This window comes from Phragmites australis, chromosome 16 (genome assembly GCF_958298935.1).
Source record: "Phragmites australis chromosome 16, lpPhrAust1.1, whole genome shotgun sequence".
Lineage (NCBI taxonomy): Eukaryota > Viridiplantae > Streptophyta > Magnoliopsida > Poales > Poaceae > Phragmites > Phragmites australis.
The window spans coordinates 6331215-6402780 of record NC_084936.1 but is presented as its reverse complement, the minus strand read 5'-3'; the positions used below and the strand labels follow the sequence as shown (position 1 = coordinate 6402780).

The 71566-nt window shown below is 42.6% G+C and overlaps 6 protein-coding genes and 2 pseudogenes across 6 annotated transcripts; 3 read left to right on the top strand and 5 right to left on the bottom strand.

Moving 5' to 3' along the window:
* Positions 1–2455: 2455 nt before the first annotated feature.
* Positions 2456–3478, bottom strand: LOC133896521 (germin-like protein 8-7). Its single transcript, XM_062337151.1, has 2 exons — positions 3324–3478; positions 2456–3138 (listed from the first exon to the last, which is right to left on the bottom strand). The coding sequence occupies exons 1-2, from the start codon at positions 3436–3438 to the stop codon at positions 2576–2578; spliced, it is 678 nt and encodes a 225-aa protein (XP_062193135.1). The 5' UTR covers positions 3439–3478; the 3' UTR covers positions 2456–2575.
* A 9843-nt stretch (positions 3479–13321) lies between these two features.
* On the bottom strand, positions 13322–14431 carry LOC133895624 (germin-like protein 12-2). Its single transcript, XM_062336077.1, has 2 exons — positions 14244–14431; positions 13322–14068 (listed from the first exon to the last, which is right to left on the bottom strand). Exons 1-2 carry the CDS (start codon positions 14356–14358, stop codon positions 13506–13508), a joined length of 678 nt encoding a protein of 225 aa, XP_062192061.1. The 5' UTR covers positions 14359–14431; the 3' UTR covers positions 13322–13505.
* Positions 14432–15070: 639 nt separating this feature from the next.
* Positions 15071–16123, top strand: LOC133894804 (germin-like protein 8-7). Its single transcript, XM_062334975.1, has 2 exons — positions 15071–15257; positions 15393–16123. Exons 1-2 carry the CDS (start codon positions 15137–15139, stop codon positions 15953–15955), a joined length of 684 nt encoding a protein of 227 aa, XP_062190959.1. The 5' UTR covers positions 15071–15136; the 3' UTR covers positions 15956–16123.
* A 7698-nt stretch (positions 16124–23821) lies between these two features.
* LOC133895015 (RNA-binding protein L-like) lies at positions 23822–27297 on the top strand (annotated as a pseudogene).
* Positions 27298–27505: 208 nt separating this feature from the next.
* On the bottom strand, positions 27506–28655 carry LOC133896518 (germin-like protein 8-7). The gene is made up of 2 exons (XM_062337149.1): positions 28430–28655; positions 27506–28246 (listed from the first exon to the last, which is right to left on the bottom strand). Exons 1-2 carry the CDS (start codon positions 28545–28547, stop codon positions 27684–27686), a joined length of 681 nt encoding a protein of 226 aa, XP_062193133.1. The 5' UTR covers positions 28548–28655; the 3' UTR covers positions 27506–27683.
* Positions 28656–38767: 10112 nt separating this feature from the next.
* LOC133895014 (RNA-binding protein L-like) lies at positions 38768–41396 on the top strand (annotated as a pseudogene).
* Positions 41397–41606: 210 nt separating this feature from the next.
* Positions 41607–42805, bottom strand: LOC133894747 (germin-like protein 8-7). The gene is made up of 2 exons (XM_062334911.1): positions 42611–42805; positions 41607–42427 (listed from the first exon to the last, which is right to left on the bottom strand). Exons 1-2 carry the CDS (start codon positions 42726–42728, stop codon positions 41865–41867), a joined length of 681 nt encoding a protein of 226 aa, XP_062190895.1. The 5' UTR covers positions 42729–42805; the 3' UTR covers positions 41607–41864.
* Positions 42806–62406: 19601 nt separating this feature from the next.
* Positions 62407–63435, bottom strand: LOC133894748 (germin-like protein 8-7). Its single transcript, XM_062334912.1, has 2 exons — positions 63275–63435; positions 62407–63089 (listed from the first exon to the last, which is right to left on the bottom strand). The coding sequence occupies exons 1-2, from the start codon at positions 63387–63389 to the stop codon at positions 62527–62529; spliced, it is 678 nt and encodes a 225-aa protein (XP_062190896.1). The 5' UTR covers positions 63390–63435; the 3' UTR covers positions 62407–62526.
* Positions 63436–71566: the final 8131 nt, after the last annotated feature.

The following is a 71566-nucleotide window of genomic DNA, read 5'->3' as shown; positions in this document are numbered from 1 at the left end:
TGAACCAACTGGAAGGTTACCGTTAGGTCCTTCTTCATCTACAGCACTAGTACCAAAGTTTCCATAGTCCCCTGAGAGTCTTTGAAGAAAAAAATCATGATCGATGGGCGTATCATCATGATCACTACTGTCCATGATCAATATCGAATAGCACTACAAATAATTCAAATATTTGGAGTTACAAATAATCAAATAATAAAACAAAGATTGGAATTTGGAAGAAACAACAAAGAACAACGGTGCAAAAAAAATCACAAGATTTCTTCAAGATAGTAGGATAACAGTATTGAAATTTCTCAGATTTTTGGCAACAATTTAACCTAATTGTGCTAAATTTCACAAATTTGCAGGAACTTTGAGACAAGAATGAGAGGAGGAAACATGGGAGCAAATGATGTTGCTAGTGTGGAATGAAATGGTAGGGTGGAGCCCTATTTATAGGTAAAAAAATTATGATTTTTGCAAAACTATTTGATATTTTCAGAGCTCAAACGGTCACAAAATGGCTACAAAATTAAAAAAATGGGTTAATGGGTTAAACAGGCCAATAGTAGCCTATTTAACCTGTTAACCAGCCGTACCCCTGCGTGCTTTTGTGTGCCAGCCATGCCAGCCCTATGCGCCTAATGGCTAGCACCAGGCATGCCATGCTGGCCAGGCCGGCCGTGCCGCCGTGTGCCGCGCTGGCCGTTGGCGTGCCATGTTAGGCTAGGCCAGGCGTGTTGCCGCATGCCTAGCTGGGTCGGTCGTGCCGCACCAGGCCGCTATAGTTCCCAGGCCCTGCCATGCCTAGATGGGTACTTCGCGTCCACTGGCGAGGTACACGCTTCTCGCACTCTGAATAGACGGGTACTTAGCATCATATTATTAATTCAATTTGATATGTTTTTTATATTGAATTGAAATTTGGCGCCAAGTTATCATAATTGAGCTACGATTAGGAAACACTCCATTCCGCGCTAGAATGATAACGATATGTAGAACCAAGACATGCGCAATGAGTGGCCTAATTATCAACAATTGGTAGAGAAACATGTTGTCTTTTGAAAGCGTCATTTTCCGCCTCAAAACTTGCTTTGAGGTTTGTTGAACCGTTTCTTTCGTTGTTTTTCAATGCTGCTTGGTTCAACAGTGTGATAGAATGCTATCTGTCTCTATGAAGTAGTCGACCATATCGATACGCTTTATTTTCATCTCTTTGATCTATTTAGTATCATATTATTAGTTCAATTTGATATGTTCTTTATATTTGAATTGGAATTTGGTGCTAAGTTATCATAATTGAGCTACGATTAGGAAATACTCCATTCAGCGCTAGAATGATAACAATATGTAGAACCACAGTATTTCCGACGGTATTGTAGCGCGAGTTTAGTAGATGTTATGGTAGGAGATCCAGGCTTGCCAATTAATTAGGAGATAAGTTTAGTAGGAGTTTGATTTGATTTAGATTAGGAGATAGAGTTTGGTAGGTGTTGGATTTAATTAGGAGTACAATATTTTCAGCATATTTTTTTCATCAGCTTGTTGTGATTCTTTGTGCTTGGTACTGTGTTGTTTATATTCCGTGAGCTAGTTATTGTGAATCAGATTGCCCGAAAAATGCTCTTTTGTGAATACAAAATGGCATGGAATATCTGCATATGCATTAATGCATTGAACTGAATAGAGTTTTATAGCTGTGGAAGTTCATAATGTGCATGATGACACATTTTTTTCTCAATGTTCAGTAAACTTACATTATGCCTTTTTTATTTGTGTTTTATTTAGAGTACCAAGTGCTCAGGGAGTTCAGTCTAACAATGATCCTAGCAATACCACCGTGCAGTCTTTGTGCTACTTTCTTGTGTGCAAGTAACTGTTCTTATCTAGCTATTGATAACCTGTCTTTGTTGTTGAGCACAGATTTTTGTTGGTTGCTTTGACCCCAATGTCACTGAAGATATGTTGAAACAAGTTTTCACCCCCTAGGAAGTGGTCCATGTTAAGATCCCTGTTGGCAAAAGATGTGGTTTTGTTCCCTACTTTTCAATATGCTAACAGGATGATGTTGTTTGCGTTGTACCTGAGTTGTCTTTCTCAGCTAGACGAGGTAAGCCTCGCTCGAGGACCCAAACACCCCTAGACAACTCACCATGCCCAGGTCAAAGAAAAAGGAGTCACACCAGCCTAGGATCAATACACTCCTTGCAGGCAACCACAACAAATAAATAACTGGAAATCTGGGCCACATCATGCATATATTCATTTGTAAATCCGGATCTAGAAATACTATATACCGTCACATCATGCATATATTTTGTAACGATTGTATTCTTTCCATTATGCAAGAACAAAACATGCCAAAGTAGCATATTATGACCTCAGTTCACCTGTCCCAATATGTTCCCAAAAGAAAAAAAGAAGACCTCAGTTCACAAAAAATGTCCTGATGGGACGCGCAATGACAGTGATATTATAGATATACTTGCCCTTTATTTCATCAGTTGTAGCACCGAAACTAAAAACACATGTTGTTTGTCTGCAAAGTGCATATAAGAAATATTCCCATACAATAAACACGTGCTTGACTTATTTAGTAGTGGTTGTTCTCCCAGAATTGAGCTTGGAGCCAATCAATTGTCCCCTTTTCCACTTGAAATGCCTTTGCCAAAACATCATCTGAGATCGGTGGCTTCGATCCAAAGACTGCATTGGCAATCGTAATTACCCCTGGGTTTTGGCTACTGAGCGCGGCGATAGCGACTGCTGGCTTGTTGTAGATTGGGTTGAACTGGAAGTGGATCAGCCCCTGGGGGAATACAAACACATCACCTTTGTTGAGCACCTTGGCAAATAGCTTGTTGTCTGGGTTAGACGTGACGAAACCGACGTAAAGGGTGCCCTCGAGCACTGTGAGGATCTCAGTGGCACGTGGATGGGTGTGCGGTGGGTTCTCGCCTAAGGGGGCATAGTCGATACGTGCCAGTGAGATGCCTAGGGTGTTGAGGCCAGGGATCTGCATGGCGCTGATCAAAGTGACATTGGACCCCACCTTGCTCATCATGGTGTTCCTAGGCTTGTCAAGCATGGCTGCCTTGAAGAAGTCATCCGCATTCACGGTCATAGGGTCCTTGCAAACAAATCCGTTCACCCGCACTGCATGCATATAAAAATTAAGTAAGATACACGTAGAAAGATCAGAAAGTGACACATACAACTGTTTGTAATAAACAATTAAAACAATACTAATTACATGTGCCAGATCACATATTTCAGATGTATGTTCATTGATCTGATACAAGAGAACATCAGAGCATGGATGAAATAAAATGAAAACATACTGGGCGAGTGCTTGTCGGCGACGCAGAAGTCTTGGAGAGGGCTAGGATCAGAAGCAATGGCCTGAGAAGTGACCAATGCAAGAAGAGCGGCGAGAAGGAAGCAGGAGGAGGCCATTGTATTCGATCTGGCTTTCTGCTGTCTGCTGTATATTTGTGCTAAGCTCGTCGATGCTTTGGCGATGGAGGCCAAAAACGTGCTTATATAGCCGTACGCGGCAGTGTGAACTCATGGACAACAGAACAAGTCATGTAGATCATATCAACGGATTGAAATGGCCTCATGGACAACAGAAAAGTCGTGCTTGTATATGTGCTGATGAAACAACAGAGTTAACTTCTTCAACTTTTCAAAGCTTTCTTCTAATATCTTTGCACTCTACTAACTCATCTACTTGGTCATACTGTCGATGACACTGATCACTTGTGTTAAAAAAAAAGGTTTCTGACATTTACTTGGTCACCATTTTGTTCCGAGTGCAGTGGTTACTTGCACGAATCCACTGCAAATAATGCATGCATGTGGGGAGACGTGGTACAAGGCTATAACACACGCTTTACTTGTGTTGACCAAGCAAGACTGTTTCCGGTACGCAGAGCAATGATCTATCGAGTCATTCAACTCTTGACATGTTCATAACACTTCCTTAATTACCTGCTACAACATCTATATGCAGAAAATGCTGTTTAGGCCAAGAACAAATATGTCTCACACGGATGAAGTACAAATATATAAATAAGTCATAACTAATCACGTTTTATGTGATAACATATCTATTATACTGATGACTAAACTAAAATCTCTGCTTGTTATTTGTATGCGAAAGGAAGGAAAAAAAGATGAATCAATTTCTTCAGAAAAAAATATCCGAGGTGGCATGAAAGATAGCTTAGTAAAGAAGCCACTTGCTTAATTATCATTTAGCAAGTTGGGATAGTCTTTGCATGAAAAAAGAGTATGGGGGATTGGTTGTTCCCAATTTGCAAGATCTTAATATATGTCTTTTAAATTTTTGGTTGAAGATATATAGTTTAGATGATAATAACTGTGGAAAAAAGGTAATTGATCATAGGTACAATACATGTTCTCCTAATATCTTTGATTGTCCTTTAGTACATGCATATCAATTCTGGACAGGGATTTTGTGGACAGGGATTATGTCACGTGATGATGATACAATTGCTTGTAGTTGCAATAAAAGGCGTTCTGCCAGAGAAAGTCCGAGGCCCGATGATAAAGTTGTGTTCATTCTTCAACATGATCTCACATAAGGTCATCGATCCGTTAAAACTAGAAAAGCTATAGGATGACGTGGTTCATACTTTATGCCGGCTTGAGATGTGTTTCCTTCCATCTTTTTTTCCGATGGTGATAAAACTGAGACCCCGGCTGATGTATTCTCTCTGTCCGTGCTGTTTGATGCCGCTTGTGCACCTTCATACGGTAGGATGGAGTCACCTGAGGGCTAACCTTGTGGCTGCCCCATCCCTTGCTACCTCTTGGGACCATGTGAGGCATTTTAGATTGTCTCTTTGATGACCATGGTGGCTTGATGTTTTGCCCCAGTTGGTTGAGCAACAATGCTCTGGTGATGCTATAATCTCTCCTGATTGTCAGTTATGGGTTGGTACCTTGGCTGCCATGAGATCTGTTGCATATATTGATATGGCCGTTCAGTGACACTGATCGCAAAGAATATAGTGCCCTTGTGGTTGGAGCCTTTGTGGCCCAAAGTGATTACCCTGCCTATGTGGCTTCGCCATTGTGGCATGTTGCCTTCGGTCGGCCGATGAGGATATGTCTGAGGCCCCGAAGAGGAAGTTAGTGAGTCAAGCACGACATCGGAGCTCCTGGTTGTGGCCTTTTTGCCGCTTCCGGTTAAAGCTATGTGTCATGCCACGCTCCTAGCTCACCTCTTCTCACATACATAATTCTGAGGCCGTGGCCGATTATGACCCGAAATACATAAACAGTCTAAAAAAGCTCATGCTAGACTGTTATCCCATTCTTCGTTGCCTTTTGATTTCTAACGCTTATTTTGCTTGGTCTTTGTTGTGTGTGACTACAGCCTTGCATACTCAAAGACGACCACAATATGACGAACGCCAGTGCAGCTTAATCGGAGATAGCCCGAGGACAAGCGTAATTAGCCGGAGAGCTTCACGAAGCCTCAGGAACCAAGACAAAGCAATCGCCGAAGAATATGAAAAAGCCAGATAGCGTGTGCATTGTGGAGTAAAATGTATAATGAGAAACTATACTTTATGATTTTGACATGAATGAATAAAGTTTACATGATTCGATTATTACATTCTCTTGTCTCTTGTATACTTTGTATACTGGCATGCCCACAAACATTACATACACAGTTTTTGATACAAACTCAACGCGAGTTTCCCTTGCGCGAAACAATGCAAAATCAGTCCGTACAACCGATCGTGTTTCTTTCACTCAAGCTCATTTCATAGTTCTGCAACAATAAGTTATAGTGGGCTCATATGTCAATATGCATGTGAACATGCTAGGCGCCAAAAACCCAACAAAGTCATATGATTGGATCACGAGAGAGCATAGAGATCATTTCGGTGATTGGTTATGTAGACACATGATGGGAATGGATACAGAGGATGCTTAGTTGAAACTATTTGCTCATGGACCGTCAACCACAATTATAACATACCAAGGATATGACATCAATGGATATATATTTTATACGAGAGCACAAGATGACAAGAGTGCTAACCAAAATAGCGGTGTATGTATCGATGCCTACGACAGTAATGGCAATTGGGAGACCTACTATAGATTCATAGAGGGGATTTTGGAGCTCTAGTATGGACCATTAAATGTCCCTCTTTTTCGATGCCAATGGGTCAGACTCCTAGGAGGAGTGAACATCAACAAGTACGGTATGACTACCGTGGACCTCAAACTCATTGGTTCCAGAGAAGAATCGTTCATACTTGCAAATGGTGTTACACAAGTCTTCTATGTAAAGGACCTGGATGATAAGCAGGGCAACGTGGGTTTTCAAGGAAAAAAAATGACTGTCACATTTGAAAATATCGTCGACGAGGAAGACTACAATAAATTCGACAACCTCCCTCCTTTTGGAGAGAACGTCGACCTAAGTCAAATAGAAGACACTAAGTAAGCTACTCACAGACGTCGTGATCATAACGAAGGTCTAATCATTAACTGAAAAAAGCATTGATGTATTCATTAAGGATTTGCTTTAATTCATATTAATTAATGACATGTTGTATCGTATTAATTAATAATTAAGGATAGATATGCTTTAATGCAAATACGATTTTAATAAGTTATATTAATATTGTAAAAAATATTATACAAAATATTAAGTGCATGCTTTAATGTAAATACTATGATTTAATAAACTACATGAATAAGCTTAAAAATGCCTCTAAATATCACTGCCGGATGTAGTTTAGAACTACCAGTCGAAACTACAACCAGCAGTGATACTTTTGAGTATAAATTCGGCGTCCTCTACCCCTAGCCACAACACCCAAAATTTTCAACTCTGGCAGCCGCCCCGACGCTCGCCCCAGTGCCCCGACGCCGCCCTAGTCCCCCGATGTCGATGACCGCCGCCTCGGGGCCCCAACGCCCACCACCCCGGTGCTCCGCTGCCCCGATGCCTTGACAACACCCAAAATTTCTAACTCTGGCCACCGCCCCAACACTCGCCCTGGTGCCCTGATGCCACCTTAGTGCCTCAACGCTAACAATCGCCGCCCCGATGCCTGCTATCTCAAATCTCCGATGCCCCGATGCCTCGACAACTGCCACTCTGGTGCTCCGACACTCGCCCAATGCCCCTGCCGCCCCTCCGCCTCGATGCTTCATCGCCCCAGTGCTCCAGTGATTCTGGGTTCGGCCTCTTCTCTTTGTGGGCTTCAGCCTAGCTATCTTGCCTTCGCGTGGCAAGATGTAAAAAACATGTAGTTTGTAGTCTGAAATTGAAAATATGTGCATTAACAATACATAACATAAGTGTCTTTCAGAGATCTATTGTGAATGATTTGTTTGTACAAGTCGTAATAGGAAAAGAAAATGCTTAGTTTCATATTTGTAATTTATGTTCACATTTAACACAATGACATACATACATCAAGTGAAACTACATGTGGACATTGTGGTGTCAGTCCTTAGTCTTAGTTTTCATAAATGTATTTTTTCTATAATGAAGAGGTCCATCATATGGAAATTAATGTGTATGTAGGAATAGCACCTCCAAAAGCAAATTGCCCCTTCTTAGACTAGGGTGCAGCCTCAGATGGAGATGGGCATGCGAACATGGAACAAACGAGAAACAAGAGCCCAAGAAGCAGCGGAAGCCTGAGTGAGCACCTCAACTTGGATCACCCATATGATCTAAAGGCTCAGACCGAGGTTCATACCTAGACTGATGGTACAGATTGTCATATGTCCCAAGTATAGAGAAGGCGTGGCAAAGGTCCCAGCAAGTTGCCTACGGGACGCTTTGTCATCACGGAGATTGATAGAGTTGACGAGCCTTTAAAGCCTTTGCATTTATTGAGGTCGTACAAGACCACATGCGAGTTTCTCGTCAGAGATGATGTCTGTAACACCCTAGGAACCACAAAACCCTAGGATGCCATCCACCTACACTATAAGAATGCCAAACTATAAAATTTTGGCAGCGTATTCTTAGAAAAATAGAGCAATGTGAAAGAAACAACATAGAAGCAAGTTAAGACCATGATATTATTCAAGCTGAACGATATGAATAAGTTCAATTAAGCAACTAAACCATATGTTTAACATCACTAATTTTACTTTAAACTAGGTGCAAAAAACCTCAACCTCTAATATTTTATTACATCACATAACTAAAGGTAATGGTCATGATAAAAGTGGGCAGGACGTGCTGCTAAATTCTTCCCTCCATGCTAGCTTCAAGAACAACCAGGGGAAATGCAAGGGTGAAATTGGAATATCACAGCAAGTGAACTACTTTAACAAGCTATTTAAGCCACAGTTTTTAAAACATCAATTTAATACTTCAAGGTATAAAAGATAATACATGATATGATCGTATTTTAGCAGATTCATTATACATAAAAGTAAATAGTCACTTCTTAATATATAAGCATTAGGTGATCATAGTGAAACAACTACAACATAAGATGCTAGAAGTACCACTCATCACATATGACATGGTATGAACAACATAAACAAAAATCCAAACTTCAAATACTTAATAAGTAGGGCGTGAGGATAACTCCAGCAAAGACATCATGTATAAAATTGAAATCACATGGAACAATGTATATCAACTCCACTAAGATCATCCATTTATAGCCACATATCATCTACAAGTAATAGTATTACTTTAATTATTGTATACGATCCATCACAACCAAAAATCAATGTAAAAGCTTCTATGATGTAATATGGTGCATGAGAATGCTATACATTGCAAATCCACATATAACTTCATGTTCTCTTCAAACCCACAAGTTACCACACTGTTTATGAACTTCTATGAAATATCACTTCTCATAATAATTCTCATGACATATCTTTAATATATAATACTTCTACATGAATGATCTTCAATGATTACAAATACATGCAAATGTATGCAGTGCAATGCATATGTCCACTGCCTTCGTACCCAACAAGGTATGAAGTTGTACTACATTACGGCAGTATACGATATTGTACCAGTACGTTGCAACCATAAGATCACGACATAACTTCAAGAGCACTCCAGAATAGTTATATAATTTTCTCACTAACCTGACTTATGCACTCCAGAATAGTTATATGACTTTCTCACTGACCTGGCTCAAATGCAATGCAATGAATTGCAATGCATATGATATATTGCAATAGTAAGAAAGAGAACCACATAGTTCAATATCCTCCACATATCAACATATAAAGCATAAATAAAGGTAAATGACATAACTTATGATCTTCCATATGTAACAACATAGATATAGCATACTTCAAAATTGGCCAATAGAGTACTCCACTATAAGGTCTTATGTATACAAAAAAGCTATTTCTATACAAAACATCAACAAGATAAGTACTACACTTATGCTAAGTCATTATTCATCCCTTTTGTCTTCTACATTATGTATAAAACAGCAAGACTGCATTATCAATACTACATATGACCATATAAAACAACCCAAGTTATGAACTTCACTTAGACACATACCTTCATGCTATAAGGACATAGGTATAACCTTTATTTAGATATGAGTAAGATAACATGTCCATTTTATATTCCATTTAGTACGGTTTTTCAACCTAATTCACTACCCACATCTAAGGTCATAGTATAATCACTTCTTTAAGCTTCTACATAACCCGCATCATTATCCTCATGTATTCTAGCCATTGAAAGACATAAGGTGTGGATATGCTAAAATGACTAAATCCCACAAATAAGTATTATCGCCACTGTATTAAATTCCACCGTTTATGTAACCAATAAGGGTTATTACGTTTTCTTCATAAATATAACAAAAGTAGACCATATAAAAAATAATCTACATATGCATATGCCACATATGTGCATTATAAAATCAAGCCCTCATATAGAAAAGAACCATGTAGAACCTACTCAACCATATTAACATAATTAAAACATCACTTAAAATCATCTCTCATATTATTAAGTCTAAACAAGTGTATTGCATTTATAGGTAAAGGTAGTAAAAATAACAAGTTAAACACTATTTGCACGTGAGTTGGTGACTCTTTTGGATGAAGGCCAACTATGCTTCGGAAATGAAAAAGATCAAGGGGTGATGTAAAGTATCGCAGATGACCACGCCCAGAGTTCCCAAGGCTCTTTTAAGGCAGATAAAGAGAAGGACGAGCTAACCTTGGCACTGGGAAATAAGGAGCACCCTGGCCACATGCAAGGACAAAGTTTGAGGCCTTGGGAAGACTCCTTCCAAAAATACTCAGAGAGTTATATGAGTTAGAAGAGAAGTAAACAAGAAATGCAAGATGTCTTGGCTCTTGTACAAGAAGAACTCCTACTAGAGAGGCAGATGATGGACGCCAAAATATAGAAAGCCGTACAAGAAGCCATGGGCCAGCAGCAAGTACAAGACAATGCTAATGTTGTCCATAGCCCTGGCGCTCATCGAAGATCCACGAGCATTCTCGAAGGTGACTTATGTCGTTATCCCGTTGATGGTATCAAAGAAACCACACAGTGCAAGCTTGTTGTGCAAACTGCAAACGTTACCACTAAGGTGGCTTTGGTCTTGGCTTGGCCCGTGCAAGCCGTGCCTCTATTCAACAATCGCTCAATACCATCAGGATATGCTAGGGTCCAAGTGGATAGCGTACTCCCTGGGTTCCGTAAAATGGACATGGATATCTCCGGAGAAATAGGGAAGAAGAAATTGGGAGCAAACATTGGTAATTTCATCCTATGGCACAAGCATTACATATTGTTTGGCGAAGACATAGATGATGAAGAAAAGGAAATGGACTCACATGGACACCTCCCTTCACCCAGAAGATCTCCGACCCCTGAGTCACCTCCATGCGGAAGATCTCCAACTCCTCCGCCGCTAGCACCTGCACCAACAAGAGGTTCGAGTCCACCTCCGCTAGAATCTTCACCAATAAGAGGTCTGAGTCCTCCGCCGCCAACACCTGCACCAACAAGAGGTCCGAGTCCTCTGCCGCCAGCACCTACAATGTCTAAGAAGTCGATTTCATCAAAAATCTCTATCATCTAAGAAAATAATTTCATATCAGAAATCACTTTCATCTAACAAGTGGGCACCACCTAAGATGTCGGCACCACCTAAACCGTCAGAACTAACTCCTGAGGAATTGAGGTAGACAGTGAACACTAGTTTAATTGCACACTTCAAGCTGGCTCAGCCTAAGATGAAGGATTCAGTCGATCGTGCAACACAGAAGTTTTTCATATCCATGGTGAAATAAAAATAGACGGGGGGCACTGAATCCAAACTAAATCAGACTATGAGCACATCAAGGAGAAGCCTTACCTAAAGGAGGCCTCGATCAAACAGTTTATTGCTAAAACCAGACTTACACAAGAACAAATTCTCGGCCAAGATGACAACATTGCCATTCCAGAGCTTAGATGGGAGTATGAGTTGGGTGAACCACTGGTCAAACCAGATGTGATGATGGTCAACCTGTCCAATCAAATGAGGAAATTCCATTATTGGTACAAGACGGAGACGAAAAAGGGTAAAGAAATATTGGGGCTACCTTATAAATCCAAGTAATCTAAATGTAGCACCTCCAGGTTAACTCTTAAATACAAAGCGAGGATCAAAAGTATATGAGATATTTTATGCATAAAAAACATGGGCCTGTCCCGTGGGTGGACTGGGTTATAAATTGATTTTGGAAGCAGGTGCTACAGATGCACACGTATGTGCACATATGGGCACATGACATGGGCGTGGCCGAGTTGAGATATGTTGGGCCATCTTATAAACTTAAGTATTCCAAACATAACTCCTACATGTTTAACACTTTCACATGAAGCAAGTAGGAAAGTGTTAGATAAGTGCTATGCGTACATATGATCGCTCTATGGGTGGGCCAGCTATAATCGCTTTGTGGGTTGACTTGTAGATTCTAAGTTCACAGCCATCATCCCTATTCCTTATGTTGATAATCAAATCAATGTCTGTTTCAATTATTTTCTGCCAGCAAATTATTCTATCTATGATTGTTAGGCAACCAATTATTGTAGATTTAGTAAATATATACCAGAAGGCAATAATTTATTGTAGATTTACTGAATATATATCTGATATCGAATTTACATATTTAGTACTTAGGAAAGAAGTAAACATTGCTAACTGAATGTTTCAACACTGTATCGGATGCATTTTTTCTTTGTTTTCTTAAGAATGGCTTAGATGTTCTTTTTCTTTCTTTTTCAAAATGGCTTAGATAGGATGCATGTAAATGAGTACATTTACAGCAAATTTTGAACCCAGATTTGGCACACCACAAAATCAATTATATGTTTCTCAAGAGATGTCGATCTATAACACCTAGTTTACTTCTCGTATTACAAGTGGTTTGTTGTCTAATTAGATGAATCCTAACTAAGTTTAAGTGTAGTGTATGGAATACTTAATAGCGTATGCTGTGGTTTTCAAGTGATATATGTAATTCAACGGCCCATTAGTATGGTGTTGGAGGAATTGAGCCTAGCTGAGACTTGGTTGATGGTGTGGCTGCATGCCTTGATCACCCAAGTCGAGTCCTCTTTGATATGAATTTGAGTGTCTTTTTTAAAAAAAAAATGGTTGCATGCATAATGGACGGCAAGTGGTGCAGAGGCCGAAAGTTGTACTTCTATCATCTAAAAAAAATTAGTGTGGCATTGGACCATGTGGCATGGATGTTTCCCATATGGAGAGTTCAGATAGATTGGGGCCACCTTATAAATCCAAGTATTCCAAACGTAGTACCTCCAGTTTAACCCATATACACAAAGCAAGGACAAAAATATAAGAGAGATGTTATGCGTAAAAAAACATAGGCCCACCCCGTGAGTGGGCCAGGCTATAATCGGATTTTGGAAGCAGGTGCTATAGGTGCACGGGTATGTGTAGGTATGGGCACATGACACTGTCGTGTGAGAGTAGAGATAGGTTGCTGCCAACTTATACACAGGTATGTGTTCCAAACATGACACCTACATGTTAACCCTTTCATATGAAGCAAGGATGAAGGTGTAAGAAAGGGTTTAACCCTTTTACACAAAGCAAGTAGGTAAGTGTTAGAAAAATGCTATGCATAGGTATGCTCGGTCCGTGGGTGGGCCGGGCTAAAATCGGATTTTGGACGCATGGTACTAGATAAGTGCTATGCGTACAAATGCTTACACTTGTTTTTTTACTCTAGGAATTGATGTCGTGATCTGATTTAGTCATAGGTCTTTTTATAGAAATATATGTTCAAATCCATTGTATCTTAATTAAATTAACAACTACAGTCCATATAGGGTTTAAAGCTTACAAATGGTGTCATATAAATGCTTTACACAATCTACAAGCAAACTAGTATTATATGCTAGTTTGCCTCATCACATAGAGGAATCGAGTCCATCTTATTACTTGTTACATAGTTAAGCCTAAACCTTGACAACCGTCCATAACTTAGTTGTGGTTGTTCTCCCAAAACTGAGCTTGGAGCCAATCCACAACCTTCTTGTCCACCTGAAACGCCTTGGCAAGAACATCATCTGTGATCGATGGCTTTGAACCAAATACTGCATTGGCAATGGTGATCGCGCCAGGGTTCTGGCTGCTGAGTGCAGCAATGGCAACCGCTGGCTTGTCATAACTTGGATTGGATTGAAAGTGGATTAAGCCCTTCGGGAACACGAAAACGTCACCCTTGTTGAGCATCTTACTAAAGAACTTGTTATCTGGGTTAGACGTGACAAAGCCAACGTAGAGCGAGCCCTCAAGAACTGTTAGGATCTCGGTGGCACGAGGATGAGTGTGTGGTGGGTTCTGTCCTTGAGGAGCGTAGTCGATCCGAGCCATAGAGATGCCAAGGGTGTTGAGACCAGCGAGCTTCATCACATTGATCAAGGTGACATTGGACCCGACCTTGCTCTTGGTCGTGTCCATCGGTTTGTCGAGGTTGGCAGCGAGGAAGAAGTCATCGACCTTAACGTCATTTATATCCTTGCAGGGAAACCCATTGACACGCACTGCATCAACATACATGTGTTAGCTAGGAAGCTAAAATAACCATATCATACGTGGTTTACGTCTATATATGCATGCATGCTAGCGACCACATTTATGACAAAGCTAAGGTCGTACGATATCTTTCTTGATGTTTTGGCTTCGTTGCATGTTGGCTGAGAGGAAAAGCTTATATACCTGGCGAGTCTTTGTCGGCGACGCAGAAGTCCTGGAGAGGGCTGGGATCTGAAGCCATGGCCTGAGAAGTGATCAAGGCGAGAAGAACAGTGAGAAGGAAGTTTGAGTAGGCCATATCTATAGCTAGACAGGATCAATTCCCCTGTTCTTTCTAGTACAGATATATGCTGCTGCACGGAGGGGTTCATGCATATATATAGCAGGTGAGATTCTGAAGAGGTCAACGAGGTAGGCCGATCGACTAGCTAGCTCCATATATAGAAATGGTCTCGTATACAGATTAATATCTACTTGTGGAAGCCAGCTATGAGCGAGGTGACCCAGTAAGCCAATTGATCGTGGTGTGCTCATCATGTATGGCAATATGACGTTGCTGATTGGTTCTGCATGTGTATCCAGATGAAAAGAAGCCATGCATGTTTGACACGGTCCAAATAACAGACGCGTAGTCTGGTCCATATCTTTTTCATTTCGTTTCATCCCATTCATATTGGTCTTTCATCAAAGTAACCTCACAGAAAGTGTTGTTGTCCATCAGGAAACATCACACAGATGCAATATTAAAAAATAACAATTGCTCAGTCCCAGCATGACCACGTCAGGTTAGTTAGCAAACACATATTAAAAAGCATGAACTCGAGGAAGAAGCTTCGTAGAGTTGATTGATGCAAATAGGTAACTGCAGTTGGTCAGAGCACTCTACCTGGTAACGAGACCATTTAAATCTAGCCGTACCTCTTCTTATAAATTGACTTGGTCACAAACCTCACCTACTCATTCTGCTGCTATATATACACGTCCATCTTCTCCGTGGCTAAAGCATCAGCAGCACAAACAGAATAAGCACAAGGCTACTTGAGAACAGAAATACACAAAGATTCTGCAAAAAACAAATGGCCTCTTCCACCATCATCCTTGTTCTCACCACTCTTCTTGCATTGCTCTCGTGGCAAGCCATCGCTTCTGATCCAAGCCCTCTCCAAGATTTCTGCGTTGCTGACAAGGATTCTCATGGTATGTACCTTCAATTATCTGAATATCAAACAGTTATGATTTGTAATTGCACACACTACTGTTACATGAGCTCAAATATACGTTGAAATTATTAGCTTTCTGACATGTCTTGTACATGTTTCCTCCATGATGCAGTGCGTGTCAATGGATTCGTCTGCAAAGACCCAAAGGGCGTGAAGGTAGATGACTTCTTCCTAGCAGCCAACCTTGACAAGCCAAGAGACACGACAATTGGCAAGGTTGGGTCCAACGTCACCTTGATCAACGTCATGCGGATCCCTGGCCTCAACACCCTTGGGATCTCCCTGGCACGCATTGACTATGCTCCGCTAGGCGAGAACCCTCCTCACACGCATCCTCGTGCTACTGAGATCCTAACAGTTTTGGAGGGCACACTCCATGTTGGCTTCGTGACATCAAACACGGATAACAAGTTGTTCACCAAGATGCTCAACAAGGGTGATGTGTTCGTATTCCCGGAGGGGCTCATCCACTTTCAGTTCAACCCTTGCCCTGACAAGCCAGCTGTTGCACTCGCTGCACTGAGCAGCCAAAATCCGGGTGCTATTACCATTGCCAATGCTGTTTTCGGGTCAAGCCCAGCCATCTCCGATGATGTCCTAGCCAAGGCATTTCAAGTGGAGAAGAAGACCGTAGACTGGCTCCAAGCTCAGTTCTGGGGTGACAACCACAACTAAATTGATGATGTTGTAATCTTAAGAAAAAATATTTAGCATTCATTTTTTCATTATATTTATTGTTTCAGGATTGCAATATGTAACAAAAGATCACTCGCTATGTAACATAATATCATGTACAATTTGAATAAGATAGTGTTCCATGGAAAAGTGTAGGTCCCAAGCTAACATCTGCCCTGTTGAGTTCATTGTGAATGTTAGCATCTTGTATCAGTTTTGATTAAATATTGCATCGGGTATTTGTCACCTTCTTAAGATAAATCGGGGCTGTCTGCCCCTCCTATTTTTCAAGAAAATTATGAAAGCACAGCATGTTACACTGGGCTACACAGTGCAGCCCCTCTGACTTTGAAAGTTATGTTGTCGCACTGACAGGCCCTAAACCTCTGCCACGTCATGCCACTCCTTGCGCTAATTGCTTGGAGGTCTCCTGAGCCAAAATGTATCTAAAAGTTCTACATAGCACTTTTGGGCAAGTCTACTAGGAGACCTAAACTTCTATTATAAACTGCAGGGAATAAATCTTTAAGTGCAGAAGTGCCGATTCTGAATTCTTATTCGCTGGTCGTTGTTTCATTTTTCACAGAGTGACTCCTGTTCCTCTATGAGATCCATCTTTTTATGGTGCACCTAGCATGGAGTTTACAGTACCTTTGTTTGGGAGCCCAATCAGATGTGGTTACAAATTTTACTGCTGGACATACTCTGATAATAACCACAGCAGCGAAGATACTTCTGGCGTAAGAAATCACCAAGGGATGTAAGACAAAATCACAAACACTCCCAACCTCATGGGCAACTAACATACAGACAACTTAGCCCATTGAGAATTAGTCACTGATTAATGGTCACTAATGAGTTGGTCATAAGTGATGGGTCACAACTTGATCTGTCACTTATGACCGATCAAGAATAACTCGTCACTTATGGCTGATAATAAGTGATGGGTCACAACTTGACCTGTCACTTATGACTAGTAAGAATGACCCATCACTTACTATTGGTAAGAAATGACGGGTTATAACTTGACCTTGACCCCCACTTATGATTGATCTAGGATGACTCATCACTTATGACTGGTAATAAGTGACGGATCACAACTATGACCTATCATTATTATCATAAGTGACGCGTCATATTACAACCCGTCTTTAATTTTGTGTCTCCTTTGTCTGTTTTTCACAGAGTGAAAATCACGAACACTCCCAATCTCATGGGCAACTAACATAAACACAACTTAGCCCATTGAGAATGCATGAATTATGCAACAAACTTTGTTTTTTTAGATATGAGACATGCCTCGATAGACCTATGGGATGAACAATATTCATAGAACCTCTCTTGGGCTTTCGTCCTTGGCACTACGTCTTGGGCGGACAAAGCTTATAAGCCAGAGTAACAACCCCCACCTCCCCACCACCACCACCCGTACATACACACTTCACTACCATAAAAAGTGTGATCACTATCGGTTCCAAAATCCCGTCACTGTCAGTTTTAGAACAGACCACTACATAAGAAACCATCAAAGGAGATACGTCATTAGTGACGGCTTCTTAGTACACGTCACTAACGCACTATTAGTGACGGGTCCAGTGTCGAGCTGTCACTAATATGTGGCCTGGGCCAAGACCTGGCCACGACCCGTCACTAATGAAGGTTCATTAGTGACGATGAGCGAACGACCCGTCACTAAAGATATTAGTGACGAGTCACATTAATGTCTGTCGCTAATAATTTAGTCATTAGTGGCGGGTACGCCACTAAATGTAGCCTACTCATTAGTGCTTTAGGATGTCGTCCATCGAAGTTTAGTTTTGTTATGTTGAATGAGATGTTGAAGTACTCTCTATTTGCATGCATGCCTCTATTCTGAAAGTCGATCTCTTCTTGTAGAAGTCATAGGGTCTTAGTTTTCATCCATCACTAATGTGTCATTAGTGATGGGTATACTTATCACCCATCATTAATGTTAAATAATTAGTCACAGGTGTCCTTATAATCCGTCACTAATGTTAAGTCATTAGTGACGGTGTCCTTATAACCCGTCACTAAATGTAGCCATGGCGACTTCCTGTCGGGGCCACTCATTAGTGACGGGTGTCCTTATAACCTGTCACTAATGGGTGATGTTTACTGTTATTTTATTCACCGAGCAGCACGACCAGACAGTGTCTGTTCGCCGCGGTTGCTGAAGTTAGTGATTCTATTGAGGCCAAATCAAATCTCGGTGATTTGAAGTTGGTGTCTATCCCTGGCCTTTGAAGGTTTGCCTCCTCCCTCTCCTCCTCCTCTTGCTCATATATTCATGGTGAATTCTAGGGTTTGAGTTGGAATCAGAAATTTTGCTCCTTCTCCCAGATCTTGATATATGTGGATTGTCCCCCTTAATTAGTGTACATGCGTAACCTACATTCCCGTTCAGGTGTGTTTGATTATAAATATGACTTGGCAACTCGTCATATTTATAAGAATATGCCCCAAATTGTCCACATACTTTGGATAATTTGAGGATATATGGCCCGAGTAGTAGGTTCATGTGCTCTTATCTGGTTCTAGAGAGAATTTTGGTGGCATCTCCCTGTTGTTCTCCGAATACACACCCTCTTGGCTCGTTGTCAAGACGTGTATTTGGAGAACAGCGGGGAGGTGCTGCCGAAATTTTGTCCAGAACCGTACAAGAGCATGGAAACCTACTCGGGCCACACATCCTCAGATAGGTCCTAACCTATCTTTGCCTATTAGAAATTAGCTAGGATCTTTTGCCATAGATAATATGTATCATATTTGGATGTTAATTGTTCTCTTCAATATCACTTGAACACACGCACACACTTAATTTAGTTAAATTGAGTTATAACTTTTTATACTTACTCTATCTTCTCTCTCGTTTCTATTTAGAATTAATATTTTTTTCAATTTGTAGATGGTGGACCAATATTGGATGTACCTTGATTGCCGTACTTGTAACGAGTACATAAGAGGGGTGAAGTCTTTCTTGATTGTCGCGATGGAGGATATGGAAGGTCGGGGTAAAACGACAATTTGGTGTCCATGCTGTGATTGCAAGAATTAGAAGAAGTTCCCAAAACCTGACAATGTGTATGATCACTTATTAAGGCGTGGATTCAAAGAAAGATATCACATTTGGAACAAACATGGCGAGGAAGGCCTTAACGAAGAGAAAATGGATCAGGTCCTCCCGGACGACCGTACGGATCAAGGACTCCTGCCAGCCGGTGATATGGATGATTATCTCAGGGACGCATACATATTAGGATTCAATGATGACTATGTGTATTTTGTGGAGAATGTGGACCAAATAGTATGTGATGCTGAGCAGCACGACGAGTATAGTGATTGTAAGTTTGCCAAATTCTAGGAATTGGTGCGAGACTTGAAGACACCATTTTATCCTGGCTATAAGGAGAAATACACGCTATTGTTTACAGTGCCTACTCTTTTACAATTGAAGGCAACCCATCGTTGGTCTGATAGGAGTTTCAAAGCATTATTGCATATGCTAAAGGACATGCTACCAAAGGGGAACAAGGTGCCCAAGACTGTCTACGACGCGAAGAAGATAGTTTGTCCTTTGGGATTAGATGTAGAAAAAATACATGCATGTAAGGAGGATTGTGTCCTGTTTCGTGGAGAGAATGTAGACCTAGATCAATGTCCTATTTGTGAAACCCATCGATACAAGCGTAGAAATGACGGTGACGACGTGGAGGAAGGCAACAAGAGAAAAGGGCCTCCTAGAAAGGTGATGTGGTATTTCCCTGTAATTCCCCATTTGAAGAGTTTGTTCCAGAACAAAAAGGAGTCCCAATTGTTGCGGTGGCATAAGGAGGGCTGTAAGAACGATGCAATGATATGGCACCCCGCAGATTCAGCTCCATGGCGAACCATTGATTCCACATTTGGGTGGTTCGCTGAAGAATTAAGAAATATTAGGTTTTCTATGAGCACAGATGGCATAAATCCATTCAGTAACATGAGTACCTCACATAGCATCTGGCATATTGTATTGTGCATCTACAACCTTCCACCTTGGCTTTGTAAAAAGAAAAAATACATTATGTTATCGACCTTAATTCCTGGTCCGAGGTAACCTGGCAACGACATCGATGTGTACCTCAGGCCTTTGGTGGATGATCTTAAAGCACTCTGGTCTAAAGGCGTTGATGTTTGGGATCAGTAAAAGCGAGAATACTTCACCCTACATGCCATGTTGTTCGTCACCATCAATGATCTGCCAGCACTTTGTAACTTGTGAGAGCAGAGTAAAGGAAAAGGTGAAGCTTGCCCCCGATGCTTAGATGACACTGAGAGTATGTGGTTGAATGAGTCAAAGAAAATAGTGTATATGCGGCATTGATGTTTCCTTCTAAGGAACCACCAGTACCGGAAAATGAAGTCTCAGTTTGACAGCACAAGGGAGAAAGCGTCACCTCCAAGACATTTCAGCGGGCAAGATGTCTATGGTAAGGTTAAGGATACCAATGTTGTCCTTGGAAAATGAAAATGATCCTCCACGAGTGATGAAAATAGAATGTGGAACAAGAAATCAATTCTCTGGGAGCTTGATTATTGGAAATAGTTGGACGTTCATCACTGTACTGACCTCATGAATGTAGAGAAGAATATATGTGATAGTCTCCTCGGTACAATGAAAGCGCTAATATTCTGATTGGTTGCTCGTATGAAGGTGATTTTGTGACATTGACAAGTGGGTTCGCCTACATGAGCTACGAAGGAGCTTGCATCTGCCGAGCCAGGTTACAGAGGGAAGCTTCCCTCCTGGGCCAGACTACGGGTGTACATTTGCATCCATCGAGCTAGGCTTGAACAGTATATATGGGTAACCAAACACACTTCTCTCTATGGTTATACAAATCCGCCAAGCCAGGATGCGTTCATGCAGACAACCAATCACCCTCTAATGCTATCCAAATGGGCCTATCGGGCTGGCGCGGCACGAGCCAATCTAGGTATGGCCCAGTTACGGCCCGACCCAACAAGCCCGGTTAGTATGATGGGTCGTGCCGTGCTAGCCCGCGTGCCACTCCCTCGGCCCACAGCACGACCTGTTAGCCATTGTGCTGTGCCAGGACGGCCGGGCACGATTACAGCCTGGTGGCCGGCCCGGCCGGGCCGGAGGCACGGCGCAACTCGGAGGCAAGACGTGGCACGGTGGAGGGGTCACGGGTGGAGTGAAGCCAAGCCACGGGCACAGGCAATGGGGCATGGAGGAGATCCAAAAATAGAAAAAATAAAAAATAATAGCTATAAAATTCTAAAAAATAGATACTAAAAATAGATCACATGAGATTTATTGATTGGTTGCCTCGTTAAAAACCTTTCTATTAGAAGGAAAAAAGAGTACAACATATGCTCCAAAAATTACATGGTTTCATTAGAAACCCTAGAATTTTGCTTGCAATATCTAACATGCATCCTCAAGTGCCCTGATCCATATGTAGACCTGACACTTATTTCATTGCTACATATATTACACTTAGCAAACTTTACCTGTTCCTCGTTAATTTCTCTAAAGACCTTTTCAAAATGTTGCTATACAAATGACCATGCACGTGAGTTATCGGCGTCTTGATCCATTAATGAAAATATGAAATTGATTTGTTGAAGTGGGCAAGTGCCTTTGGCTAAAAAGTAGAAAAAGAGAGATAGGTGGCTGATGTGATCACTGCCTCACTGGAACTCTGGAAGTCTAGGAATTAGGATGGTGGAAATTTATAGGCTAAGACAGGAGGTGAGTGGTGACGGGTCATTTTCTAAGAAAATAAAAGAAATCAGAAATAAGAGGGTGAGAGCTAGAGAGGTGAATCTTTGAGTGGTTGCGGGTCACTTTTGAAAAAAATAAAGAAATCAAAAATAAAAGGGACACATATTTAATTCTAAAAATGAGCTTTATTGATAGGTTGCCTCATTAAAAACTTTCTAGCAAAGAAAAAAAAAGAGTACAATCTAGCTTAGAAAAACAAAAATTACACGTTCTCATCAACATCTAGATACAAATTTTTGAATGAATCTTCAAGCTCAGTGTTCTCTGCAGTTTGTTGCATTCGCGCTTCAGCTTGTTCCCAATCTTTTAATATGATGTGTATTTCCACCATCTCACTTGTGAGCTTGTTCTTCTCTCTTTGATTATCTAGTAAGACTGAAGTCAGCATTCGAAGAAATTGTAGATACGGGGACAATTAACAAATCTCGTGCTAACTGTGAAAGCACTGGATAATTTATCTTGTGCTTATGCCACCATTGCAGTATATTAAAATTTTCTTGTTCGTGACTGATAGCGTTGCTATCGATGAAGGTTGTGAGCTCCCCTCCAGATGATGAAATTCCGGCGCTCGTAGACAATCGTGATGAAGAGTCTAAACTTCTTGATGAAGAACCCCCTCCAATTATTTTTCCCCACGTTGTCGTCTTCTTACTTGTTGTGGGTGCCAGTGGAGGTCGTTGTAGGTGAACTCTGGCATACTTTGTTTCATATTTACTATAAACATCGAATAACTTAGAACGAATATTAGTAACATAAAGGCAAATGCATACAATAAAGGAATTTCTTTCTAATATTTTAAAATTTTAGATTTTATAGGAACTACACAATTTCTTAGAAGATTGCCATTTTCATAGCTGTTTATAATCTCAACAATATTATGCACTACTATACAAGATGTTGGATAATAAACTCCTGATAAACTCAACGTTGCATCGTAAAAAAATTCAAGAAACTCAAGTATCCTTTTGGCAACATACTAATGCGCTTTTGTGAGTAAATCAGACCCCATGCTGATGATAGTGTGTATGAATAAACACACCAAATGTGCTCTTATATGGTAGAATATTTTTTAGCATAAAGAAAGTAGAGTTCCACCTTTACCGGCATGTTCATAGCAAACTTACATGGACGTACACCCATTGCAACGCAATACTGTTTATATGCTACAATTTGTTGGTTAGAGGAGTTCACAAAAGATATTATAGTACGAAAATCGTTTAGGTATTACTCCAACCTCTTTAAACCAGAATTTACTATAAGATTGATAATATGACAAGCATAACGTTGATGTAACAAGAAAGATTCAGCATATGTACTAAATAACGGCATAAGAATATCCATTGCTCTAGAGTTTACACCGGTATTATCTAAAGTGATAGAAAATATTTTATTTATGAGTCCAAAGTCTTCAACTACTTGAGATATTTTTTCAACAATATTTTCACTAGTATGCGTATTGTCAATCATCCGAAAACCTATTATTCTCTTTTTCTAGTTTTCAATCATTATTAATAAAATGAGCAGCCACACTAAGATAATCCTCTTTAGCCCTACCTGTCCATATATCCGAGGTTAAAGCAACTGAAAATGTACATGTTTGCAACATTTATTTAAGCTTGCTATGACACGCATTGTAGTTTTTACTATCTCTCTAGTAATTGTCTATCTAGAAACATGCGTTAACCTAGGATTATGAGCTTGCTTAATGTAATATTCAAATGCAGCAGACTCATCGATGTTGAGTGGTAGATTCTCTCTTGCAATAAAGTGGCATAGCTCTTTTCGAGCATTGGCAGAGTCATACTCCCAATGAAGAACAGAGCCGTTGGGGTTGTACTGTAGCACCGTCTGCTTGATGGCTGCTCCACTCTTTCACTTCTAAGTTGTGGCGTGCCTCTTCAAGTGTCATGTTCAACCTGAGGACTTTGCAAATAATTCATATTTACAAATATAACACTTAGCATACCTGAACCTTACCCCGTCTTCCTCTCTGTAGATCTTTTCGAAGTCTTGCCAAACTTTGGAAGTAGTGACTATTGATCTTATAGAGCCTAACGATGGTGGTGCTGCTGCATGTGAACCAACTAGAAGTTCACTGTCGGGTCCTTCTTCACCTGCAGCACTAGTACCAAAGTTGGCATAAACCCCTGAGAGTCCTTGAAGAAAAAAAATCATGATCGATGGACGTATCATCATGATCACCAGCATCCATTATCAATATCGAATAGCACTACAAATAATTCAAATATTTGGTGTTACAAATAATCAAATAATAAAACAAAGTTTGGAATTTGGAAGAAACAACAAAGAACAACGATGCAAAAAAAACAAAAATCACAAGATTTCTTCAAGACATTCGATGGTGAGTCCATTTATGATTGTATTGCTTCCAGAATCTGTATGTCGCTTGTTGTAGATGTCGGTTAGTTGCGCGAATAGGGTTTGATGCAATACGGTATTGATTGTGAATTCAGATTCATTTCAGTTCGATGATGTACATGATTAACTCTGAATTAGAATCATTAGGGTTTGGGTATGATGTTATAGGTATGAATTGTGGATTTAGAATTTTCTGTTCATGTATGTGTATGATGCTATGGCAGTGGGAAGGGATGTCCAGGGAGATGATCTGGAGTAGCTGAACACTGTTTTCATATTTTCCCTGAGATTTTTTAACAGTGCAACCCATCTGCACGGTATTCATTGGAGACCAGGGGCGTGCGAGGCTGGAGGTCGAACCCGTGACCAGCTCGTCCTGTCCCTGAGGCTTTGCCACCGGGCTACAAGCCCGTTTGCATTTTCCCTGCGATTTTGCTCCAGATTCATCGATGGGTTCGAATATCGTGATGTACTGCAGTTTTGAGAGATTTGTTATTTTTATTATGGGTTAATTGCGTGATGAGGTTTAGGTAGTTATGGGTTTATTTTATTTCCCCTTAATATGTTGTGTATGGGATGGCTCTTGGCATTCGTTTGATAATTTGTTTGTTGTCTCAGGGTGGTCATTATTTTTTTTTTGTTCAGAAGGTTCCCCAGTTCTTATGTTTGCAGTTTTGAGGGTATTTTAACATACAACAAGCCAACTTCACTTGTTCTAAATATTTTGTTTTTGTCTGATCATTGGGATTTTTGCTTGTAGTTTCAATGGGTTTGTTCCTCGTGTATACTTATTTTCATGTTTAGCTAAAACATAATTGTACTAATTGCTCTCACCATGATGCTTGCAGTGTTCAGTTGCATTTCAATTTTAACTATTCTACTGATTCAGTTCTAGAGTGTTTGTGTTGTCACCATTCTCAATAGTTATCATTGCACATTTTACACTCCAATGTTTTTTGCCTTCTATGCATAGGAGCATGCTGAACTTTTATTTTTTGCTCATGAATTTATAGGTACTATCTGTGAAGCTAATTTGATGACAAGTGTACTGGACAACTTCAGTATCATGGTCTTATTGAATTCGTAAGCCATGCTGCTGCCGAAAGAGTTCTTCAAACATAAAATGGGACAATGATGCCAAATGTTGAGTTGCCATTCCGATTGAATTGGGTCTCTGCTGGTGAAAAATGTGATGACCCCCCTGATTATATAATATTAGTTGGTGACTTGGCTGCTGAAGTTACAGACTACATATTACATGAGACCTTTAGGGTACATTACCCTTCTTTGAAGGGTGCAAAAGTTGTAACAGACAAACTGACAATGCGCTCAAAGGGTTATGGCTTTGTGAAATTTGATTATCCTAATGAGCACTCTCGTGCAATGGTTGAAATGAATGGGATGCTCTGTTCTTCAAGACCTATGTGTATTGGACGTGCTGCAAATAAGAAAGCTACTGGAGTTCAAGATAATGGTGAGGAATAACCGAATGCCAGTTCAATTTACCTTGTTTTAGCTGTATTTTATTGCATTTGACTTCTAGCTTATTTCGTGTGTCTATTTTGTTTCATAATTGTTGTGTTTGCTGTCATTTGCTACTTTGATTAGTTTTCTGTGGTTTTGTTTTCTCTACTTGTTCCAAATTTATTGAAACTTGGTTGCAGTTCTTGAACAAGTCAGCAGCTCTGCAGCATTTTGTTCTTGAATTCTGATCATTGATACATTAGGATTCTGAAATACTCATGAAACTCCTGTTGTCTGGAAGCAGGATACCAACAGGCTCTTGATATAGGAGCCGTGGAACTGACTTGAGCTGCAATGCATGGCTTCTGTAATGCGTGACCTCTGTTAGGTCAGTGTTAATTGTTTATGTCCTAAATTTGATCTCGGTCCTTTTGGCATCTACTTTGTTTCTTAGGCCGTGTTTGTTTGAGCTTCTGCTTTTGAGCTTTTCTGAAAAGCTGTGCTTTTGGCTTGTTTGAAAAGCTGCTTTTGGAAATAGGTTGTTGGCTTCTGCAATAAATTTTTGGCTTCTCAGCGCATAGCTTCTCAGAGAAGCACATCTCAGCGAGCTTCTCAGCTTTAGTTCATTTTCCTCAGAAACAGGCTTCTGGCTTCTCCAGAAGCCACTTCTCCAGAACCTTGTTTGTTCTGGCTTCTGGCTTCTGGCTTCTGCCAGTAGCAGAAGCAGTTTCAGAAGCAGCAAACAAACACAGCCTTAGTCTTCTCCCTTCCTGCTAAAATCCAGTGATTTCCTTCTGTATCTTTTATGAAATCTATTACTCGAGGTTATGAACATTTTCCTCTCGTTTCCTTCCTGCCACAATCCAGTTATTTCCTTATGTATCTTTTATAAAATCTATTACGGACGTGAACAATAATATTTCCGGAGGTATTGGAGCACGAGTTTAGTAGATGTTACGGTAGGAGATCCAAGCTTGCCAATTAATTAGGAGATAAGTTTGGTATGAGTTGGATTTGATTTAGATTAGGAGATAGAGTTTGGTAGGTGTTGGATTTAATTAGGAGTATATTATTTTCAGCACATTTTTTCACCAGCTTGTTGTGATTCTTTGTGCTTGGTACTGTGGTTGTTTATATTCCGTTAGCTAGTTATTGTGAATCAGATTGCCCGAAAAATGCTCTTTTGCAATACAATATGGCATGGAATATCTGCATATGCATTAATGCATTGAACCGAACAGAGTTTTACAGCTGTGGAAGTTCATAATGTGCATGATGAGACATTTTTTCTCTATGTTCAGTAAACTTACATTATGCCTTTTTTATTTGTATTTTATTTAGAGTACCAAGTGCTCAGGGAGTTCAGTCTGACAATGATCCTAGCAATACCACCGTGCGGTCTTTGTGCTACTTTCTTGTGTGCAAGCAACTATTCTTACTAGTTACTGATAACCTGTCTTTGTTGTTGAGCACAGATTTTTGCTGGTGGCCTTGACCCCAATGTCACTGAAGATATGTTGAAACAAGTTTTCACCCCTTATGGGGAAGCAGTCCATGTTAAGATCCCTGTTGGCAAAGGATGTGGTTTTGTTCAATATGCTAACAGGTTGACTAATTTTGTACCCTACTTTTCAATATGCTAACAAGATGATGTTGTTTGCGTTGTACCTGAGTTGTGTTTCTCAGCTAGACGAGGTAAGCCTTGTCCGAGGACCCAAACACCCCTAGACAACTCACCATGCCCAGGTCAAAGAAAAATGAGTCACACCGGCCTAGGTTCAATACACTCCTTGCAGGCAACCACAACAAATAAGTAACGGGAAATCTAGGCCCCATCATGCTTATATTCATTTGTAAATCCGGATCTATAAATACTATATTCCGTCACATCATGCATATATTTCGTAACGATTGTATTCTTTCCACTATGCAAGAACAAAACATGCCATAGTGACATTATAGATATACATGCCCTTTATTTTATCAGTTGTAGCACCGAAACTAAAAACACATGTTTTTTGTCTGCAAAGTGCATATAAGAAATCTTCCCATACAATGAACACGTGCTTGACTTATTTAATAGTGGTTGTTCTCCCAGAATTGAGCTTGGAGCCAATCAATTGTCCCCTTCTCCACTTGAAATGCCTTTGCCAAAACATCATCCGAGATCGGTGGCTTCGATCCAAAGACCGCATTGGCAATTGTAATTACCCCTGGGTTTTGGCTGCTGAGCGCGGCGATGGCAACTGCTGGCTTGTTGTAGATTGGGTTGAACTGGAAGTGGATCAGCCCTTGGGGGAATACAAACACATCACCTTTTTTGAGCACCTTGGCAAATAGCTTGTTGTCTGGGTTAGATGTGACGAAACCGACATAGAGGGTGCCCTCGAGCACTGTGAGGATCTCAGTGGCACGTGGGTGAGTGTGCGGTGGGTTCTCGCCTAAGGGGGCATAGTCGATACGTGCCAGTGAGATGCCTAGGGTGTTGAGGCCAGGGATCTGCATGACGTTGATCAAAGTGACATTGGACCCCACCTTGCTCATCATGGTGTTCCTAGGCTTGTCAAGCATGGCTGCCTTGAAGAAGTCGTCCGCATTCACAGTCATAGGGTCCTTGCAAACAAATCCGTTCACCCGCACTGCATGCATATAAAAATTAAGTAAGATACACACGGAAAGATCAGAAAGCGACACATATAACTGTCTGTAATAAACGATTAAAACAATACTAAGTACATGTGTGAGATCACATATTTGAGATGTGTTCATTGATCTGATACAAGAGAACATCAGAGCATGGATGAAATAAAATGAAAACATACCGGGCGAGTGCTTGTCGGCGACGCAGAAGTCTTGGAGAGGGCTAGGATCAGAAGCAATGGCCTGAGAAGCGACCAATGCAAGAAGAGCAGCGAGAAGGAAGCAGGAGGAGGAGGCCATTGTATTCAATCTGGCTTTCTGCTGTCTGCTGTATATTTGTGCCCTCTCTGTAGTAGGCTAAGTAGCTAGCTGCTTGTGCTAAGCTCGTCGATGCTTTGGCGATGGAGGCCAGAGACGTGCTTATATAGACGCACGCGGCAGTGTGAACTCATGGACAACAGAACAAGTCATGTAGATCATATCAATGGATGGAAATGGTCTCATGGACAACAGAAAAGTCGTGCTTGTATATGTGCTGATGAAACAACAGAGTTAACTTCTTCAACTTTTCAAAGCCTCCTTCTAATGTCTTTGCACTCTACTAACTCATTTACTTGGTCATAGTGTCGATGACACTGATCACTTGTGTTAAAAAAAAAAGGTTTCTGAGATTTACTTGGTCACCATTTTGTTCCGAGTGCAATGGTTACTTGCACGAATCCACTGCAAATAATGCATGCATGTGGGGAGACGTGGTACAAGGCTATAGCACACGCTTTACTTGTGTTGACCAAGCAAGACTGTTTCCGGTACCTGATACAAGCATCTATCGAGTCATTCAACTCTTGACTTGTTCATAACACTTCCTTACCTGCTACAAGCATCTATATGCAGAAAATGCTGTTTAGGCCAAGAACAAATATGTCTCACACGGATGAAGTACAAATATATAAATAAGTCATAACTAATCACGTTTTATGTGATAACATATTATACTGATGACTAAACTAAAATCTCTGATTGTTATTTGTATGCGAAAGGAAGGAAAAAAAGATGAATCAATTTCTTCAGAAAAAAATATCCGAGGTGGTATGAAAGATAACTTAGTAAAGAAGCCACTTGCTTATCATTTAGCAAGTTGGGATAGTCTTTGAATGAAAAAAGAGTATGGGGGACTAGGTGTTCCCAATTTGCACGATCTTAATATATGTCTTTTAAATTTTTGGTTGAAGATATATAGTTTAGATGATAACAAACTGTGGAAAAAGGTAATTGATCATAGGTACAATACATGTTCTCCTAATATCTTTGATTGTCCTTTAGTGCATGCATATCAATTCTGGATAGGGATTTTGTCACGTGATGATGATACAATTGCTTGCAGTTGCAATAAGAGGTGTTCTGTCAAAGAAAGTCCGAGATCCGATCATAAAGTTGTGTTCATTCTTTAACACGAACTCATAGAAGGTCATCAATCCGTTAAAACTACAAAAGCTATAGGATGACATTGTTCATACTCTATGCCGGCTTGCGATGTGTTTCCTTCTATCTTTTTTTGATATCATGATCCATCTCGTTGTTCACATTGTAAGAGAGGTAAAAATCCTCGGCCCTGTGTCTAAAGAAATATATTCGTGACTAAGGTCAGCGTAAGGTTGCATTGCCATAGGGTGGGAAACTAAGGAGGTCGTTGAGTTCTACGTCGACTACATGAATCTCAAACCGATTGGTGTGCATGTATCTCGCCATGAGGGGAGGCTACAGGGGATAGGGACGATATGTGCAAAACCAATCCATACAACCAATCGTGTTTCCTTCACTCAAGCTCATTCCGTAGTTCTGAAACAATAAGTTGTAGTAGGCTCATATGTCAATATGCATGTGAACATGCTACGTGCCAAAAACCCAACAATATCAGATGATTGGATCACGAGAGAGCATAGAGATCATTTCGGCGATTGGTTATATAGACACATGATGGGGATGGATACAGAGGATGCTCAGTTGAAGCTGCTTGCTCATGGACCATCAACTACCATTCTAACATACCAAGGATATGACATCAATGGATATACATTTTATATGAGAGCACAGGATGACAAGAGTACCAATCAAAATAGTGGTGCACATATCGATGCCTATGATAGTAATGGAAATTGGGAGAGCTAATATAGATTCATAGAGGAGATTTGGGAGCTCCAGTATGGACCGTTGAATGTCCCTATTTTTCGGTGCCAATAGGTCAGACTCCTAGGAGGAGTGAACATCGACAAGTACGGTATGACTACCGTGGATCTCAAACTCATGGGTTCTAGAGAATAACCATTCGTACAAGCCAACGATGCTACACAATTCTTCTATGTAAAGGATCTGCCTGACAAGCAGCACCACGTGGTTTTTCAAGGAAAAAGAACGACGGTTGGAGTTGAAAATATCATCGACGAGAAAGACTACAATAAATTCGACGTCCTCCCTCCTTTTGGAGAGAACGTTAACCTTAGTCAAATAGAAGATACTAAGGAAGCTACTTGCATACATCGTTATCATAACAAAGGTCTAATCATTAACTGAAAAAAGCTTTGATGTATTCATTAAGGATTTGCTTTAATTTGTATTAATTAATGACATGTTGTACGTATTAATTAATAATTAAGGATAGATATGCTTTAATGCAAATACAATTTTAATAAGTTATATTAATACTATAAAAATACTATACAAAATATTAAGAGCATGTTTTAATGTAAATACTATGATTTAATAAACTACATGAATAAGCTTTAAAATGCCTCTAAATATCACTGCCAGATGTAGTTTAGAACTAACAGATCAATACTACAACCGGCAGTGATACTTTCGAGTTTAAATTTGGCACCCTCTATCCCCAACTACAACACCCAAAATTTTCAACTCTGGCCCCAGTGCCCCGACGCTCGCCGCAGTGCCCCAACACCGCTCTGGTGCCCTAATGTTGATGACCGTTGCCTCGGTGCCCCAACGCCCGCCACCCTGGTGCTCCGCCGCCCCGATGCCTTGATAACACCCAAAATTTCCAACTCCGACCGCCGCCTCGACGCTCGCCCCGGTGCCCCGATGCCACCCTGGTGCCTCGATGTTAACGACTGCCGCCCCGACACCTGCTGTCCCTAATCTCCACTGCCCTGATGCCTCGACGACTGCCGCTCTAGTGCTCCGACACTCTCCTAGTGCCCCGTCGCCCCGCCGCCTCAATGCTTCGTTGCCCCTGTGCTCCAGTGATTCCGAGTTCGACCTCTTTTCTTTGTGGGCTTCGGCCTAGCTATCCTGCCTTTGCGTGGCAAGATGTGAAAGAACATGTAGTCTATAGTCTGAAAAAACATCCTAATTTGGAAATATGTGCATTAACAATACATAACATAACTATCTTTTAGAGATCTATTGTGAATGATACATCAAAATTGTCTTCAAATGTGATGCTTTGTTTATACAAGACGTAATAGGAAAAGGAAACACTTAGTTTCATATTTGTAATTTATGTTCACATTTAATACAATGACATACATATAGCAAGTGAAACTACCTATGCACATTGTGGTGTCAATCCTTAGTCTTAGTTTTCATAAATGTATTTTTTCTATAATGAAGAGGTCCATCATATGGAAATTAATTTGTATGTAGGAATAGCACCTCCAAAAGCAAATTGCCCCTCCTTGGACTAGGGTGTAGCCTCGAATGGAGATGGGTGTGCGAACATGGAACAAACGAGAAACGAGAGCCCAAGAAGCAACGGAAGCCTGAGTGAGCACCTCAACTTGGATCACCTATATGATCTAAAGGCTTAGACCGAGGTTCATACCTCGACTGATGGTACAGATTGCCACACGTCCCAAGTATAGAGAAGGCATTGCAAAGGTCCCAGGAAGTTGCCTACATGACGCTTTGTCATCATGGAGATTGATAGAGTCGAGGAGCCTTTGAAGCCTTTGCATTTATTGAGGCCGTGCAAGACAACATGCGGTTTTCTTGTTAGAGATCATGCCTGTAACACCCTAGGAACCACAAAACCCTAGGATGCCATCCAACTACCCTACAAGAATGCCAAATTATAAAATTTCGGTACCATATAGTTAGAAAAATAGAGCAACGCGAAAGCAACAACATAGAAGCAAGTTAAGACCATGATATTATTCAAGCTGACCGATGTTAATAAGTTAAATTAGGCAACTAAACCATATGTTTAACATCACTAAGTTTACTTTAAACTAGGTGCAAAAAACCTCAACCTCTAATATTTTATTACATCATATAACTAAAAGTAATGGTGATGATAAAAGTGGGCAAAACGTGCTGCTAGACCCTTCCCTCCATGCTAGCCTCAAGAACAATCAGGGGGGAAAATGTAAGGGTGAGATTGGAAAATCTTAGCAAGTGAACTACTTTAACAAGCTATTTAAGCCACAATTATTGAAACATGAATTTAATATTTCAACAATGTATAAAAGATAATACATGATATGATCGTATTTTACCAGATTCATTATACATAAAAGTAAATAGTCACTTCTTAATATATAAGCATTAGGTGATCATAGTGAAACAACTACAACATAAGATGCTAGACGTACCACTCATCACATATGATATGGTATGAACAACATAAACAAAAATCCAAACTTCAAATACTTAAAAAGTAGGGCGTGAGGATAACTCCAGCAAAGACATCATGGATAAAATTGAAATCACATGGAACAATGTATATCAACTCCACTAAGATCATCCATTTATAGCCACATATCATCTACAAGTAATAGTATTACTTTAATTACTGTATGTGATCCATCACAACAAAAAATCAATGTAAAAGCTTCTACGATGCAATATGGTGCATGTGAATGCTATACAATGCAAATCCACATATAACTTCATGTTCTCTTCAAATCCACAAATTACCACACTACTTATGAACTTCTAAGAAGCATCACTTCTCATAATAATTCCCATGATAGATCTTCAATATATAATACTTCCACATGAATGATCTTCAATGATTACAAATACAATGCCGTATGCAGTGCAATGCATATGTCCACTGCCTTCATACCCAACAAGGTATGAAGTTTCATTATATTACGGCAATATACGATGTTGTACCGGTACGGTCGCAACCATGATCACGACCTAACTTCAAGAGCACTCTAGAATAGTTATATAATTTTCTCACTGACTTGACTTATGCACTTCAGAATAGTTATATGACTTCCTCACCGACCTGGCTCAAATGAAATGCAATGAATTGCGATGCATATGATATATTGCAATACTAAGAAAGAGAACCACATAGTTCAATATCCTCCACATATCAACATATAAAGCATACATAAAGGTAAATGACATAAGTTATGATCTTCCATATGTAGCAACATAGATATAGCATACTTCAAAATTGGCCAATAGACTACTCCACTATAAGGTCTTATGTATACAAAAAAGCTATTTCTATACAAAACATCAACAAGATAAGTACTACACTTAATTCACCCCTTTTATCTTCTACATCATGTATAAAATAGCAAGACTGCATTATCAATACTACATATGACTATATAAAATAGCCCAAGTTATGAACTTCTCTTAGACTCATACCTTCATGCTATAAGGACATAGGTATAATCTTTATTTAGATATGAGTAAGATAACATGTCCATTTTATCTTCCATTTAGTATGGTTTTTCAACCTACTTCACTACCCATATCTAAGGTCATAATATAATCGCTTCTGTAAGCTTCTACATAACCCGTATCATTATCCTCATGTATTCTAGCCATTGAAAGACATAAGATGTGGATATGTTAAAATGACTAAACCCCACAAATAAGTATTATCGCCACTGTATTAAATTCCACCATCTATGTAACCAATAAGGGTTATTACGTTATCTTAAAAATATAACAAAAGTAGACCATATAAAAAAATAATCTACATATGCATATGCCACATATGTGCATTATAAAATCAACCACGATCTAAACTGCAAAAGCCCTCATATAGAAAATAACCATGTAGAACCTACTCAACCATATTAACATAATTAAAACATCACTTAAATCATCTGTCATATTATTAAGTCTAAATATGTGTATTGCATTTATAGATGAAGGTAGTAAAAATAACAAGTTAAAGTTGTAGCAAAAACCTTAGCCCTAAGTTGCAAGATTATTGTAATGAGTTTGTGCAGTACAAGCAGTCAAAGGAAGCAATTAAGCGAAGTGCGGCAAACAAGGCCAACTCCGTAAAGAACGTTTACCATCACAGACTAGGCACGCGAGGTTATGCGAAGAAATTACCCAACTGGGAGAAGAAGGAAGAAGAACTATCACGAATAGGTGTTACACCTGTGACGACTTAGTGGATGCCACGAGCTAAATACTATTTGCATGAGAGAGGGTGACTTTTTAGATGAAGACCAACTATGATTCAGCTCAAGTTTAATCGAACACTTCAAGCTGGCTTAGCCTAAGATGAAGGATCCAGTCGATCCTGCAGCGCAGAAGTTTTTCATATCCATGGTGAAATAAAAATAGATGGGTGCGCCGGATCCAAACCTAAATTGGACTATGAGCGCATCAAGGAGAAGCCTTACCTGAAGGAGGCCTCGATCAAACAGTTTATTGCTAAAACCGGACTTGCACAAGAACAAATTCTCAGCCAAGATGACAACATTGCCATTCCATAGCTTAGATGGGAGTATGAGTTGGGCGAACCATTGGTCAAACTAGATGTGATGATGGTCAACCTGTCTAATCAAATGTGGAAATTCCATTAGTGGTACAAGACGGAGACGAAAAAGGGTAAAGAAATATTGGGGCTACCTTATAAATCCAAGTAATCTAAATGTAGCACCTCCGGGTTAACTCTTAAATACAAAGTGAGGACAAATAATATATGAGATATTCTATGCATAAAAACCATGGGCCCATCCTGTGGCCAGGCTATAAACGGATTTTGGAAGCAGGTGCTACAGGTGCACATGTATGTGCACATGACATGGGAGTGGCAGAGTTGAGATATGTTGGGGCCATCTTATAAACCCAAGTATTCCAAACATAACTCCTACATGTTTAACACTTTTACAGAAGCAAGTAGGGAAGTGTTAGATAAGTTCTATTCCTATGTATGATCTCTCTATGGGTGGGCCGGGCTATAACCGCTTTGTGGGTTGACTTGAAGATTCTGAGTTCACAGCCAACATCCCTATTCCTTATGTTGATAATTAAATCAATGTATGTTTCAATTATTTTTTGCCAGCAAATTATTCTACCTATGATTGTAAGGCAACCAATTATTGTATATTTAGTGAATATATACCAGAAGGCAATAATTAATTTGTGTAGATTTACTGAATATATATCTCATATCGAATTTACATATCTGGTACTTAGGAAAGAAGTAAATATTGCTAACTGACTGTTTCAACACTGTATCAGATGCACTTGTTCTTTTTTTTTAAGAGTGGCTTAGATGTTCTTTTTCTTTCTTTTTCAAAACGGCTTACATAGGATGCATGTAAATGAGTACATTTACAGCAAATTTTGAACCCAGATTTGGCACACCACAAAATCAATTATATGTTTCTCAAGAGATGCGATCTATAACCCCTAGTTTACTTCTCGTATTACAAGTGGTTTGTTGTCTAATTAGATGAATCCTTACTAAGTTTAAGTGTAGTGTATAGAATACTTAATAGCATATGCTGGGGTTTTCAAGTGAAATATGTAATACAACGGCCCATTAGTATGGTGTTGGAGGAATTGAGCCTAGTTGAGTTGGTTGAGGGTGTGGACGCACGCCTCAACCACCCAAGTCGAGTCCTCTTCGATATGAATTTGAGTGTCTTTTTTTAAAAAAAAATGGTTGCATGCTGTTGGAGCAAGAGTTCGTCTTGTCCCAGTAAGTACGACGAGAGTTTCTTCTAAGGAGGAGACTCAAGCTTGAGACGAAGTTTGAGAGGAAGCAACACCACAAATGTATTGATAGTAAAAATATGGACTGGACTAGGGGGAGTATCACAGGAAGACTTGTGATTGTGCTCCTCCGTGCTGTGTTGAGCGTGCTCTCCTGCTCAGATGACCATGACCTCTTATTTATAGGGTTGGGCATACCTTAGCGTACAAGTTACCGCTATGTACAAAATATCCAGGATCAGATCGAGTTATATGGCCTTATCCTAAATAACTATTTTTTACCCTACATAGAAGATAAATATCTCTATAGTAACTATTGAGGTGCCTGTACCCAGAGGGGTTAGCCGGTCACCAATTGCAGACCGGCGCCGTGATGTCAAGGGTGTCAGGATAACCTCCATTGTACTGGGGTGTTAGGACGGCGCCCACTAGCCTAGGTAATTAATGTCGATCACTTCCTTGCAGGCAAAGGATGACCGACATTCCTCTCATGGCAGATCTTTCTTGAGGCCCGATGGCCTACCCCGTAGCGTTTGGGAAGCCTGCCTGAGCCCTGGAGACGGGGGCTCCGGGGGGAGGCATGGCTCCGGGAGACAGAGGCCTCAGGAAGCATGGCTGCGAAAGGTGGAGGCTTTGGGAGGCATGGTTCTAGGACATGGAGGCTTCGGGAGGCATGGCTCTGGGAGATGGAGGCTTCCAGAGTCATGGCTCTGGGAGGTGGTTACTCCAAAGCTTGGAAGTCAGAAAGCGACCTTCGGGAAGCGTGGGCCCATGGGCATGGGCCAGTGAAGCCAAGGGGCCGTCGTGGTCCTTAACAACGACCACCAACAGTAGCCCCTCACGAGGGCGGCCAGCGGAGTGGTCGTGCCCATGATTCTTTCTGAGAAGGGCCTCCGGCGGTACCTGACTTGCTGTTGATGACTCATGGTCCCTAATATCACTTGGCTTGTCTGGGAAGATTCGACCCACTTGATCTGAACGGTCCGTTTGATGACACTGGTGACAAAGGGCATTGAATGTGCCCTGTGAGAAGGGCATGACTACGCCTTGTCAGGCGGATGTGGGACATGTGGTGTCCTGTGGTTAGTGGGTCGCGGGGGGTGGTTCCGCTTCCCCATGATCGTGGCCTGGTAGCCCAAGGATTAGGGGCATACGCTCATTTTTCTAGGTGGGGGGTTAATCTCTCCCTTTCCTTTATAAGGGGAGGGATTACCCTGAGTGGCCTTTTCGCTCACGCCTTGTTCTCGTCTACCCTTTGCCTCTAGTTGTCCTTGCTTTGCTTGTGTGTCTGTCGATTGCTGCTCTTCTTTCTTCTCCGCCGTCCAGGGCCTTCGCTATCTTCCTGTGATCCATATGACTGGCTCGAGTGCCCTGGGTGGAGCAGGAACTCAGGCGGCAAGCGAAACAGCCGGTGCATCCGCGGCAGGGGGCCCTCAGGTGGCGCTGGTTCACCCGTTGTTGGGGGTCATCGCCTGGGGTGGAGCTCCACTATGCCAGCAGGAGTCATCCCCAGCAGACCACCATGCTGGGGGTGTCTTCCATCGATGATGAAGAACCTGACCAGATGGTCAGGGAGGGGAAGATTCCCTCCAGAGCCGTCCTTCAGCCTCCGCTGGACGAGGAGGTCCCATAGCCTCTAGCCCACGAAGTTGTGGTGTTCGAGGCTTTCATCAAAGTGGGCCTGGGCTTTCTGTCTGTGCCGCTGCTCGAGGAGGTGCTCTTCCACTACTATGTGGAGCTTTCGCAGCTCCATGCCAATGTCATCGCTCGCCTGGCCACCTTCGAGTGGGCCATGCAGGCAGAGGGGTGCGAAGGGAGGGCGGACTTCTTCGCAGCCCTCCACTTCGCCAGCTGTCATCCGAAGATCATCAAGGGTGAGGGGACAAAGAGGTCCCTCAGCTTCGGTAGCGTTAATTTCCAGATACAGCCACAGACTGCGATGCCTTCCCGGCGAAGGCTATTAACAGTCGGTGGTATACCAGCTGGTTGTAGTGGTGGTTCTACTACAACATTGGCCTCGCATCCCCTCTTCGCTCCACAAACCGAGATATCATGTATGTCCCAGAGCCGAAGACGGGGATAACGGACGACCAGTTTGCTTCGCAATTGGCCCTTCTCCGGAGGGTGGCTGAAAGGATGAGCATGCGTGATCTCATGAAGGAGTTCACCATGTTGCGCATTCTGCCCCTTCAGATGAGCTGGGACTACACCTTCGAGCAAGGTGCCGAAGAGTGGCCGAGGGTGTACTCCGGGCCTCCCGTCAGCTTTGTTGAGTCCTCTTTGTTGTCTGGTTTTTGATTTGCAGATGTGAGCTGCATTTTTCTTTTAGAGAGATGTCTCCCGCTAGAGCGCACGACGGAGATTACCAAGGTGATCCTGGGCCCACCTACTCACGCGGAGTGGGAGCGGCAAGTGGCTCTGACACGGAGTTGGGGGCGGTACAACCGTATCTGCTTTTATCTCAAAGTGGGGGCTCCAGCGTGGCGGGATCCGCTGAAGCCTAAGGCTACCTGGAAACGAGCGTGTGCCACTCCTGCAATCCGTGCGAAGCCACTCCGGGCCCGGTGAAGTCGTCCGGGATGCCGCTGGTCCGCAGGAAGTGTCAGAGGCGGGTCAGGAGCATGGGCGACCTACCCAGAGGTGAGGGTCAGCTCGGCGGTGGTGACTAGAGGAAGGGCCTGGCCTCTCCGGACATTGCTAGTCATGGCTAGAGCTAGAGAGGAGGCGTGGCCTCCATGGAGTACAATTTTGGATTCGCCGATTCAGACGTTGATGATGTCACGGGCCCTTCTATGAGAGGGTTTAGGGGACTTGGTGACGTGTCATTGATTCGTTAGGTATATTCTATTTGGGTAGTGCACCAGGATCTTGACCTTGTGTTTCATGGTATTTCGCAGCGACTGCCACGGTGTATGCGAATTCGACTCCCCCTTCGGAGGCTGGGGAGCTCCGGCAGGGGTCGAGGACTTCTCTAGAGGTGTCCTCGAAGGCCGCCTTGGGGGACGTGACCTCGTCTCCGTGGAGCCCTGAGCCGGCTGGTGACTTGGCCCGGGCGACCATTGCTGGGAGCACTTTGCCCTCCGCCGGGGCTCCCTCCGCAATGGCCGAGGGGGGCCTCAGCTTTGGGGTATTGACTTTGGATGACTTCACACTACGTCCGGAGGCGTCAAGGGCCTTCGTTGTGGCCTCCTCTCTTCTCCAGAGTGGACAGGTCGAGTGATCCTTTGCCTAGCGCCCTTTGGAGGAAGTGGAGGCACGTCTAATGATAACGCATCAAACCAAATATGCTATCCAAGCATATCTTAGCATCTCATAAACATCAACTGAATGTCATTATGCTAAATCACTTTGCTCCGCCAATTTCATCAATCAAACTAATTTTTCATCACATGATCTCACAGTGAAGCTAATTCGTGACAAGTGTGCTGGACAACTTCAAGATTATGGTTTTATTAAATTTGTAAGCCGTGCTGCTGCTGAAAGAGTTCTTCAGACATAAAGTGGGACAATGATGCCAAATGTTGAGTTGCCATTCCAATTGAATTGAGTCTCTGCTGGTGAAAAATGTGATACTCCCCTGATTATACAATATTTGTTGGTGACTTGGCTGCTGAAGTTACAGACTGCATATTACAAGAGACCTTCAGGGTACATTACCTTTCTGTGAAGGGTGCAAAAGTTGTAACAAACAAACTGACAATGCGCTCAAAGGGTTATGGCTTTGTGAAATTTGGTGATCCTAATGAGCAAGCTCGTGCAATGATTGAAATGAATGGGATGCTATGTTCTTCAAGACCTATGTGTATTGGACGTGCTGCAAATAAGAAAGCTACTGGAGTTAAAGATAAAGGTGAGGAATAACTGAATGCCAGTTCAATTTACCTTGTTTTAGCTGTATTTTATTGCATTTTACTTCTAGCTTATTTCATATGTCTATTTTGTTACATAGTTGTTGTGTTTGTTGTCATTTGCTACTTTGATTAGTTTTCTGTGGTTTTGTTTTCTCTACTTGTTCCAAATGTATTGAAACTTGGTTGCAGTCCTTGAACAAGTCAGCAGCTCTATAGCATTTTTGTTCGTGAATTCTGATAATTGATACATTAGGATTCTGAAATACTCATGAAACTCCTGTTGTCTGGAAGCAGGATACCAACAGGCTCTTGATATAGGAGTCTTGGAACTGACTTGAGCTGCAATTCATGGCTTGTGTAATGCGTGGCCTCTGCTAGGTCAATGCTAATTGTTTATGTCATAAATTTGATCTCGATTCTTTTGGCATCTACTTTATTTCTTAGTTTTCTCCCTTCCTACTACAATCCAGTTATTTCCTTCGGTATCTTTTATGAAATCAATTACTCAAGGTTATTAACCTTTGCCTCTCATTTCCTTCCTCCCATAATCCATGTAATGTGCTGGAAATACTATTCATGTTGAACTATATTTCCGGCGGTATTGTAGCATGAGTTTAGTAGATGTTATGGCATGAGATCCAGGCTTGCCAATTAATTAGGAGATAAGTTTGGTAGCAGTTGGATTTGATTTAGATTAGGAGATAGAGTTTGGTGGGTGTTTGATTTAATTAGGAGTACAATATTATCCGCACATATTTTTCATCAGCTTGTTGTGATTCTTTGTGCTTGGTACTGTGGTTGTTTATATTCCGAGAGCTAGTTATTGTGAATCAGATTGCCCGAAAAATGCTCTTTTGTGAATACAATATGGCATGGAATATCTGCATATGCATTAATGCATTGAACCGAACATATTTTTACAGCTGTGGAAGTTCATAATGTGCATGATGAGACATCTTTTTTTCAATGTTCAGTAAACTTACATTATGCCTTTTTTATTTGTGTTTTATTTAGAGTACCAAGTGCTCAGGGAGTTCAGTCTGACAATGATCACCACCGTGCGGTCTTTGTGCTACTTTCTTGTGTTCAAGCAACTATTCTTATCTAGCTATTGATAACCTGTCTTTGTTGTTGAGCACAGATTTTTGTTGGTGGCCTTGACCAAAATGTCACTAAAGATATGTTGAAACAAGTTTTCACCCCTTATGGGGAAGTGGTCCATGTTAAGATCCCTGTTGGCAAAAGATGTGGTTTTGTTCAATATGCTAACAGGTTGACTAATTTTGTACACCTACTTTTCAATATGTTAACAGGATGATGTTGTTTGTGTTGTACCTGAGTTGTCTTTCTCAGCTAGACGAGGTAAGCCTTGCCCGAGGACCCAAACACCCCTAGACAACACAACATGCCCAGGTCAAAGAAAAAGGAATCACACCGGCCTAGGATCAATACACTCCTTGTAGGCAACCACAACAAATAAATAACTGGAAATTTGGGCCACATCATGCGTATATTCATTTGTAAATCCGGATCTAGAAATACTATATACTGTCACATGATGCATATATTTCGTAACGATGTATTCTTTCCATTATACAAGAACAAAGCATGCCATAGTAGCAGATTATGACCTCAGTTCACCTGTCCCAACATGTTCCCAAAAGAAGAAAAGAAGACCTCGGTTCACAAAACCAGTCCTAATGGGACGTGCAATTACAGTGACATTATTTTATCAGTTGTAGCACCAAAACTAAAAACACATGTTGTTTGTCTGCAAAGTGCATATAAGAAATCTTCCCATACAATGAACACGTGCTTGACTTATTTAATAGTGGTTGTTCTCCCAGAATTGAGCTTGAAGCCAATCAATTGTCCCCTTCTCCACTTGAAATGCCTTTGCCAAAACATCATCTGAGATCGGTGGCTTCGATCCAAAGACCGCATTGGCAATTGTAATTACCCCTGGGTTTTGGCTGCTGAGCGCGGCGATGGCAACTGCTGGCTTGTTGTAGATTGGGTTGAACTGGAAGTGGATCAGCCCTTGGGGGAATACAAACACATCACCTTTGTTGAGCACCTTGGCAAATAGCTTGTTGTCTGGGTTAGACGTGACGAAACCGACGTAGAGGGTGCCCTCGAGCACTGTGAGGATCTCAGTGGCACGTGGATGGGTGTGCGGTGGGTTCTCACCTAAGGGGGCATAGTCGATACGTGCCAGTGAGATGCCTAGGGTGTTAAGCCCAGGGATCTGCATGACGTTTATCAAAGTGACATTGGACCCCACCTTGCTCATCATGGTGTTCCTAGGCTTGTCAAGCATGGCTGCCTTGAAGAAGTCGTCCGCATTCACAGTCATAGGGTCCTTGCAAACAAATCCGTTCACCCGCACTGCATGCATATAAAAATTAAGTAAGATACACACGGAAAGACCAGAAAGCGACACATATAACTGTCTGTAATAAACGATTAAAACAATACTAAGTACATGTGTGAGATCACATATTTGAGATGTGTTCATTGATCTGATACAAGAGAACATCAGAGCATGGATGAAATAAAATGAAAACATACCGGGCGAGTGCTTGTCGGCGACGCAGAAGTCTTGGAGAGGGCTAGGATCAGAAGCAATGGCCTGAGAAGCGACCAATGCAAGAAGAGCAGCGAGAAGGAAGCAGGAGGAGGAGGCCATTGTATTCAATCTGGCTTTCTGCTGTCTGCTGTATATTTGTGCCCTCTCTGTAGTAGAGCTAGCTGCTTGTGCTAAGCTCGTTGATGCTTTGACGATGGAGGCCAGAGACGTGCTTATATAGCCGCACGCGGCAGTGTGAACTCATGACAACAGAACAAGTCATGTAGATCATATCAATGGATGGAAATGGTCTCATGGACAACAGAAAAGTCGTGCTTGTATATGTGCTGATGAAACAACAGAGTTAACTTCTTCAACTTTTCAAAGCTTCCTTCTAAAGTCTTTGCACTCTACTAACTCATTTACTTGGTCATACTGTTGTTGACACTAATCCCTTGTGTAAAAAAAAAAAGGTTTCTGACATTTACTTGGTCACCATTTTGTTCCGAGTGCAGTGATTACTTGCACGAACCCACTGCAAATAATGCATGCATATGGGGAGACGTGGTACAAGGCTATAGCTATAACACACGCTTTACTTGTGTTGACGAAGGAAGACTGTTTCCGGTACGCAGAGCAATAACTCTTGACTTGTTCATAACACTTCCTTAATTACCTGCTACAAGCATCTATATGCAGAAAATGCTGTTTAGGCCAAGAACAAATATGTCTCACACGGATGAAGTACAAATATATAAATAAGTCATAACTAATCACGTTTTATGTGATAACATATCTATTGTACTGATGACTAAACTAAAATCTCTTATTGGTATTTGTATGCGAAAGGAAGGGGGGAAAAGATGAAAGATAGCTTAGGCTCTAAGCCACTTGTTTATCATTCAGCATGTTGGGATAGTGTTTGCATGAAAAAAGAGTGTGGGGGACTGGGTGTTCCCAATTTGCAAGATCTTAATATATGTCTTTTAAATTTTTGGTTGAAGATATATAGTTTAGATGATAATAACTGTGGAAAAAAGTAATTGATCATAGGTACAATACATGTTCTCCTAATAACTTTGATTGTCCTTTAGTGCATGCATATCAATTCTGGACAAGGATTTTGTGGACAGGGATTATGCCACATGATGATGATACAATTGCTTGCAATTGCAATAAAAGGCATTCTGCCAGAGAAAGTCTGAGACCCGATGATAAACTTGTGTTCATTCTTCAACATGATCTCACAGAAGGTCATCGATCCGTTAAAACTAGAAAAGTTGTAGGATGACATGGTTCATACTCTATGCTGGCTTGAGATGTGTTTCCTTCCATCTTTTTTTGATATCACGATCCATCTCGTTGTTCACATCGTAAGAGAGATAAAGATCCTTAGCCCCGTGTTTATTCATCAGATGTACCCTTTCAAGAGATTGATGGAGGTTCTAAAGAAATATATTCGTAACTAAGGTCGGCCGTAAGGTTGCATTGCCACATGGTGGGAAACTGAGAAGGTCGTTGAGTTCTACGTCAACTACATGAATCTCATACCGGTTGGTGTGCATATATCTCGCTCAACTGACCGCGTTTCTTTCGCTCAAGCTCATTTCGTAATTCTGCAACAATAGGTTATAGTGGGCTCATATGTCAATATGCATGTGAACATGCTACGTGCCAAAAACCCAACAAAGTCATATGATTGAATCACGAGAGAGCATAGAGATCATTTTGGCGATTGGTTATGTAGACACAGGATGGGGATGGATACAGAGGATGCCTAGTTAAAACTATTTGCTCATGGACCGTCAACCACAATTCTAACATACCAAGATATGACATCAATGGATATACATTTTATACGAGAGCACAGTATGACAAGAGTGCTAACCAAAATAGCGGTGTACGTATCAATGCCTACGATAGTAATGGCAATTGGGAGACCTACTATGAATTTATGAAGGAGATTTTGGAGCTCTAGTATGGACCGTCGAATGTCCCTCTTTTTTGATGCCAATGGGTCAGACTCCTAGGAGGAGTGAACATCAACAAGTACAGTATGACTACCGTGGATCTCAAACTCATCGGTTCTGAGAAGAACCATTTGTACTTGCCAATGATGTTACACAAGTCTTCTATGTAAAGGACCTAGCGTACAAAGAAGTGCCACGCGGGTTTTCAAGGAAAAAAATGACTGTCAGAGTTGAAAATGTCATCGACGAGGAAGACTCCAATAAATTCGACAACCTCACTTCTTTTGGAGAGAACATCAACCTAAGTCAAATAGAAGACACTAAGTAAGCTACTTACATACATCGTGATCATAACAAAGGTCTAATCATTAACTGAAAAAAGCTTTGATGTATTCATTAAGGATTTGCTTTAATTTGTATTAATTAATGACATGTTGTATCGTATTAATTAATAATTAAGGATAGATATGCTTTAATGCAAATACAATTTTAATAAGTTATATTAATACTGTAAAAATACTATACAAAATACTAAGAGCATGTTTTAATGTAAATACTATGATTTAATAAACTACATGAATAAGCTTAAAAATACTTCTAAATATCACTGTCGGATGTAGTTTAGAACTACCAGATCGGTACTACAACCGGCAGTGATACTTTAGAGTACAAATTCGGTGCCCTCTACCCATAGCCGCAACACCCAAAATTTTCAACTCCGACCGCTGCCCCAACACTCGCCCCATTACCTCGACGCCACCTTGGTGCCCTGATGTTGATGACCGTTGCCTCAGTGCCCCAACGCCCGCCACCCTGATGCAACGCCGCCCCGATGCCTTGACAACACCCAAAATTTCAAACTCCGACGGCCACCCCGACGCTCGCCCCGATGCCCTGATGCCACCATGGTGCCTCAATGTTAACAACCGCCGCCCCGACGCCTGCTGTCCCAGGTCTCCGCTGCCCCGATAACTCGATGACCGCCGCTTTGGTGCTCCGACACTCTCCTAGTGCCCCGCCGCCCCGCCGCCTCGATGCTTCATCGCCCCGGTGCTCCAGTGATTCCTTGTTCAACCTCTTCTCTTTGTGGGCTTCGGCCTAGCTATCCTGCGTTTGCATGGCAAGATGTGTAAAAATATGTAGTCTAAAAAAATCCTAATTTGAAAATATGTGCATTAACAATACATAACATAACTATCTTTTAGAGATCTATTGTAAGTGATACATCAAAATTGTCTTCAAATGTGATGCTTTTTTTTACAAGTCATAATAGAAAAAGAAAACGCTTGGTTTCATATTTGTAATTTATGTTCACATTTAACACAATGACATATATATATCAAGTGAAACTACCTGTGGACATTGTGGTGTCAATCATTGGTCTTAGTTTTCATAAATGTATGTTTTTCTATAATGAAGAGGTCCATCATATGGAAATTAATTTGTATGTAGGAATAGCACCTCCAAAAGCAAATTGCCCTTCCTTGGACCAGGGCGCAGCCTCGGATGGAGATGGGCGTGCAAACATGGAACAAACGAGAAACGAGAGCCCAAGAAGCAGCGGAAACCTGAGTGAGCACCTCAACTTGGATCACCCAAATGATCTAAAGGCTCAGATCGAGGTTCATACTTCAACTGATGGTACAGATTGTCACACGTCCCAAGTATAGAGAAGGCATAGCAAAGGTCCCAACAAGTTGCCGACATGATGCTTTGTCATCACAAAGATTGATAGAGTTGGGAAGCCTTTGAAGCCTTTGCATTTATTGAGGCCGTACAAGACAACATGCAGGTTTCTCGTCAGAGATCATGTCTGTAACACCCTAGGAACCACAAAACCCTAGGATGCATTCCAACGACACTACAAGAATGCCAAACTATAAAATTTCTGTAGCATACATTTAGAAAAATAGAGCAATGTGAAAGCAACAACATAGAAGCAATTAAGACCATGAATAAGTTAAATTAAGCAATTAAACCATATGTTTAACATCACTAAGTTTACTTTAAACTAGGTGTAAAAAACCTCAACCTCTGATATTTTATTACATCACATAACTAAAGGTAATGGTGATGATAAAAGTGGGCAGGACGTGCTGCTAAATCCTTCCCTCCATGCTAGCTTCAAGAACAACCAGGGGGAAAATGCAAGGGTGAGATTGGAAAATCTCATCAAGTGAACTACTTTAACAAGCTATTTAAACCATAATTATAAAAACATCAATTTAATATTTCAACAATGTATAAAAGATAATACATGATATGATCGTATTTTAGCAAATTCATTATACATAAAAGTAAATAGTCACTTCTTAATATATAAGCATTAGGTGATCATAGTGAAACAACTACAACGTACCCTTAAAAAAAACAACTACAACATAAGATGCTAAAAGTACCACTCATCACATATAACATGGTATGAACAACATAAACAAAATCGAAACTTCAAATACTTAATAAGTAGGGCATGAGGATAACTCCAGCAAAGACATCGTGGATAAAATTGAAATCACATGGAACAATGTATGTAAACTCCATTAAGATCATCCATTTATAGCCACATATCATCTACAAGTAATAGTATTACTTTAATTACTTTTATGTGATCCATCACAACCAAAAATCAATGTAAAAGCTTCTACGATGCAATATGGTGCATGTGAATGCTATGTAATGGAAATCCACATATAACTTCATGTTCTCTTCAAATCCACAAGTTATCACATTACTTATGAACTTCTAAGAAGCACCACTTCTCATAATAACTCCCATGATGGATCTTCAATATATAATACTTCCACATGAATGATCTTCAATGATTACAAATACAATGCAAATGTATGCAGCGCAATGCATATGTCCACTGCCTTCATACCCAACAAGGTATGAAGTTGCATCGTATTACGGCAATAGTTTGAGGATATGTGGCCCGAGTAGTACGTTTCTGTGCTCTTATCTGGTTCTAGAGAGAATTTTGGTGGCGTCTTCCTGTTGTTCTCCAGATACACACCCTCTAGGATCATTGTCAATACGTGTATTTGGAGAACAGCGGAAAGGTGCTACCGAAATTTTCTCCAGAATCGTACAAGAGCATGGAAACATACTCGTGCCACATATCCTCGAATGGGATTAGGACCTATCTTTGCCTATTGAAGTTAGCTAGGATCCTTCACTATAGATAACATGCATCATATTTGGATATTAATTGTTCTCTTGAATATCACTTGAACACACGTACACACTTAATTTAGTTAAATTAAGTTATAATTTTTATACTTATTCTATCTTCTCTGTCGTTTCTATTTAGAATTAATATTTTTTCAATTTGTAGATTGTGGACCGAAGTTGGATGTACCTTGATTGCTGTACTTGTAACGAGTACATAAGCGGGGTGAAGTCTTTCTTGATTGTCGCGGTGGCGGATATGGAAGGTCGGGGTAAAAAAGCAATTTGGTGTCCATGTTGTGATTGCAAGAATGAGAAGAAGTTCCCAAAACCTGACAGTGTGTATGATCACTTGTTAAGGTGTGGATTCAAAGAGAGATATCACGTTTGGAACAAACATGGCGAGGAAGGCCTTAACTAAGAGGAAATGGATCAGGTCCTACCAGACGGCTGTATGGATCAAGGACTCCTGCCAACCAGTGATATGGATGATTATCTCAGGGACGCATACATATTAGGATTCAATGATAGCTACGTGGAGAATGTGGACCAAATGGTGCGTGATGTTGAGAGGCACGACGAGTATAGTGATTGTGAGTTTACCAAATTCTAGGAACTGGTGCAAGACTCGAAGACATCATTTTATCCTGGCTGTAAGGAGAAATACACGCTGTTGTTTGCGGTGCTTACGCTTCTGATAGGAGTTTCAAAGCATTGTTTCATCTGCTAAAGGACATGCTACCAGAGGGGAACAAGGTGCCCAAGACCGTCTACGACGCAAAGAAGATGGTTTGTCCTTTGGGATTGGAGGTAGAAAAATGCATGCATGTAAGGAGGATTGTGTCTTGTTTCGTGGAGAGTATGCAGACCTGGATCAATGTCCTATTTGTGAAACCCATTGATATAAGCATAGAAATGACAGTGGTGACGTAGAGGAAGGCAACAAGAGAAAAGGGACTCCTAGAAAGGTGATGTGATATTTCCCTATAATTCCTCGTTTGAAGAGTTTGTTCCAGAACAAAAAGGAGTCCCAATTGCTGCGGTGGCATAAGGAGGGTCGTAAGAACAATGCAATGATATGGCACCCCGCAGATTCAGCTCAGTGGTGAACCATTGATTCCACATTGGGTGGTTCGCTGAAGATTTAAGAAATATTAGGTTTGCTATGAGCACAGATGGCATGAATCTATTCGGTAACATGAGTACCTCATATAGCACCTGGCCTATTGTACTGTCTATCTACAACCTTCCATCTTGGCTTTGTAAAAAGCAAAAATACATTATGTTGTCGACCTTAATTCCTGGTCCGAGGTAACCTAGCAACAACATCGATGTGTACCTCAGGTCTTTGGTGGATGATCTTAAAGCACTCTGGTCTGAATGCATTGAGGTTTGGGTTCAGTACTGCAAGAATACTTCACACTACATGCCATGTTGTTTATCACCATCAATGATCTGCCAGCACTTCGTAACTTGTCAGGGCAGATGTTGGAGCAAGAGTTCGTCTTGCCCCCAGCAAGTACAGCGAGAGTTTCTTCTAAGGAGGAGACTCAAGCTTGGAAACGAAGTTTAAGAGGAGGAACACCACGAATGTATTGATGGTAGAGAAAATAGATCGCTCTGGGAGTAGTATCATAGCGTGACTTGATGTATTTTCACCTCTGTGTCTTTTTCGCTATCTTGCTCGTCCTCCTCTGCCCAGATGACCATGGCCCCCTATTTATAGGGTCGTCAGTAGCTTGGCATACAAGTTATCATAATGTACAAATATCTGGGATCTGACCGAATTACTGGGCCTTATCCTGGATAATTACTTTCTACCCTATCGGTGGAGATAAATATCCACCGTGGTAACTATCGTGGTGCCTGCCCCCTGGAGTGCGGCGAGCTGATCGCCAATTGCGGCCCGGCGCCGCACTGTCAGGGGTGTCAGGATAGCCTCCATTACGCTGGAGTGTCAAAGCGGCGTCCATCAGCCTAGGCTTTTAATACCGATCACTTCCTTGCAGGTAAAGCATGACTGGTACTCCCCTTCCGGTAGATCTTTCCTAAGGCCTGCTGACTCACCTTGTAGCCTTCGAGATGGTGGCCTGAGCAACCCGAGGCGGGGGCCTCAGGAGGCATGGAACCGGGAGGTGAAAGCTTTGGGAAGCAGGACTCCGGAAGGCTGGGGCTTCGGGAGGCCGAAGCTTTGGGGAACCGAGGCTTCGAGAGGTCAAGTTTTTGGGAGGCTGAGCCTTCGGGAGACCGAGCCAGCTAAGCCAAGGGAAGGCTTCACAGATACGAAGAGGTACCGTGAAGGGATCTGATGACTTTGGAGGCCAAGCCTTTAACTGAGGGTCCGGAGATTAGGGCTCCAGAGGGACTTGGATTGTAATCTTCAACCATTATCCTCAGGCTGATTTATTTTCCCCCCAATAGTACTCGCTCATTCTCGGGCCCCGATGTTTCGAGGGGGGAGAGGATGTAGAGGAAAACCAACCCTAGCCTGGTACAGTATCAAGGATTCCTGATGGCAATTCCCTATCCTTTAAGAAGTTTCTTCGTTAGAAACTATGGGCGTCGATGGTGAGTCCAAGACTGATGGCATGCTAGTGGTGGCGATCTGCTCCAGAGCTTGTTGGAGCTATCATGTGCGGTGTCGGTACCGTGGGCCAGAGGGACGTCGATGTATGTGGTGTACTTCCGGGGTCTGTGCTGAGACTGATACAGGTTATCCGGATTCCTTCGGTATGGTTCTTCCTGCCTTTTGAGGTCACTAGAGTAGAGGTTACGTGTAGGATTGGAGGATCCTACGCGTTTGCCTGGTAGGATAAGACGTACCACTGTCGTGTTCTGACTGGACAATGTGGGGGGTCATTTAGGGTCTTGTGCCCACGCCCCTGTCACGCGTCGAAAGGAGTTTGGGTTATTAATGTGATAGGACATCCATGCGAGAAAATGAGGCATTCGTCATGGAGCGCTACCACATGTTGGAGGAACGACTGGGGCATGGCCACGCCCCCCCCCCCCCAGGTTTTCAATGGGGGACACCGTGGTGTTGGTTCTGTTTCATCTTCCGGACCTACGTGACTGCTTGGCCTGGGTATAAAGCTAAGGTTACCCGGCTAGAGTCTCCATAGCCCCACGAGCGAGTAGTTAACCTTGACTTGAGTATGGCGTCGTCTTCCTCCTTATCCTCTTCGGAGATGTCGATGATCATGATGGCTTCTTCGGAAGCCGGACCGTTTCAGTCGTCAGTAGAGGCGCCGGTGGCCACGCCACTTCCATCTCTGCAGGGGAGGCGGCTGCCTGCCGCTCCAGCCTAACCTTTGGCCAGGGAGGCCATACTCATCGAGATCATTGATATCTCCGATGAAGATGAGGAGATCGACTGGGATCTCCTGCGGGGGGAGTGCGAGCAGGCGTCTGTGGAGCCGGCGGTGAAGGAGGAGGCCGGGAGGTGAGGGAGAAGGCCCCGTCGGTGACCTCCTCAGACTCTTCCTCATCCTCCTACAGCTCGGGAGCCGGCTACTATATCAGCTTCTGCAGTGGCAGGCCGCAGATGAGGCGCATACGCCGTCCCTTGCGTGGCCCCTACCGGGACTCGTAGGAGGTGAAGGTGGTTACCGGGATGGCGTACTTGGTGACACTGTGATATATCCACGTCTCATGGTCGATCATGGCCTTCATGTGGGCTCATGGCTTAACTTAGTCACCTTGTACTCTTTCTCACACTGTTTTGCTCCGTAGGGATCTATCTTCTTTGTGGCAATTTCTGTACTGTTACTTCAGTATGTGTCCCCTGGATGTACTAGTTGTTTAATAATATAACATGGACCTTCGGGAACGATTGTGACTCCTTCCATATCGGAGTGCAAGGGGATCTTTCGAATGGGTGACCGCATGCGCGCGTGCCTTCGTGCCTTCAAACTGTGCTCCTTCGTCCCCTTCGAAGGCGATGGCTAGTTTTTCTGACGACCGAGGTACCGAGCCTTCGCATAGATCATCACTAATTTCGTTCCTTCTGGGGGAGAGGTGGCCTCGGGAATCTGGTGGTGGTGGATACGTAGGGTAACTAAGGAGAACCTGGTGGAGCAGTGGCGACCTCGTCGTTCCCGGTTATTGTGTACTCCTCGGGCTTGGCACTGGTAGGGCCTTCTTCCCAATTTGTTCCAGATTTCTGACTGAGCGAAGTCCATCTGGAACCTTTGGAGAGAAGCTCCGGAGGTGGTCCTTGACCCTTCAGGTTCCTTAGCGACTGCCCAGGTTGAAGGCGAAGGTATGTCGGAGGCGAAGCCGAAGGCTAGGCAGGAGAGGTGGTCCGCGACCCCCTCGGCCCTTAGCCGCTGCCCGGCTCCTGAGGTACTCCATCCAGAGCCTGGCGACAGCGCATCGGAGGCGAAGCCGAAGGCTAGATGGGACTGGTGGTCCGCGACCCCCTCGGCCCTTAGCCACTGCCTGGCTCTAGAGGTACTCCGTTCGGAGCCTGACGATGGCACGTCGGAGGTGAAGCTGAAGGCTAGGAGGGAAAGGTGGTTCGCGACTCCCTCCGCCCTTAGCCGCTACCAAGCTCTGGAGATGCTCTGTCCGGAGCCTGGCGGCGGCGTGTCGAAGGCGAAGCCGAACGCTAGGCGAGGGAGGTGGTCCGTGATCCCCTCGGCCCTTAGCCGCTGCCCAGCTCCAGAGGTACTCCGTCCGAAGCCTGGCGATGGCACGTCGGAGGCGAAGCTGAAGGCTAGGCGAGAGAGATGGTCCGCGACCCCCTCGGCCCTTAGCCTCTGCCCAGCTCCGGAGGTGCTACGTCTAGAGCCTGGCGACGACATGTCAGAGGCAAAGCCGAAGTCTAGGCGGGAGAGGTGGTCCGCGACCCCCTCGGCCCTTAGCCACTGTCGTGAATTGGGGTCTCTGCAATGGACAGTCGAAGGTTCCACTATGTTTCCCGTGCCACGAAGCATGGGCTTTTATTAAATGTTAGTATAACACTCATAAAATGACGTATGAAATGTGTCTTTAAGGGAGATGGTAGGGTAATGATTTTACCTTTTACCATACGTGTTTGAGTCACGCGGGTTATACCTTTCCCTATAGGGAGGGGGATTTTTATACCCCTTTGATCTGTGTGCTGTGCTCTTTGGAGGCCAGCGGGTTTTGTATCCCTTCGACACGGAGGCATTTGCCTTCAAGATGCCAGGGTACTCTTCCCGTTAGGTCCTTTCAGAACCTTTCCATCCGGCAGAGTTTTTGGAAAACATCCCCAATGCGTGGGTTTTTGGAAGTATCTCTATTTTGGTGGAGGTTTGGTAAGGCTCTCCATTTTGCCGGAGGTTTTGTAAAGCTCTCCATTGTGTGGAGGTTTGGTAAAGCTCTCCATTTTTGCCGGAGGTTTGGTAAAGCTCTTCGTTTTTGCCGGAGGTTTGGTAAAGCTCTCCATTTTTACCGGAGGTTTGGTGAAGCTCTCTGTTGTGCAGAGGTTTTGTAAGACTCTCCATTTTTATCGGAGGTTTTGTAAAGTTCTTCGTTTTTGCCGAAGGTTTGTAAGACTCCGTTTTTATCAGAGGTTTTGTAAAGTTCTCCGTTTTTGCTGGAGGTTTTGTAAGACTCTCCGTTTTTATCGGAGGTTTTGTAAAGTTCTCCATTTTTGCCGGAGGTTTGTAGGACTCTCCGTTTTTGTCGGAGGATTTGTAAGACTCTCCATTTTTGTCGGAGGTTTTGTAAAGTTCTCTGTTTTTGCCGGAGGTTTTGTAAGACTCTCCATTTTTGTCGGAGGTTTTGTAAGACTCTCCATTTTTGTCAAAGGTTTTGTAAGACTCTCAGTTTTTATCGGAGGTTTTGTAAAGTTCCCAGAGGTTTTGTAAGACTCTTCATTTTTGTCGGAGGTTTTGTAAGGTAACTTGGCATGTATTAAAGCCGAAGGCCCTACACACTATCGGAGCTACGCAATACCTTCCAGGAAACCTAGGTAGTCTTGCCTTTCAGGTGATGTAGGCATGCTACGCCCGCAGTGTGTAGGCTTGTCGTGCTCCCGAGGAAACGCCCGGGGTGCACCGCAACACTATCCACCAAGGATGTGCCTTGGCGCGTGGCATTTATACGACCGAGGCTATGCAATACCTTCTAGGAAACCTAGGCTTGATGCCTTAGCGGTGACCTAGGCATGTTGCGCCCGCGGTATATAAGCATGTCATGCAGAGAGGATTCCTTGCGACAGCATTCCTCAGAGCACCGCATCCTCACATCAGGGCAATCCCCTGATATGCGGCGTCCACACACTATCGAGGCTACACAGTACCTTTCAGGAAACCTAGCTAGTCTTGCCTTCCATGTGACCTAGGCATGCTACGCCCATGGTGTGTGGGCTCCACTTTCTACCAGGGCAAAGCCTACCCTCCGGAAAACCTTTTCAGGTGACCTTGGGTTTAGGCAAGCAATGCTTACTGGCACATGGGCTTGTCACGCCTCCAGACAAATCCCCGGGGGGCGCTGCAACTACATTACCAAGGAAGTCCCCTGATAACCAACATCTACACACTATCAAGGCTACACAATACCTTCCAAGAAACCTAGGCAGTCTTGCCTTCCAGGTGACCTAGGAATGCTACGCCCGCGGTGTGTAGGCATGTCATGCAACGAGAATTCCTTGCGACAGCATTCCTCGGAGTACCGCAACTCCGCCACCGAGGACATCCCCTGGGGTGTGGCTTTGACACCCGAGGCTATGCAAATGCCTTCCAGGGCACCCTAGGCATAATCTCCCTTGCAGGTGACCTAGGCATAATCGGCGCCCGCGGTGTGTGGGCCTCACTGTCTACCGAGACTACGCAATGCCTTCCAGGAAATCTAGGCAGTCTTGCCTTTCAGGTGACCTAGGCATGCTACGTCCGCGGTACGTGGGCTTGTCACGCCACCCGAAGATGTCCTACGGGTGGCGCTGCAACATGGTATATCAAGGAAATCCCTTGATACGTGGCAACTACACTTCCGCAGCTGCACAATGCCTTCCAGAAAACCTGGGTAGACCCGCCCCCCAGGCGACCTAGGCACGATGCGTCTGCGGGAGTGTAGGGATTTTACATGGTTATACTAGCTAAGTTTTGCAGTCTACTGTTGGCAATAAGAAGCTAGTTGTAGCATAAAATATAGCTAGGTTATATAACTGTTCATGCTAAATGAGAAGGTAACTTAAGTTCTACTACTTCTACCTAGTGGCTATCTATTGCAAAAAGACTTCTAGCAGTAAGGTTGGAGGCCTCCAACAGACTCTAACCTGGCCGTATGAAAGACGGATCACTAGGTACACTACTTGGTAGTTAATAGTGGGCGTACCTTTATAGGAATAAGGCCTCTATTGCGAGGCTTGGTGGCCTCGAAGCCTGTGGGTAGGTTGAGAGAGGCGATGCTTGACCCCCTCAGCCTTTAGCCGTTGCCCGGCCCCGAAGGTAATCCGTCCAGAGCCTGGAGACAGCAAGTTGGAGGCGTAGTCGAAGGCTAGTCGGGAGAGCCGGTCCTAGACCGCCTCGGCCCTTAGCCGCTGCCCGGCTCCAGAGGTATCCCGTCCGGAGCCTGGTGATGGCATGTCCCTGACTCAGTTCTCGTTGTTGTATGTGGTACCGTTGGTAGTAGGGTCGATAGTGATGGTGCAGGGTTGAGGGGCCGGGGATTTGCCCGGGAGTTTGCCCCAAGCCTTCGAACCCTACGTCATCCTTCGCCCGCTCCTTCTGCGACCAGGTATTCTGCTTGCCTTTCGAGGTATTCCTCTCAGAAGGTCATGAGGGTGCGGCAGTCGTTGGTGTTGTGGCCGCGCCCTGGTCCGTGCAGGATGCACCCGTGTGCTTCCAAGGGCGCCGGAGCTTGGAGTTGTCGTTGGGGTCGCTGCCAAAGGCGGTGTGTCCCAGAGCCTGTGGTTTCCCCAGGGTCTCCTTCCCCTTTGGGAGACCATCGAGGATGCCCGGTAAACCGGCTTTTGGGGCCGAAGTGGTTCTTACTATGCCTCCTCGGATGAGGTGAGCTTGGGGTTCCCTGCGCGCTGTTGGCATTGTGAGGGCAGCGTCGGAGGCGCTGGCAGGGTCTACGCACCCCGGAGCCCTCCGTCTCCTTGGAACCCTCTTTCGCCTGAGGGGTCCATGGAGGGCGCTGGGTGGACAGACTTTCCAAAGATGTTGGCTCGCTGGGGGTATCCCAGGTGTGGTCGAAGGGGATACCTGGGGACCAAGCCCAGGTGGGAGCACTCCTGGGTTGGACCGCCCAGAACCATTGGATGGTGGCCTGAGGCGGTGAGGTCTTCGTCGCGTAGAGGCTGAAAGGCCTCTGCGCCATCTGGAGTTCCTGTACCGACCCAGGGTTCTGAGTTGGCCAAGGTCGAAGGAATGCCATCCCACACGGCAGCGGGGCTGGAGCATGAATACGGTGCGTATGGTTGACAGCCATGCATATGGTTGCATGCTTGCAACTTAGTATGTTTTCACCTTTGTGTCTTTTTTGCTGTCTTGCCCGTTCTCCTGCCCAGATGATCATGGCCCCCTATTTATAGGGCCGTGCATAGCTTGGCGTACAAGTTATCATAATGTACAAATATCTAGGATCTGATCGAATTATTGGGCCTTCTCCCGGATAACTACTTTCTACCCTATCGGTGGAGATAAATATCCACCGTGGTAACTATCGTGGTGCCTGCCCCTTGGAGTGCAGCGAGCCGATCGCCAATTGCGGCCCGGCGCTGCACTGTCAGGGGTGTCAGGATAGCCTCCATTACGCTGGAGTGTTAGAGCAGCATCCATCAGCCTAGGCTTTTAATGCCGGTCACTTCCTTGTATTTAAAGCACGACCGATGCTCCCCTTCCGACAGATCTTTCCTAAGGCCTCCTGATTCACCTTGTAGCCTTAGGGAAGGTGGCCCGAGCAACCCGAGGCACGGGCCTCGGGAGGCATGGAACCAGGAGGTGAAAGCTTTGGGAAGCAGGACTCCAGAAGGCTGGGGCTTCAGGAGGCTGAAGCTTTGGGGGATCGAGGCTTCGGAAGCTCGGGTTTTTGGGAGGCTGAGCCTTCGGGAGACCGAGCTGGCTAAGCCAAGGGAAGGCTTCGCAGGTACGAAGGGGTACCGTGAAGGGATCTGATGACTTCGGAGGCTGAGCCTTTAACTGAGGGTCCGGAGATCAAGTTTCTGGAGGGACCTGGATGGTAATCTTCAACCATTATCCTCAGGCTGGTTTATTCCCCCCCCCCCTAACAGTAGAGTAAAAGAAAATGTGAAGCTTCCCCCAATGCTTAGATGACACTGAGGGTATGTGGTTGAACGAGTCAAAGAAAATAGTGTACATGTGGCATCGACATTTCCTTCCAAGGAACACCGATACCGAAAAATAAAGTCTCAGTTTGATGGCACAAGGGAGAAAGCGTCACCTCCAAGGTATTTTAGCGGGCAAGATGTCTATGATAAGGTTAAGGATATCAATGTTGTCCTTGGTAAGCGAAAACGATCATCCACGAGTGATGAAAATGGACTGTGGAACAAGAAATCAATTCTCTAGGAGCTTGATTATTGGAAATACTTAGACGTTCATCACTGTATTGACCACATGCACGTAGAGAAGAATATATGCGATAGTCTCCTCAGTACAATCCAAGAGCTGAGATTCTGATTGGTTGCTCATATGAAGGTGATTTTGTGACATTGATAAGTGGGTTTGCCTACATGAGCTATGCAGGAGCTTGCATCTGTCGAGCCAGGTCACAGAGGGAAGCTTCCCTCCCAGGCCAGACTATGGGTGTACATTTGCATCCACCGAGCCAGGCTTGAACAGTATATACGGGTAACCAAACACACTTCTCTCTGTGATTGTACGAATCCACCAGGCCAGGATGCGTTCGTGCAAACAACCAATCACCCTCTAATGCTATCCAAATGGACCTGTCGGGCCAGCCCGGCATGAGCCCATCTAGGTATGGCCCGGTTATGGTCTAGTCCAACAAGCCCGGTTAGTGTGATGAGTCGTGCCATGTTGGCCCACGTGCCACTCCCTTGGCCCATAGCACGACCCGTTAGCCATCGTGCTGTGCCAGGCCAGGCCAGGCACGATTGTGGCCCGATGGCACGGCCGGGCCGGAGGCACAACGTGACTCAGAGGCACGGCGTGGTATGGCTGACCCGAGCACGGTGGAGGGGTCACGGGTGGAGTGAAGCCAACAAACGGGCATGGGCAGTGGGGCATGGAGGAGATCCAAAAATAGAAAAAAATCAAAAATAAAAGCTATAAAATTCTAAAAGATAGATACTGAAAATAGATCACATGAGATTTATTGATTGGTTGCCTCATTAAAAACCTTTCTATTAGAAGGAAAAAAGAGTACACCCTATGCTCCAAAAATTACATGGTTTCATTAGAAACCCTAGAATTTTTCTTGTAATATTTAACATTCTTCCTCAAGTGCCCCGTTCCATATGTAGACCTGACACTTATTTCATTGCTACATATATTACACTTAGCAAACTTTACATGTTCCCCGTTAATTATTCTAAAGACCTTTTCAAAATATTGCCATACAAATGACCAAGCACGCGAATTATCGGCGTCTTGATCTGTGGATGAAAATATGGAATTGATTTGTTGAAGTGGGCAAGTGCCTTTGGCTAAAAAGTAGAAAAAGAGAGATGGGTGGTTGATGTGATCAGTGCCTCACTGGAACTGAAGTTTAGGAATTAGGATGGTGACTATTTATAGGCTAAGACGAGAGGTGAGTGGTGACGGGTCATTTTCGAAGAAAATAAAAGAAATTAAAAATAATTGAATAACTTAGAATGAACATTAGTAAAATAAAGGAATTTCTTTGTAGGCGAACTCTCGCATACTTTATTTCATATTTACTATAAACATCGAATAATTTAGAACGAACATTAGTAAAATAAAGTCAAATGCATACAATAAAGAAATTTCTTTGTAATATTTTAAAATTTTAGATTTCATAGGCATTGCACAATCTCTTAGAAGATTGCCATTTTCATAGCTATTTAAATGAGTAGCAATTTCAACAATATTATGCATTACTAAACAAGATGTTGGATAATAAACTCCTGATAAACACATAGTTGCATTAAAAAATTCAAGACACTCAAGTATCTTTTTGGCAACATACCAATGTGCTTCTGTGAGTAAAGTCTGATCCCATGCTGATGATAGTGTGTATGAATAAAAACACCAAATATGCTCTTATATGGTAAAATATTTTTGAGCATCAAGAAAATAAAGTTCCACCTTACCGGCATGTCCATAGCAAACTTACATGGACGTACACCCATTGCAATGCAATACAGCTTATATGCTACAATTCATTGGTTAGAGGAGTTCACAAAAGATATTATAGTATAAAAATCATTTAGGTATTCATCCAACCTCTTCAAACCAGATTTTTACTATAAGATTGATAATATGGCAAGCATAACATTGATGTAACAAGAAAGATTCAGCATATGTACTAAACAACGGCATAAGAATATCCATTGCTTTAGAGTTTGCACCAGCATTATCTAAAGTGATAGCAAATATTTTATTTGTGAGTTCAAAGTCTTCAACTACTTGAGATATTTTTTCAGGAATATTTTCACCAGTATGCGCATTGTCAATCGACCGAAAACATATTATTCTCCTTTTCTAGTTCTAATCATTATTAATAAAATGAGAAACCATACTAAGATAATCCTCTTTAGCCCTACCTGCCCATATGTCTGAGGTCAAAGCAATTGAAAATGTACATGTTTGCAACATTTCTTTAAGCTTGCTATGACACACATTGTAGTTTTTTACTACCTCTCTAGTAGTTGCTTGTCTAGAAACATGCGTTAACCTAGTATTATGAGCTTGATTAATGTAATATTCAAATGCAGCAGACTCACCAATGTTGAGTGGTAGATCCGCTCTTGCAAAAAAGCGGTATAGCTCTTTTCGAGCATTGGCAGAGTCATACTCCCAATGAAGAACAGAGCCGTCGGGGTTGTACTATAGCACCGCCTGCTTCATGGCTACTTCACTCTTTTGCTTCCAAGTTGTGGCGTGCTTTTTCAAGTGTCCTGTTCCACCTGAGGACTTTGCAAATAATTCATATTTACAAATATAACACTTAGCATACATGACTCTTACCCCGTCTTCCTCTCTGTAGATCTTTTTGAAGTCTTGCCAAACTTTGGAAGTAGTGACTCTTGATCCTTTGGAGCCGGTGCTTGCTGATGTGTGTGCACTTATAGAGCCTAACGATGGAGGTGCTGCTCCATGTGAACCAATTGGAAGGTTACCGTCAGGTCCTTCTTCATCTGCAGCACTAGTACCAAAGTTTCCATAGTCCCCTGAGAGTCTTTCAAGAAAAAAGTCATGATCGATGGACGTATCATCATGATCACTATCGTCCATGATCAATATCGAATAGCACTACAAATAATTCAAATATTTGGAGTTACAAATAATCAAATAATAAAATAAAGATTGGAATTTGGAAGAAACAACAAAGAACAACAGTGCAAAAAAATCACAAGATTTCTTCAAGACAGCGGGATAATAGTATTGAAATTTCTCATATTTTTGGCAACAATTCAACCTAATTGTGCTAAATTTCACAAATTCGCAGGAACTTTGAGACAATAATGAGAGGAGGAAACAATGGAGCAAATGATGTTGCTGGTGTGGAATGAAATGGTAGGGTGGAGCCCTATTTATAGGTAAAAAATTATGATTTTTGCAAAACTATTTGACATTTTCAGAGCTCAAACTGTCACAAAACGGCTACAAAATTAAAAAAAAATGGGTTAATGGGTTAAACAGGCCAGTAGTAGCCTATTTAACCGGTTAATCAGCCGTACCCCCACGTGCTTTCGTGTGCCAGCCATGCCAGCCCTATGCGCCTAATGGCTAGCGCCAGGCGTGCCGTGCTGGCCAGGCCGGCCATGCCGCCGCGTGCCGCGCTGGCCATTGGCATGCCATGTTAGGCTAGGCCAGGCGTCTTGCCGCATGCCTAGCTGGGCCGGTCGTGCCGCACCAGGCCGCTATAGTTCCCAGGCCCCGCCATGCGTAGACGGCTACTTCCCGTCCACTGGCGAGGTACACGCTTCTCGCACTCTGAATAGACAGGTACTTAGCATCATATTATTAATTCAATTTGATATGTTCTTTATATTGAATTAAAATTTGGCACCAAGTTATCATAATTGAGCTACAATTAGGAAACACTCCATTCCGCGCTAGAATGATAATGATATGTAGAACCAAGACATGCGCAATGAGTAGCCTAATTATCAACAATTGGTAGAGAAACATGTTGTCTTTTGAAAGCGTCATTTTCCACCTCAAAACTTGCTTTGAGGTTTGTCTAACCGTTTCTTTTATTGTTTTTCAATGCTGCTTGGTTCAACAGTGTGATAGAATGCTATCTGTCTCTATGAAGTAGTCGACCATGTCGATACGCTTTATTTTCACCTCTTTGATCTATTTAGTATCATATTATTAGTTCAATTTGATATGTTCTTTATATTTGAATTGGAATTTGGTGCTAAGTTATCATAATTGAGCTACGATTAGGAAATACTCCATTCAATGCTAGAATGATAACAATATGTAGAACCACAGTATTTCCGATGGTATTGTAGCGCGAGTTTAGTAGATGTTATGGTAGGAGATCCAGGCTTCCCAATTAATTAGGAGACAAGTTTGGTAGGAGTTGGATTTGATTTAGATTAGGAGATAGAGTTTGGTAGGTGTTGGATGTAATTAGGAGTACAGTATTTTCAGCATATTTTTTTCATCAGCTTGTTGTGATTCTTTGTGCTTGGTACTATGTTGTTTATATTCCGTGAGCTAGTTATTGTGAATCAGATTGCCCAAAAAATGCTCTTTTGCGAATACAGTATGGCATGGAATATCTGCATATGCATTAATGCATTGAACCGAATAGAGTTTTATAGCTGTGGAAGTTCATAATGTGCATGATGAGACATTTTTTTCTGAATGTTCAGTAAACTTACATTATGCCTTTTTTATTTGTGTTCTATTTAGAGTACAAAGTGCTCAGGGAGTTCAGTCTAACAATGATCCTAGCAATACCACCGTGCAGTCTTTGTGTTACTTTCTTGTGTGCAAGCAACTGTTCTTATCTAGCTATTGATAACCTGTCTTTGTTGTTGAGCACAGATTTTTGTTGGTGGCTTTGACCCCAATGTCACTGAAGATATGTTAAGATCCCTGTTGGCAAAAGATGTGGTTTTGTTCCCTACTTTTCAATATGCTAACAGGATGATGTTGCTTGCGTTGTACCTGAGTTGTCTTTCTCAGCTAGATGAGGTAAGCCTCGCCCGAGGACCCAAACACCCCTAGACAACTCACCATGCCCAGGTCAAAGAAAAAGGAGTCACACCAGCCTAGGATCAATACACTCCTTGCAGGCAACCACAACAAATAAATAACTGGAAATCTGGGCCACATCATGCATATATTCATTTGTAAATCTGGATCTAGAAATACTATATACCGTCACATCATGCATATATTTTGTAACGATTGTATTCTTTCCATTATGCGAGAACAAAACATGCCAAAGTAGCATATTATGACCTCAGTTCACCTGTCCCAATATGTTCCCAAAAGAAAAAAAGAAGACCTCAGTTCACAAAAAATGTCCTAATGGGACGCGCAATGACAGTGATATTATAGATATACTTGCCCTTTATTTCATCAGTTGTAGCACCGAAACTAAAAACACATGTTGTTTGTCTGCAAAGTGCATATAAGAAATCTTCCCATACAATAAACACATGCTTGACTTATTTAGTAGTGGTTGTTCTCCCAGAATTGAGCTTGGAGCCAATCAATTGTCCCCTTTTCCACTTGAAATGCCTTTGCCAAAACATCATCCGAGATTGGTGGCTTCGATCCAAAGACTGCATTGGCAATCGTAATTACCCCTGGGTTTTGGCTACTGAGCGCGGCGATGGCGACTGCTGGCTTGTTGTAGATTGGGTTGAACTGGAAGTGGATCAGCCCCTGGGGGAATACAAACACATCACCTTTGTTGAGCACCTTGGCAAATAGCTTGTTGTCTGGGTTAGACGTGACGAAACCGACGTAGAGGGTGCCCTCAAGCACTGTGAGGATCTCAGTGGCACGTGGATGGGTGTGCGGTGGGTTCTCGCCTAAGGGGGCATAGTCGATACGTGCCAGTGAGATGCCTAGGGTGTTGAGGCCAGGAATCTGCATGACGTTGATCAAAGTGACTTTGGACCCCACCTTGCTCATCATGGTGTTCCTAGGCTTGTCAAGCATGGCTGCCTTGAAGAAGTCATCCGCATTCACGTTCATAGGGTCCTTGCAAACAAATCCGTTCACCCGCACTGCATGCATATAAAAATTAAGTAAGATACACGCGGAAAGATCAGAAAGTGACACATACAACTGTTTGTAATAAACAATTAAAACAATACTAATTACATGTGCCAGATCACATATTTCAGATGTATGTTCATTGATCTGATACAAGAGAACATCAGAGCATGGATGAAATAAAATGAAAACATACCGGGCGAGTGCTTGTCGGCGACGCAGAAGTCTTGGAGAGGGCTAGGATCAGAAGCAATGGCCTGAGAAGTGACCAATGCAAGAAGAGCGGCGAGAAGGAAGCAGGAGGAGGCCATTGTATTCGATCTGGCTTTCTGCTGTCTGCTGTATATTTGTGCTAAGCTCGTCGATGCTTTGGCGATGGAGGCCAAAAACGTGCTTATATAGCCGTACGCGGCAGTGTGAACTCATGGACAACAGAACAAGTCATGTAGATCATATCAACGGATTGAAATGGCCTCATGGACAACAGAAAAGTCGTGCTTGTATATGTGCTGATGAAACAACAGAGTTAACTTCTTCAACTTTTCAAAGCTTTCTTCTAATATCTTTGCACTCTACTAACTCATCTACTTGGTCATACTGTCGATGACACTGATCACTTGTGTTAAAAAAAAGGTTTCTGACATTTACTTGGTCACCATTTTGTTCCGAGTGCAGTGGTTACTTGCACGAATCCACTGCAAATAATGCATGCATGTGGGGAGACGTGGTACAAGGCTATAACACACGCTTTACTTGTGTTGACCAAGCAAGACTGTTTCCGGTACGCAGAGCAATAACCTATCGAGTCATTCAACTCTTGACATGTTCATAACACTTCCTTAATTACCTGCTACAAGCATCTATATGCAGAAAATGCTGTTTAGGCCAAGAACAAATATGTCTCACACGGATGAAGTACAAATATATAAATAAGTCATAACTAATCACGTTTTATGTGATAACATATCTATTATACTGATGATTGAACTAAAATCTCTGCTTGTTATTTGTATGCGAAAGGAAGGGAAAAAAGATGAATCAGTTTCTTCAGAAAAAAATTTATCCGAGGTGGCATGAAAGATAGCTTAGTAAAGAAGCCACTTGCTTATTATTTAGCAAGTTGGGATAGTGTTAGCATAGAAAAAGAGTATGGGGCACTGGGTGTTCCCAATTTGCAGGATCTTAATATATGTCTCCAAGTTGCAAGATCTTAATATATGTCTTTTAAATTTTTTTGTTGAAGATATATAGTTTAGATGATAATAAACTGTGGAAAAAAGGTAATTGATCATAGGTACAATACATGTTCTCCTAATATCTTTTATTGTCCTTTATTGCATGCATATCAATTCTGGACAGGTATTTTGTGGATAGGGATTATGTCACGTGATGATGATACAATTGCTTGCAGTTGCAATAAGAGGCATTCTGTCAGAGAAAGTCCGAGACCCGATGATAAAGATGTGTTCATTCTTTAACACGATCTCATAGAAGGTCATCGATCCGTTAAAACTACGAAAGTTATAGGATGACGTTGTTCATACTCTATGCCAACTTGAGATGTGTCTCCTTCCATCTTTTTTTTATATCATGACCTATCTCATTGTTCACATCGTAAGAGAGATAAAGATCCTTGGCCCTGTGTTTATTCATCAGATGTACCCTTTCGACATATTGATGGGGGTTCTAAAGAAATATATTTATAACCGAGGTTAGCCGTAAGGTTGCGTTGCCATAGTGTAGGAAACTAAGAATGTCGTTGAGTTCCACGTTGACTACATGAATCTCAAATTGATTGATGTGCATGTATCTCGCTATGAGGGGAGGCTACAGGGGATAGGGACGATAGTGCGAAATCAATCCATACAACCAATTGTGTTTCCTTCACTCAAGCCCATTTCGTAGTTCTGCAACAATAAGTTGTAGTGAGCTCATATGTCAATATGCATGTGAACATGCTACGTGCCAAAAACCCAACAAAATCAGATGATTAGATCACGAGAGAGCATAGAGATCTTTTTGGCGATTTGTTATGTAGACACATGATGGGGATGAATACAAAGGATGCTCAGTTGAAACTGCTTGCTCATGGACCGTCAACTAACATTTTAACATACCAAGGATATGACATCAATGGATATACATTTTATATGAGAGCACAGGATGACAAGAGTACCAATCAAAATAGCGGTGCACGTATCGATGCCTATGATAGTAATGGAAATTGGGAGACCTAATATTGATTCATAGAGGAGATTTGGGAGCTCCAGTATGGACTGTTGAATGTCCCTATTTTTCGATGCCAATAGGTCAGACTCCTAGGAGGAATGAACATCGACAAGTATGGTATGACTACCATGGACCTCAAACTCATCGATTCCAGAGAAGAACCATTCGTACTTGCCAATGATGCTACACAAGTCTTCTATGTAAAGGATCTGACGACAAGCAGCGCCACGTGGTTTTTCAAGGAAAAAGAATGACTATCCGAGTTGATAATGTCATCGACGAGAAAGACTACAATAAATTTGACGACCTCCCTCCTTTTGGAGAGAACGTCGACCTAAGTCAAATAGAAGATACTAAGGAAGCTACTTACATACGTCGTGATCATAACAAAGGTCTAACCATTAAATGAAAAAAGCTTGTATGTATTCATTAAGGATTTGCTTTAATTTGCATTAATTAATGACATATTGTACAGTGTTAATTAATAACTAAGGATATATATTCTTTAATGCAAATATGATTTTAATAAGCTATATGAATACTATAAAAAAAATATTGTACAAAATATTAAGAACATGCTTTAATGTAAATACTATGATTTAATAAACTACAAGAATAAGCTTAAAAATGCCTCTAAATATCATTGTCGGATGTAGTTTAGAACTAGCAATGATACCATATATCACTATCGGTTGTAGTATCGATCCGGCAGCGATACTTGTATCACTGTCGGATCGATACTACAACTGGCAGTGATAATTTCGAGTATAAATTTGGCGTGTTCTACCCCTAGCTGCAACACCTAAAATTTCCAACTCCGGCCGCCTCCCAGACGCTCGCCCCGGTGCCTCGACGTTGATGACCTTCACCCCAACGCCTGTTGTCCTGAATCTCCACTGCCCCGGTGCCTCGACGACCGTCGCTCTGGTTGACACTCGCCAAGTGCCCCATCGCCCCACCGCCCGCTGCCTCGATACTTCATTGCCCCGGTGCTCCGGTGATTCCCAGTTCAACCTCTTCCCTTTGTGGGCTTCGGCCTAGCTATCCTGCCTTCATGTGGCAAGATATCAAAAAACATGTAGTCTATAGTCCAAAAAACATCCTAATTTGAAAATATGTGCATTAACAATACATAACATAACTATCTTTAAGAGATCTATTGTGAATGATACATCAAAACTGTCTTCAAGTGTGATGCTTTGTTTGTACAAGTCGTAATAGGAAAAGAAAACGCTTAGTTTCATATTTGTAATTTATGTTCACATTTAACACAACGACATACATATATCAAGTGAAACTACATGTGGACATTGTGGTATCAATCCTTGGTCTTCATTTTCATAAATATATTTTTTTTTCTATAATGAAGAGGTCCATTATATGGAAATTAATTTGTATGTAGAAATAACACCTCCAAAAGCAAATTGCCCCTCCTTGGACCAGAGTACAGCCTCGGATGGAGATGGGCGTGCGAACATGGAACAAACGAGAAACGAGAGCCCAAGAAGCAGCTGAAAGCTGAGTGAGCACCTCAACTTAGATCACCCATATGATCTAAAGGCTCAGACCGAGGTTCATACCTCGACTGGTCAGATTGTCATACGTCCCAAGTATAGAGAAGGCGTGGCAAAGGTCCCAACAAGTTGCCTACATGACGCTTTGTCATCACGAAGATTGATAGAGTGGGGGAGTCTTTGAAGCATTTGCATTTATTGAGGTCGTACAAGACAACATGCGGGTTTCTCATCAGAGATCATGTCTTTAACACCCTAGGAACCACAAAACCCTAGGATGCCATCCAACTACACTACAAGAATGCCAAACTACAAAATTTCTACAGCATATACTTAGAAAAACAAAGCAACGCGAAAGCAACAACATAGAAGCAAGTAAGACCATGATATTATTCAAGCCGAATGATATGAATAAGTTAAATTAAGCAACTAAACCATATGTTTAACATCACTAAGTTTACTTTAAACTAGGTGCAAAAAATCTCAACCTCTAATATTTTATTACATCACATAACCTCATCCTCTAACGGGCACGGGAACCCTAGCCTCCAATTTTTCCTAAGTCCTGCAACGCCCACTGCCATTCCTCCTTGCCTCCTTCTCCTGGTCGTCCCCGAGGCCACCATTGTCCCCATCCGTCCCCCCCCCCCCCGACATCGTCTTCCCCTGTGCCTTCGTCCCCGACTACCCCAACGACGAGGAGCCCACACCATTGTTGCCTCCTCCCCGACGAGCACCCCGATGCCAAGGAGCCTGCGCCACCATGCCTCCATCATCCTCATACATCGAGGTAGGCCTCCCGCCGTCCCCTCCTCGCTGATGCCTCCTGCCATCGTCCTCATCCGCCATTGTGAGTTACTTCTGTGTAGTCTGCCATACTTTGTGTGCCGGGGGTGAATGCAAATGGTATGTCGGATTATATTACTCGTTGATGACAGCGGCTAAGTGAGGTTGTGTGTGACAGTGTAGTCTACTTAGGTGCGACAATATGAACTTAGCAGTTTGGATGGCGACATCAGTCGTAACCCGCTTTCTGAGAGTAAAACTTGGTAACATAAACATGTTCTTGATATTTATATGCTTGGCATTTGCAATTTCCATGTTTACCTATTTTTTATTCTTTATTATGTTCAGTCATGACAGCACACATTAATTCTTATTCTTGTTTACCTGCTGTTGTATATTCTTGTCACTAATGTATGCATATTGCACAACAAGTTCATGATGGTTAAAATTAAATTTGTAAGAAAATCCCAAAAATGAATTTAGATTGCGTAACCTATTACCTCGTCTCCTGTTCAGGAGTGTTTGATTATAAATATGACTTGGCAACTCATCATATTTATAAGAAGATGCTCCCGAATTCTCCATGTACATTGGACAATTTGAGGATATGTGGCCCGAGTAGTAGGTTTCTATACTCTTGTATGGTTCTAGAGAGAATTTCGGTGGTGTCTCCCTGTTGTTCTCGGGATACACACCCTCTCGGCTCGTTGTCGAGACGTGTATTTGGAGAACAGAGGGGAGGTGCTGCAGAAATTTTCTCCAGAACTGTACAAGAGCATGGCAACCTACTCGGGCCACATATCCTCGAATGGGATTATGACCTATCTTAGCCTTAGGTAGGATCCTTCGCTTTAGATAAGAAATACATCATATTTTCATAAATTCATATAAAAGTGAATATAGTTACTTAGACTTATACAATTGTATCTGCATATTCGTATCTACTAGATGCCTGCCAACAAATCATCGGGATCCTCTGACGAAGCACAAGCTCCCAGTCAGACGTCTGCGCAACCAGGTCCCAGTGGAGCAATAGTGCGAAAGCTAAGGGCACAAGCAAAGTGGCCGACTAAAAATATTACCATCACGGAAATCAATGATGATGGTGTGCCTACAGAGAAGAAGGCCCTGAGGATGTTACAAAAGCTCGCAGGCCTTAAAGCTCGGGAGAAGGTGCCATTGACCCTTCTGAAGTTCGATGACCTCACTGTGGATCAAAAGAATGCCTTGTTCAATGATGGTGTCAATACGTTTCTGGAGTTCTTGGAGAACATGAAGGCGAAGGTTTGCAGGGGTGTTATGAAAATGATCGCCAAACTTTGGAGAAGCCACAAGAGCAAGCTTGTAAATGAGTATATGGCAAAAGAGTTGGAGCTCTTCAGCAAGTACCCATATATTAAAAGAGAGGATTGGGAAGCTTTTGTGGTGTTGAAGAGCTCTGAGATGTTCCAAGCGGAGAGTTCAGCAAAGAAGTAGCTTTGGGCAAAGAACAAGCAGAATCACAATCTGGGCACAGGCAGGTACATGGGGACAAGTGATAAATAGCAGGGGGGAGGATGCAAAGTTAGCCAACGAAGGCCGCGAGAATCCTTGGTTGCAATTCCTGGGACGAGCACAGTCGTATTTACGCGTGAGGGGTACTCTGTCAGATAGTGGAGAAATCACCTTCAAATCTAGCGAAACCAAGATAGTCGCTCAAAAGGTGAAACAAATAGCAACCCACTCCTCCGAAGGTTCATTCACTGGGGTCAGGGAACATGACGTGCTCTCCACTACGCTGGGAAACCCTGAGCATCCATGTCGCATTCGAGGCGTGTCCAGTTCCCAGGGCTGGAAGTTAGGCTTCCCCTGACATGTCGGGATGTATAAGAAGAGGAAGAGGTCAGTTCCAATAGATGTGGAAGCATTGATCCAATCAATTAGGGAGATTGTTTATCAAGACATCCTGCAAAGGTTTGCGGCACAGGGAGTCGTAATTCCTAGTGCACCAATGGGTGATAGACCCATTGCTGGACACAAGAGTAGTCAAGCCTCTAGGGAGGTTGAACAACTTGTCTTCTCTCCATCTATGGAGCCCGATACCATAGACCGTCTCAATGGCCCACTTCATGCTCGCTGGTCACAAGACCTAGAGGCTATTGTATTGAGGTTGCAAAGGGCCAGGTGCATCCAAATGTCCAGGTGTTACATACAGTTCTGATACGTCCTGGCTATGTCGTGATCTTCGTGGATTTTGTACATGCCAATGTCATGGACACAGATTTTCCTGTCCTCCCTAATGATGAGATCCAAAAACTGAGTCAAGCTCGTCTTCAAAGGATCCAATGGAAGAGGGGGGACATCGTGGTGCACACGGTATCAAGGAGCGATCCGCCTGGACGTTCAAATTCCCTACCCTAACCGCAGCCTCGAGATGCGCTAGTTGTGTCACCTTTGCCCACTCCCCCATCTATAGTTAAGCAACCTGAGCGCAGCCTAGAGAAGAAGAAGAAGCCTTTGCCCACTCTACCATCTACAAGTAAGCAACCTGAGGGTAGCCTAGAGAAGAATAAGAAGTCCAGGCCAGGGTCCAAGAAGCAGCTGTCGAAGAAATCCAAGTTCTCTAGTAAGGATTCAATCGCCGAGAAGCGTTGGATAGGGGACGCTTGGACTAAGGAAAACCCAAAATTCAAGCTTGGGAAGCCCTTGCTGCCAGCAGATCCACTTTGGCTAGCGGGACAACCTTGTGTTGAGTTGCATAATTACTACCTGCAAGGTTGTAGAGAGAAGAAGGTTTCCATTATCTTATATTACCAAAATCGTCACTTCTTGACTGGGTACGGCTACTTCCTTGTGGGCTCCAATGACTTATACGACCTCTTCAACCTTGATGGCCTGGACATGGGTTATTGCAATGCTTTACATTGTAAGCCCTTTCAAACTAGATGTTAATTAAATATTACCACTAAATTCCCCAATCTAACTAATTTCTTACCTGTAGACACTTGATACAAGAAACGAGGAAGAAGGAGCTCTTTGGATTCCTTGAACCCCAAAATGTGACGATTTCTTTGACTGAACAACAAAGGGGATTCATTGTGGAATATGTGGCTAGGGCAATGAGCCACTTTTCAAAGAGGGACTACCTGATGGCCACCCACAACACGGGTGGCCACTAGATCTTATTGGTCATTGCCCCCAAGTGGAACTTGGTCTGGTACCTTGATTCATCAAGACCAGTGGTGGGACCTAACGGCGAACGGGGAAAATGTGACTATACTTTAGTCAAAAAAAATCCTCGACCAGTAAGCTCTTCATGACTTAGGTTACATATTGAACTTTTCAAACTTACACCAAATATTGACTATTGGATCCCTCTTTGAATGTAGGGCTTTTGACATGTATATGGCTGTGATCCAAAGTACGATCTGAAGGAGCCCTGCACACTAACACATAAGACCATCTTCACGGTAAGTGCCAGTAGACATATTTGCAAATACTCTACTACTACAATTTTTTTCCTTTCGAACTGATGGTTTTTTCCCTCTCCAGTGTCACCAACAACCACCGGGCAACTCCTGCGAATTCTACATTGAGTGTCACATGCTGCTATTCATGGCAGCAAAGGATATGAAATCCTCAAATGTAAGATAATTGCATAGTCTTTTCATAGCTGCTTTTATTCATTATAAATATCCAATGATAAAATGATTTTGCTCACGCTAATTGCATACTTTTTCCATAACTACTTTCATTCAGCGGGAATTCAGCTTACCGGATGACAACATCGAGGAGTTTGAACTCTCCAACATTCCAGCACGGATCACCTCATTCTTAATGACCAAAGTCATCTCTTTGAAAGGTGAGTTCTATTGTAAGGAGGCAGGGCTCTGACTTATGTAATTTGTGGTTGCACTTTCAACTTATGTAATTTGTGGTTGCACTTTCGACTTATGTAATTCGAGGTTGCACTTCAGACT

Coding starts and splice junctions, on each gene's coding strand:
- LOC133896521 (XM_062337151.1), bottom strand. CDS start 3,438: ATGGCCTCCTCCTGCTTCCTTCTCGCCGCTCTTCTTGCATTGGTCACT. Junction 3,139..3,323: donor CGCCGACAAGCACTCGCCCA/GTATGTTTTCAT, acceptor ATATGCATGCAG/TGCGGGTGAACGGATTTGTT.
- LOC133895624 (XM_062336077.1), bottom strand. CDS start 14,358: ATGGCCTACTCAAACTTCCTTCTCACTGTTCTTCTCGCCTTGATCACT. Junction 14,069..14,243: donor CGCCGACAAAGACTCGCCAG/GTATATAAGCTT, acceptor ATGTTGATGCAG/TGCGTGTCAATGGGTTTCCC.
- LOC133894804 (XM_062334975.1), top strand. CDS start 15,137: ATGGCCTCTTCCACCATCATCCTTGTTCTCACCACTCTTCTTGCATTG. Junction 15,258..15,392: donor TGCTGACAAGGATTCTCATG/GTATGTACCTTC, acceptor TCCATGATGCAG/TGCGTGTCAATGGATTCGTC.
- LOC133896518 (XM_062337149.1), bottom strand. CDS start 28,547: ATGGCCTCCTCCTCCTGCTTCCTTCTCGCTGCTCTTCTTGCATTGGTC. Junction 28,247..28,429: donor CGCCGACAAGCACTCGCCCG/GTATGTTTTCAT, acceptor ATATGCATGCAG/TGCGGGTGAACGGATTTGTT.
- LOC133894747 (XM_062334911.1), bottom strand. CDS start 42,728: ATGGCCTCCTCCTCCTGCTTCCTTCTCGCTGCTCTTCTTGCATTGGTC. Junction 42,428..42,610: donor CGCCGACAAGCACTCGCCCG/GTATGTTTTCAT, acceptor ATATGCATGCAG/TGCGGGTGAACGGATTTGTT.
- LOC133894748 (XM_062334912.1), bottom strand. CDS start 63,389: ATGGCCTCCTCCTGCTTCCTTCTCGCCGCTCTTCTTGCATTGGTCACT. Junction 63,090..63,274: donor CGCCGACAAGCACTCGCCCG/GTATGTTTTCAT, acceptor ATATGCATGCAG/TGCGGGTGAACGGATTTGTT.